The sequence below is a fragment of the Equus quagga genome, chromosome 9 (assembly GCF_021613505.1).
Source record: "Equus quagga isolate Etosha38 chromosome 9, UCLA_HA_Equagga_1.0, whole genome shotgun sequence".
NCBI lineage: Eukaryota > Metazoa > Chordata > Mammalia > Perissodactyla > Equidae > Equus > Equus quagga.
In genome coordinates this window covers 69,056,606-69,128,694 of record NC_060275.1, presented here as the reverse complement: position 1 = coordinate 69,128,694, position 72,089 = coordinate 69,056,606, and positions in this window count along the sequence as shown.

Genomic DNA, 72,089 nt, shown 5'->3' with positions numbered 1-72,089 from the left:
GCTATTCTGCATCTTTTGTCTTTCTATATAAACTTTAGAATTAGATTTTTAATATCCATGAAATAACTTGCTGGGATTTTGATTGGCATTGCTTTGAAACAATAGATCAAGTTGGGAAGAACTGACATCTTAACAATATTGAGTCTTCCTATCCATGGAATAGCTCTCCATTTATTACTTCTTCTTTTATTTCTTCCATCAGAGTTTTGTAGTTTTCCTCATATAGATCTTGTACATATTTTGTTAGGTTTATACCTAAGTATTTCATTTTGGGGACAACGATGTAAATGGTATTGTGCTTTTAATTTCAAATTCACTTATTCATTCCTGGTGTCTAGAAAAGCGATTGACTTATTAGTTCCAGGAGGTTTGTCAATTCTTTCAAGTTTTTTACGTAGACAATCACATCATCTGCGAACAAAGACAATTTTTATATTTCCCTTTCTAATCCATATACCTTTTATTTCCTTTTCTTGTCTTATTTTATTAGCTAGGGCTTCCAGTATGATGCTGAAAAGCATTGGTGAGGGGGACATCCTTGCCTTGTTCCTGATCTTAGTGGGACAAATTATGATAGATACTTTACATGTGTGTCCCAGAAAACTCTTAGAAACACTCTGTCAAATAAGAACTATTGTAATTCTTTTTTTTTTTTTTTTTTGGCTGAGGAAGTTTTGCCCTGAGCTAACATCTGTGCCAACCTTCCACTATTCCGTATGTGGGTCACTGCCACAGCATGGCAACTGATGAGAGGAGTAGGTTCATGCCCAGTAACTGAACCTGGGCCACCGAAGTGGAGTGTGCCAAACTTAACCACTAGGCCATGGGGCCGGCCCTGATTCTTATTTTTTTATATGAGGAGACTGAATCTCAGAGAGGTCATGCCCAAGGTTACATGGCTTGTAAGTGGTTAGAGATGATATATGAACTCTCATATTCTGCCTACAGTGTCTGGTTTCTTAACCATTATTTTAGGCACTGAGACACCCCGTGAGAAACTGTTAGGATCCAGAGATGTTCAGATGTTTTAGCAAGTACATAGATCCATGGAGGTAGAAGGATGAGCACATATTGCAAAAGTTACTCAATTGACTTTAACATTTATAATCTATCTGAATTATACCTTAATGTATAAAGCTCAGCAGAATTGGTCTGGTGAATTTGCCATCATCTTCTGTTATAATTAATTTAATTTAGTCATTTACATGCTGCTGGCCTTGGCACTGTTAGCCACCATACAACCCAAATTCGTGTGATGTTACCCTGGATCTCTGAGGTGCCTGTTCTAAAAACTGATGGACATTTTGGAAGTACAAATATGGATCATGACATCATCTGAGATCATTTAACAATAACAGCAAACCTGATGAGGTTGTGTATATTCTCGTCACAGGCAACATCTTAGGCTTATGTGTCCAGAATGGCTTAGTTGTTGTAGTGAGTGAGAGAAGAAACAAATCACTTCTCATCCACTATGCCCGGAAATGACTTATGAGTTAGATTAGAGTTTGGGAAGGGCCTTTCTTTAAGCAGGAAGAGTAGCACTTCTTTCTGCATGAACTTCCCACTAAATGAAATTCAGCTGAGTTTAGCTTGGAGGCAAAGAGCTGGGGGAGAGATTATTGCTGAGTTTCTGAAAGAGCACAGTTGTTGGCACAGAATAGGCTCTTAAAAAGTAGTGGCTAGATGACTGAATGAGGAAAAGAACCACATTGAGTGGATTTTTTTTTTGAATGGGTTATATTCTCTTGTACTTACATCTATGTCTTGAACACGGTGATTTGTAAATGTAACAGGATCCAGAATGAGGGTCTACACAGCCATTCCTCTGGGCGCAAGTGGAGAGCAGCTGAGGAGCAATTTGTTTCCATAAGGACCTCAGGTGTGTCACGGGAGAATCAGTGATTGAATGCGGTGAGGCTCAGAGAGGCCTCAGCTGTTGGAATGAAGTCTGCCCTGGCAGCCCAGTCCTCTAATCAGATTCACCCTTAGGGAGAGATTAGAGGTACTTGTATTAGTTTCCTGTGGCTGCTGGAACATATTACCACAAACTTGGTGGTTTAAAACAATTCACATTTATTCTCTTACAGCTGTGGAGGCCAGAAGTCCAAAGTCAGTATCACTGGGCTGAAATCAAGGTGTTGGCACGGCTGCTTTCTCTCTGGAGGGAGGCTCTTGGGGAAAAGCCATTTCTTCTCTCTTCCAGCTTCTGGTAGCTGCAGCATTCCTTGGCTTGTGGCTACATCACTCCCATCTTCAAGGCCAGCATCCATAAATCTCTCTCTCCTGTGGCTTCCCACTGCCCTGTCCTCTGTGTCTAGAAAATCTCCCTTTGGCTTGCTCTTATACACGTGATTCTATTTAGAGCCCACCCTGATAATCAAGGATAATCTCCCCATCTCAAGAGCCTTAACTTAATCACATCTGCAAAGACTTTGCCACATACCTTAACAGCCACAGGTTCCAGGGACTAAGACCTAATATCTTTGGGAACAATTATGTAGCCTACTAGAGAGACATAAGCCTCACCAAGGAGCCTGCAGGGGAGTAGTCTTCTGGCCAGGTCCCCAGAAACTATTCTATCATTCTAGGGAGACGGAGTGCTGCTAACAGAGGCTCAAGAGTGGTATACGTAGAGTGGTGTATGTAAATCTGCTATTTAAATGGTTAATAAGGTTGTTAATCTATCTAAGGAAATATAGGCTTGCTCATCATTTGGCTGCTTTGCATCATGTAGTCAACCCCAAAACGATTTGGTTTTGCCTGGAGCATAATTTCAATTTAATTAATTCTGTAAAGTGAATGTGAGCATATTTATGTAGAATTAAGTTACCAAATGTTAAATTTAGTATACATTTTCTGAGGTGTGGCTCGTTCGTGACTTCCATTCCTATCATCTTGTGTTTGCACAGCTGGTAACTGTAAATTCAACACGAAAACGGTGTTTGAAAATCAGCAGATATTTCACCAAGCTTGGGGCTGAATTCGTGACTGTTGACTTCTATGATGATCTATATTCTTAGTCTGTTGACTTTAGGGGAAGGTAATTATGGCTATGGTGTCACTCACATAGAGGTCGAATGTTGGTCCAGCTTGTCATAGCACAAGATACTTGAACCATGTCCAGAAATTTTTTTCTGGTCTAACCACAGAGAGGAACGCTGAGCCGTCCCACTTACTTAGGGAAGAAGTATAATCTCGGCATTGGAAGGGGCCATCTGTTCAGCTACACCTCCCACTAACCTCAAGCTCAGAGGTCTGGGGGACGGGGAGGCAAAGGATGTTACAGAGGGCATAAAACCAAACCCTCATTGTAACAACCATCCTCTTGTCAACAGAGGCTCCATTGCCCTTCCCTCTCACCTTTTATTAGCACCCGGCACCTGGCACATTCTTTTCTAATGGCCTAGAAAGGGGGTCCCAAGTTGTAAGTGTGGCTGTGTGTTACTAAAGCCTTATGACGGAAAAGCCTGCCTGAATTCCTTCTCTTCCGTTTCTGAAAGGCTCAGAATAGCCTGTGAAGGAAAATGGATGTTCAGCAGCTGACCTCAAGGTTGCCAACACAGCAGCACCCCCTGCTTGTCAGCCCCTGCCAACCCCACAGAAAGTACATATTCTCCTTTACAAGGACCCACGAGGCCACCAGTCAATGGCCACCTGAAATGGAAAATCGATTTTCGATTTATCTCCACTGGGAACTAAGTATATTCCTTAGAAATAATGAGTTATGAGGTCGTTGAGGACTTGTTCTTTTTCCTGCTTGCAGAGACATTTTAATTTTAGAAGAAAAAGTGACTAATGAACAGGACATTCTAATTCCAGTGATGTGCTTTTTCCCATTTTAATATCAGCTGAACCACAAAAATGTTCATTTTTCTCTCTTCTTTACTCCTCAGGGTTCAGAAAGAACAGTGTTGCCAAAGGGGAAAAAACTGGGTAACTCCTGCTCCCTCCACCCAGCTTCCAAAAAACAAAGTAGGACGCAGCTCTGGCCTCCACCTTTCTGTGCTTTTCACTGTCCTTGGAGGAGCCATTACACTCACCAGCAGGGTACTCACAAAGCAACATTTTCCACGCTTCTTACATAGTAGTGGGACACAAGGAAGACAATATTATTCAGCACCCGGGACGTTCAACAATGTGGAGAGAGGCTTGATAAGCAAGAACAAGAAATTCCAGGGGCAGCCCAGTGGCATGGTAGTTAAGTTCACACGCTCTGCTTCAGGGGCCCAGGGTCCATGGATTTGGATCCCAGGCACGAACCTGCACACTATTCATCGAGCCATGCTGTGGTGACATCCCACATACAAAATAGAGGAAGATTGGCACAGATGTTAGCTCAGTGACAATCTTCCTCAAGAAAAACAAACAAAAAACCAAAAAAAAAACCCCAAGAAATTCTCTTAGCAAGCCTTTCAACAGGCAAACTCGCAACCCCTCCTCCTCAAGTCCATAGGTATCAACTGTTGAGTGCCAGCAATGATTCTGATACCATGAAAACCCTGTGGACAGGCATTGTCTCAGTTAATCCTTGTAACAGCCCCTTAACATTACACAATTAGCAAACTGCAGAATTGAGATCACAACTCAGGAACCGTCTGCATTCTTAAATCCTGTGCTTTCATCCCATGGTTCCCAAACTTAAGCAAACATCAGAATCACCTGGAGGGCTTGTCAAAATGGAATGCTGAGCCTCACCCCAGAATTTCTGATTCAACAGGTCAAGGCTTTAAGAACCACTACTCTAATGCTTGACTCTTGTCATCAACAATCATATTCTAAAAACACAATTCAAGGAAGAACTTCAAATACAGATGCCATTCTATGACTTTTGTTCCCTTCTCTACTTCCTAAAGGAGAATCTGAGAACAATGGCTGGTGTGCCCAAGGCCAGATAGAGAAATAGGAAAAAATATTTGGAGAAACATATTTCTTTAGTAACAATTTCTTCATTCAAATAAAGCTTTTTATGGTGGCCCAGGTCATTCATGACACACATCCTTAAGAGTGTAACTATCCCCTCTGAAGGGAATGCCTCTTTCATATGGGCAGGAGTTAATCCTATGAGAATGACTCTCTTTTCTCCACCATTCCAGGTCTTGGGTTAGTCCTCATAATTTAGAATACTGTGCATTTTCCATGTCTTTTGTACTACCCTGGCCCTACCATTTTGACCTGATGGTGAACTTAGCCATTGATGCAACAAAACAGCCGGACCCTCACTACCACATTCTTTGTGAGTTTGAGTTTTTCTTTCTCTGTGAGGGTGTGTCCCTCACTGTCCCAAATTCTCCCTCTCTCAGTTTTACATTATTGCTCACGATTTTCTCATGGATTAGCCAATCATTGGTTGATTCAATAGTGAATTTTTCTTTTCATTTTTCTCCCCAAAGCCAGTACATAGTTGTATATTCTTTGTTGTGGGTCCTTCTAGTTGTGGCATGTGGGACGCTGCCTCAGCATGGTTTAGATGAGCAGTGCCATGTCCGCGCCCAGGATTCGAACCAATGAAACACTGGGCCACCTGCAGCAGAGCACGCGAATTTAACCACTCGGCCACAGGGCCAGCCCCATCAACAGTGAATTCTTTAAAAAAATTTTCTGGAGGTCACATTGGTGTATGACATTTAAAAGTTTCAGGCGTACATCATTATATTTCAACTTTGGTATAGACTATATCCTGTTTACCACCAAAAGTCTCGTTTTCATCCATCACCATACACATGTGCCCCCTTACCCCTTTTTCCCTCCCCCCACCCCCTTTCTCCTCTGGTAACCCCCGATCTGTTCACCTTATCCATGTGTTTATCTTCCACATGAGTGAAATCATATTGTGTTTGTCTTTCTCTGACTTATTTTGCTTAGAATAATACCCTCAAAGTCCATCCATGTTGTTATGACATCCACGTTGTTGTAAATGGCAAGATTTCATCTTTTTTATACTGAGTAGTATTCCATTGTATATATATACCACATCTTCTTTATCTGTTCATCCATTGATGGGCATTTAGGTTGCTTCCACATCTTGGCTATTGTAAATAATGTTGCAAAGAGCACAGGGTTGCATGTATCTTTTTGAATTAGTGTTTTCATGTTCTTTGGATAAACACCCAGAAATAGAATAGTTGGATCATATGGTAGTTCTGTTTTTAATTCTTTGAGGAATCTCCATACTGAAATAACATTTGTGATTTCTTGTCTTTTTAATAATAGCAGTTCTGGTGGGAGTGAGGTGATACCTCATTGTTGTTTTGATTTGCATTTCCCTAATAATTAGTGATGTTGAACATCTTTTCACATGCCTGTTGGCCATCTTCTTTGGAAATATGTCTATTCAGATCCTGTGCCCATTTTTTAAATCAGGTTGCTTGTTTTTTGGTTGTAGAGTTGTATGAGTTCTTTATATATTTTGGCTGTTAACCCCTTATCAGATGTATGATTTGCATATATTTTCTTCCAATTGGTAAGTTGTCTTTCCATTTTGTTGATGATTTCCTTTGCTGTGCAGAACCTTTTTAGTTTGATGTAGTCCCATTTGTTTTTTCTTTTGTTTCCCTTGCCTGAGGAGATGTATCCAAAAAGATATTGCTAAGACTCATGTCAAAGAGCGTGCTGCCTATATTTTCTTCTAGGAGTTTTATGGTTTCAAGTCTTACATTCAAATCTTTAATCCACTTTGAATTAGTTTTTGTGCATGGTATAAGATAGTTATCTGCTTTCATTCTTTTGCATGTGTCTGTCCAGTTTTCCAAACTCCATTTATCAAAGAGACTTTCCTTTCTTCACTGTGTATTCTTTGCACCTTTGTCGAAAATTGGCTGTGCATAAATGTCAGGGTTTATTGCTGGGGTTTCAATTCTGTTCCATTGACGTGTGTCTGTTTTCCTGTCAGTACCATGTTGTTTTGATTACTATAGCTTTGTAGTATATTTTGAATTCAGGGAGTGTGATACCTCCAGCTTTGTTCTTTTTTCTCAGAATTGCTCTGGCTATTCAGGGTCTTTTGTTGTTCCATATCAATTTTAGGATTCTTTGTTCTATTTCCTTGAAAAATGTCATTGGGACTTTGATAGGAATTGCAGAATCAGTAGTGAATTTGATGCAGTACAATAAATGGAAATACCTGAAATAGAGACAGCTAAGTACTTTGATTACACTGAGTAAGGATCTAACATGACTTCTCTCCTCCACTTTTCTTCCCCCAACAACATCCATGTCCTGGACCTTAGACAGCTAACCTTCTTTTCTCTCCCATTCACTTGGAACAGTGAGGACTGTGAGAATGCAGTACAATTATACAATTCCCCCAGTGATGGACCAGACCTCCGTAACTCACCTGAACCTCTGTAAAACAAGGGCTGTCATACGCCCATAGCTGTCATGGAGCCTCGTGAGGAGGTATGCTTCTCAAAGAGGAAGCTTGGCATGACTAAAGCCTACTTTACTTACAGACTAAGGGTTTTTATGTTTTATTCCCAAAAAAATCAGAAGACAACAATAAAGGGAGATAAGGCCTCAAGTTCCACCTGTCTATATTGAAAGTTTTATAGGAAGTTATTTCCTTACTAAGAATTTATAGAATGGACAGGGTTTGCCTGAAATGGCAAAGGGAACCTAACACTTGTGGACACCTACAATACACCAGATTCTGAGTTAGAGGTTCCAGCTATGCTATTCAATTCAGTCATCATAATAGCTCCGAGAGCTTAGCTTTATTATTCCTAATTGATAGTCAAGAAAGCTGAGGCTGGGAGGTTATATAATCTCCTCGGGTCAAATTGAACCAAGGCTGGAACCCAGACTTGTCTGTCTTCTATAGGAGATGGCTTTCCTGGAAAAGGATATAGTAAATCAAGATGGCAAAGTAGAGGACAAAGACAAGGAATGAGTGTACAGTGAAAAAACATCAAAGGCATTTACACGGATTATAGAACCAGGATATTTCCAATTCCGACACCAATTCCAATGTGTGTTTTTTTTTCAACATACCACCAAGAAATTAACTCAAATATCTGTGGACACTGACTGGATATCCCACAAATTTAACTCAATACTCACCCTATCTACCTGGAGATAGTATCAGATTCCACAGGTATAAGGGCTCAGTCTCGCAAGACTGTATCTGTCCCCTCCCACTTCAGAGGTCAATTGCAAGTCAAAGTTGTTTCCTGTGCTTCTGGCTAAGCAACTACAAATCAGAGGTTCCCACAACACCCTCCTTGGGTTCAATTAATTTCCTAGAAGGTCTCATAGAACTCAGAAAACCAGCTTACTTACTAGGTTTCCTGTTTATTACAAAGGATATCAAATGTTACGAACCAACAGCCAGATGACGATACACAGGGCAAGGTCCCAAAGGCGGGAGCCCCACATTTTGATGTGTTTCATCGGGTTCACCAACCTGGAAGCTCTCTAAAAGCCTGTCCTTTGGGATTTTTACAGTGGCTTATTACACAGGCATGATTGATTAACTTATTGGCCATTGGTGATTAAACTCAATCTTCAGCCGTTCTCCCCACTCCAGAAGTCAGAGGTTGGGACTGAAAGTTCAAACCTTCTAATTGAGGTTGGTTCCCCTGGTAACCAGCCTCCAGCCTGAGGTCACCTAGGGGGTCCCCAAAAGTCACTTTATTAATGTAATAAAAGACAGCTTCACTCAGGAAATTTCAAGGGTTTTAGGAGATCTGTGCCAGGAATGGGGAGGAAGGCCAAACATACATTTCTTATTATAAATCACAATATCACCACATTTAAAATCATTAACAACAAGCAAAAAATTTAAAAATAAAGACAGATTTGAGAAGCAATGAGAGGCACGAATAGAAAGTCTTAGGGTAGATGACAGTACAACCTAAGACACAGATTGGAAAGGAGAATGGCCAACAAATGCTTGTCCATGAATATATGAATACACCACAACAAAGATGGGGAACTGTGACCCAGATTAGGGAGAATAGGAATGTGGACAAGTCTAGCTAAAATAAATATTTCTTCAGTCTTGTTAAAAAGGAAATGGAAAAGGAAGTATAAATAAGCATGAGATTATATAAATGATAAACCCCAGAAATGTATGAAAGTATTAGAAAAATAAATTGCCAAAAGCAAAGAGAGAGAGAGAGAGAGAGAGAGAGAGAAACGGAAGAAGAAGACAAAGAAGATATAGGAAAAGAGAAGGAAGGAGGAGGAGGAGAGGAGAGAAGGGAGAAGCAAGACACAGGAAGGAGAGAACAAGAATTTTTAAAATGTTTCTGAGGGACAGGTATGCAATTATTCTGATGTTTGTCGAAACGTTAATTTTCTGTTAATTTAGGAAAATACAAACACAAAGTACCTTTAATAACTTCAAAATAAAACTACAGAGACAGGTAAAAGTGATAATACCAGAAAGGGATTCTTTAGAGAAAGGGGCTGTATGAATTGAAAAGCTAGGCTCAACTTTTTTCTTCAGGTATCTGAAAGAACCCTGGTGAATTCAGCTGCCTTCCGTTCCTGCTTTTCTCTGGCTCATTACTGAGGTGTAAGCCAGCAAGATGCTGTCACAATGCCCAGGCAATAAAAGGTTGGTTGGGAAGACACTCCTGCTACTCTTTCTTTTATAGTTGGGAGCACACAATGCTAGTTAGCATTTATACCATGTCTGAAAATACCCCAGATGCAGTCACTGTCCATAGGGTGACTGGTGTGGACAGCCCAGACTCAGATATAGATCCCTAACGGACCCTCTCAGATGCAGCTGTTGTTATGGACTATAGGATAGCAACTGAGGTTAATTGCCTCTGAAAGACACACACCATATGATCTTTTTACTTCTGTTTAGTGAGATGGTTCCAGCATAGAGATCTTTTCCCAGGGGCACCACAGTGAATTGCTCTCCCTGTTTATGTGCTTCTTACATTTATGGGTTATGCACAAGCTAATGGGGCTAATTGTTATCACTCCAGTGGAAGCCCCTTTAACAGTTTCACCTACCTCCTGCCTAAATGTCAAACCCATTGTCTTTTTGTGCCTTGGTTTTTCCATATTTTGTAGTCTTCATCTTTTAACTGCAGTTTGAAAGGAAAAAAAATTACCATGACTGAAGGTTGGCAGCCTTGACTGTTGCTCTCTGCTCAAGAGAGGTTTTGTTTTTTGAGTCATAGAATAAAATGATTTAAGAAAAAGAATCCTCAGGGCTTGGGCTTTGCCTTCTAGCTTCAAAGCCTTTTACAAGCTGCAATTCATTAAGTGCAATAATCATTTGAGGCCAGTGGACCGACCTCTGCAGGGAGAGGGGCCAAGCCCTCCTACCCCACCCTCTTTCTCTTTGTGCTCCCAACCACACGAGCAGGAGGGGGCGGAATAAGGGTGCTCCCACCGGATGGCTGCCATGGCCCTCAGCCCAGGCCTGCTTTTCTTCTCCTTCTTGCCAGGGCTCCACGCTCCACTTAGCCATTAGGTACAGGCTCTTCTCTCCTTGGGGCTGTGTTTGCCTGCTTGTCACAAAATAGACAGTCTGCCCACATTTAGATAAGTGAAGAATTTCCTAGCCATGGGGCCCAACCAAGCCTGACATTTGCTCTGATGGGACAGACTTCTCCCTGCTTGGCCACTCAAGGGCAGAGAGCCAAGAGGTATCACACCCTTTTGTCACCAAGAGACAGAGCCAGTGTCTCCCACAGCGTGCATGGTCCATTGTCCCAACATGTGCTCTTGCCATCTCAGCCAGATCTGGTTACCATTTGTCAATTCCCCATCCACCACTGCCAAATGGCTGCCTCTCCAGAGAGGGTGTGGGGATGGCTGACTGTGAATCTTTGGTATCTGGGTCACTGAAATGAGAAGTCTGTGGTCTACTGAGCTCTCGTGGGTCATTCCACTGTTTGGAAGCCCCATTTCTTTTGCCTTCAGTTCATCCACGTGGACCCTACCCAGACCTTTTTCTTAGAGAGAGAAAAACAATAAAGTGCCCACGAAGCCCAACCATGGCATATTAAATTTCAAAAGGCAATTCCAAATTAATTCTTGTAGCTCTTCCTTCTTTCCAGTTGCCTGTGCTCTCCTCAAGCCCGCCCATTAGTTTAAGGAGAAACAACCAGAATATCTCCTTAAAACACTACTTGAATAATTCTAGTGTAAGAAAGTAGATTTGATCTACTTTTAACAGTTGATCATTTCCTAATGGTACTGAAAACATTCATGAGTTTCACCCACAGAACAACCTTAAAAGGAAAAACTTGTGCCACGATCTTCATGGGCCAGATATTTTGTGGGTGAAAGACGAGGAACCACACTCCAAGGGGCCTGACTCCTCCTTCCCCCTTTTCACTGGCTCTACCTCTCACCCCACCTCTGTGCCTTTCCTCAAGCTTTGCCCCCAAGAGAGGTGTTTTCTCCAGTGCTCTCTCCTCTTACCCAAAGATTTATATCCTGCCCTACACTCAAGGCCCAACACCATTTCCAGCAACTCCACGAAGGCTTTTCTATCTGCTCCGTTCCAAATAGATCTCTCTTTTCTTTGGATTTCTAAAATGTTCATACTCATTGATGTTCAAAACTATAATTTTAGACTTGGAAGGAAACTTAGACTCCAACCTTCTCCATTTACAGAAAGAAAATTGAGTCATTGGCTGCTTAAGTGATTTTCCCTGTGTCACACAGCTGGTTCATAGGACAAGACCAGAATCCGAGTCTCCTAAAAATGATCTGCCTTCCCCACCCCCACCACCGCAGATGATTGGTGGAGATAGGTGCCTCTTGATCACCAACGTGTTGCACCTTCAGTCTCCCCAAAAAGCAATTGAGGCAGAAGAGCCACTGTTTCAGCAGAATTGATTTCATTCCACTGTGAACCTGACTGCTGCCTCCTGCTACTTTCTTATGGCACTCAGTATGACCTTGCTTGAGTGTCTCCAGGAAGCTCTGTCACAATTCCTCGCTATGCACTTTTCCCATTTCTCCCCAATTCTGCACGTCCCTGCTCAGTTCATTAGCTGGGCCCCCTCTTGACACAGATAACTCAGATGTGCTTACTAACACATTCAAAGTTAAAAGCTATCGCTTTATGGTGAAGTTAATTGGCACCAACATGACCATAAAGACAAACCATATGGTAGGACTTGGTTATAAGGACGAGGTCCAGATGACTCAGAATATACTTATCTTAAATTAATCTTTTTCTTCTTAAATAATTTCGAACTTATAAAAAAGCTTCAAGAGTACAAAGAACTTTTTTTCTTGAACCTTTTGAGAGTAAGTTGCTGATATGATGTGCCACGACCCCCAAATACTTCAGTGTGTAATTCCTACTAGAAAGGATATTTTCCTACATAACCACAATATAAATACCAAAATCCAGACATTCACGTTGATACATGACTAGTATCTAATTCATGGACCCCATTCAAGTTTTGCCAATTGTCCTGGTAAGGGTCCCCATTGGCAAAAGCCTCCAGTACTGAATTGTGTGTTAGTTAGTTGTCATGTCTTTAAACCCCCATCAATCTGGAGCAATTCACCAGTCTTCCCTTGACTTTTGTGACCTTAACACTTTTGAAAAGATTACAAGCCAATTGTTTTGTAGAATGTTCCTCACTTTGGGTTTGTCCGGCATTTCCTCATGATTAGATCAAATTATGTATTTTTGGCAGAAATATCACAGAATTGAGGCTCTCATTGTACCTTTTCAGGTATTACATCAATTTTTCCTATTAATATTGACTTCTTATTGACAGAAAAACAGCATCAAAATACACAACACGAAATCCTAGAATTTATGAAAGAATATACAAGAGCACAATAATAGGGAAAGACTTTAACAAAATCCTCTTTGTTTTTGATAGATCAAGGGGCAGAAAAGCAAATAAGGAGAAAGAATTTGAGAAAAATAATTGATATGACTGGCTCATTTTGTATATATTGACTTCCGGGCCCCATAAACAGATAAACACTTTTCCCCGTAATTGACGTGATTTGGGTCACAGAGAAAACAACAATAAATTTCTCAAACAAAACATTTTATATTTTATTTTAATAAGAAAAGATTAAAAAATTTAAATCACTACTTGATTACTGAAAGATACTTTTGAAAATAACTCGGGACAAAGAAAAATCAAAACTGTGGTTAAAGAATACTTAAAAAACATTAATAATGAGAACGTTATGTTTTAAACTTCGTAATATGGGTCAATGTAATCAGAAGCATATTTATAACATTAAATGGATTAAAAAAAGAGTAAAAAGTTGCACTAAAACTTCGCTAAAGATATTATAAAGAAAGCCAAAATACCAAAATGAAGAGGAAAAGCACTCATTAAAGAAAATGTAAAAACTAATTAACTGAAATAGGAAGAAAAGAAAAAAATTGATAATAAATAAAAGGGCAGGAAAATCTATGCTCACTAAGGGAGTGTGATGTTGCTTCAGAATTGTAGACATAGATCAAGGACACTACAGAAAGCGCCCAGAAACAGAGTTCATGTGTAAGTCTGTCGTCTATCACCAAGGTGGCATTTTATATCCATGAAGATGACTCTACCACTCAATAAATGGTGCTGAAAAAACAGGTGAACGTTCAGGGGTGCAGGGAGGAAGTTAGATTTCCTATCTTACACCACATACCCCCATATTACAAATGGATTAAAGAGTTACTTATGACGTTAAAAATTACTTCTAAATATTAGGAAAAAAAGATGAGTATTATATCCTGCAGGGGAAACGATCTTCCTAAATAGTATCCAGTATAGATACTCTAAGGAAAAAAAGATTAAGACATTTGATTATGCGACATTTAAATAACTAGAAACTAAAATTAAAAGGAATGACAAATTGGAAAAGTATTTGCATTATATAGAACAAAGAGAAGACATCCTAATGTACAAATAGGTCTTACAGAGCAATTAAAGATAGGAAGACCCCATTTACTGGTGATATATACATATATATTTCATCAATAAATAAGAGAAAAAATATCAAATCAGACTAATAAGCAAAAAGATTCAAATCAATGTAATGAGATAGAACTTTTGTTTCTCAATTTGACAAAGATTAACAAAGGTACAGTCTACATAATGTGAGACTGCAAGGAGAAAGACACATTGCATATGCTGCTGGTACAAATATAACTTAGAATAATCTTACTAGAGGCAAATGTTGCAGCACGTATAAAAATTTAATGTACCTATTCCACTTCTAAAAAATTATTCTAAAGATATAATTATGAAGATGAGCAAAGACTTGTGTAAAAATGAAACAACCTGAATGTCTGACAATAGGGGTTTGAATGAATAAATTGTGGTACATGAAAAAGATGGAATAATATTCAGCTACTAAAATCACTTTGCAGAAAAATGTATAATGCTGAGTGAAAAAGGCAGGGTATAATACAATAGGATTCTCCCTTTAGTTAAAAATACATATACACGTATAATATATAAAGAAAAAAAGACCAGATGAATTTATACCAAAATGTTAACACATTAACAACAGTCATCCCTATTTGGATAATTTTTTGTTTTTCTATTGGCGGTTTTTGTGTTTTCTGGAGTGAAATGTATGTTTTTACAATCAGGAAAAGAAAACCCACTATTTAAAAAAGTTATTTGAGCCCTTTCATGACATTTACTAAACATTTTTTTTCCCCCAAAATTGCTGGTAATGAGCTTGGCTCACAAGCCAAAGCCAGGTCTGCTTAGGCTTCCTTCGCCCTCCTGTCTTTGCCCATCCACTCCTCCTCCCATGCCCTACTTCCCCGGAGTGCTCCACTGTACACTGTGTACACAAATAGCTCCTCATTGGAGCCCTATCTTGGGTTCCTGGAGTAAGAAAAGGCTGGGAAGGCCCATTGAGCCTTGAGGTTCAACGACAGCTCCAATCTTCCTCCCTAACCCCTGGGGGCGGTATACACTCCAGCAGACTCTCATCCCTCCGTGACTCTCTGGAGCCCCAGCCAGCCTCAACGCGTGAGAACGTCACAGCTTCCACACAAAGGAAGCCCAGCGGAGAGCTCAGTATGATCAGAACAAAGTGTCCAAGCCACAGAGCAGAGGGCAGCCTCTGGCGACTGTCGTCACTATCCGAGTGTCCAGGCTGACAACAGAGCCTCATGGAATGGCTGTGACTGACCAGAACATCTGAAGCCAGCCTGGGATGATATTTTCACAACCAGACAAGAGTCTCACTGCAATAATTGAGGTTAATTGTGCAGAACCAGGCTAGGAAGACATCACCGCTGTTCCTCCATCCACACGGCCTAGATGGGCCTGGATTCTCTGGACTTCTGTAAGGAAAGAGAGGATGTGGACAGTAGGTAGAGTGGGTTCCAGGCCACAAAGCAGTGCGATTTTGAAAGCTTCTGTTAGCCTCTAAGTTCCTCTACAACTAGCTTCTATTAACTAAAATAATTTCTAGAAGACTTAACACAATCAGTCCATAGCAGTTCCCATGAGTGGATTTGCTGCCTTCTCCCTCAGGGCCCATTAGAAACAGAATGGTGGGCAGGTGCATTCTGGGCAACAGGTGGTGATGGTGAAGGTGTTTCCTAAGTGAGCAGATCTAGGAGGAGACCGTGAGTGATGAAGGGGCCACTGCAGGGCTCTGGGGCCATCAGGGAAGAGGGAGAAACAGAAAGAGAGAGTGTCTAAAGCAGGGTGAAGAGGTTCGGAGACGCAGTTTCCCCCACATTTTGTCCTTGGCTGGTTCTGGGATTGGGGTTTCTGCCTGGCTTCGGTGCTTGCCTTGGTGGTGTGGTGGATAGGGAGAGAGGGGCTTCTTGTTTGATTTGCATGTGAGCTGGGCTCAGGATAGACGTGCTCAGCTGAGACCCATAGAATTCTTGTTTTGCACTGAGGGTGATAGTTGGTACAAGCTTGATTATTTGGAAGGAAATTTACTATAAAATCCATATGAGTTTAACATTCTGAAGGGTCAATTTATTTTCACGTGTTTAGATCTGAAGCTTTTGCTCGAGTGGCGAGTGCTCAACTGTGCCTCGTATAAAGCCATTCTGTCTCCCTTACCTTCATCAAAACTCACATGTCCAATGTCCTAGCTCTACTGTGAACCTCCTTCTTTAGGGAGGGGAGAGTGGAGAGTGGTTGGCATGATACGGAAACCAGCGTTATTGAACATCACGAGGTGCCAGCAATGTATTGGCCCACATTTATTGTAATGTGTCCCTGCTTCTAGAGGTCATATTATTTCACTTAACCTAGTCGGTTAAGGAAGGGGCTTGGGCAATAGTGTCGGATGATAATGCAACTTACTTCATCTACAGATAAGTAAGACCCCTAAGTTAATTATAGCTCATGCCTATCCTCTAAGAAGTCTCAGGGATCCCAGGCTGCTTCAGGCAAGGTATGTGAAGAGCCATGGCCACAACTTCTCAATATAATTCCAGGAAAAGCCCTTTTACTCTGTACAGTCAGCTTCTGTTGCTTCAATGAACTTCTCCTGTTGGTCTATGAGAAGCTTAGGAAACAGTGTTCCCTTTGAGGAAGGAGTTTCAATATTCATGTTTTGCAATGCAGAATTCAGCAAAGGAGACTTCGCAGGAAACATCTCATATCAATGAACTTCAATAATGTCTTCCTTGTCCTTGCGTGTTGCTCTAAATTATACCCATAATAATCATAAACCAGGCTTGCTATATGGTTGTCACTTTAAGCAGTGTTTAACTCTTGGAGATATATTCATTTAAAAAAGGATCATAGAGGCTGGTTCAGTCTGTGTCCAGAACAATAACAGACCCCTGCTATATCATAAACTGGAGAAATAAGGGAAAGAATGAGAAGAAAGAAAAGCTAGAAGCCAAAGTCTCCTAGCAGTACTCTCCTTTATCAAGGTGACTTTTGTTTTGGCTTTCTTTTTTTTAAGGAAAACAGAGAGCGTTTTTTTCGTAAATCATAGTCTGTTAGAGACATCTCCATTAAAAATTAAACAGAGGTTCTTACTAAATTGCTCCAAGTTTACATTCTTTGATGAGTTTGGGCAGGCAGGAGAGATAAATATTTTTCCTAACTGGCCACCTGGCTCAGCTCTCCCATCCCCTGTCCCCCTCTCCTGAGAGCTCCTTTACTTCATTCAAGTCTTGTATTTGCTTTGGGCTCTCATTCAATTCAGTGGGTCTTCTCTGCATGAGAATCATTTCCATCTCATGTACAGCTCTGGTTCTGGGCTTTCCTTTCATGTCAATCATTTGTTAGGTCACCTCGTTTCTCTCATTTCTGTTTGTGGGGAAGAGTTGTTCGAATAAAAAAAAAAAATCCAGTTCAATGTCTTGTGTCCAATTACACTGATTCTTTTTAGACAATCAGAATTTCAGAATAATCCAAGTCAGTAGTAACCAATAGTGTAAGATTAGGTATAAAGATGCGACTGAATTGAAAAAAATAAATCCTTATATTTGTGGTCAATTGACTTTTGACAATGGTGTCAAGAAAATTCAATGGGGAAAGAACAGTCTTTGACAAACGATGCTGGGAAAATTGTATAACCAATGCAAAAAGCTGAACTCAGACCTCATACTATACACAAAAATTAACTTAAGATGGATCAGAGACCTAAATGTAAAAGCTAAAATATAAAGTATTTGGAAGAAAGCAGGAGAAAATCTTCAGAAACTTGGGTTAGGCAAAGACTTCCTAGATACAACACCAAATTTGGCATGATCCATAAAAAGAAAAAAAATTGATAAATTGAACTTCATCAAAATTCAAAATTTTTGTGCTTCAAAAGACACCACTAAGAAAATGCAAAGATAAGCCACAGACTGGGAAAAAATTACTTTTGCAAATTACATATCTAATAAAGGACTGGTATCTAGAATATGCCAAAAACTCTTACAATTCAAAAATAATAAGATAAACCATTCAATTTAAAAATAGACCAAAGGTATGAATAAATATTCTGCCAAAGAAGATATATGAATGGCTTATAAGCACAGAAAAAGATAGTTGACATCATTAGTCATTAGGGGAATGCAAATCAAAACCACAATGAGATATCATATCACACCCATTAGAATGGCTATAATCAAAAAGACATATAATAGCAAATGTTGTCCAGGATGTGGAGAAATAGGAAACTTCCCACAGTACTAGTAGGAATGTAAAATGGTGCAGATGCTTTGGAAAAAAGTTTGACAGTTTCTTAAAAATTAAACATAAATTTACCATATGACCCAACAATTCCAGACCTACGGATCCAACCAAAAGAAATAACAACATATGTCGGCACTAAGATTTGCACACAAATGCTCATAGCAACATTATTCATAATGGCCTGAAAGTGGACACAACCCAAATGTCCATAAACTAATGAATAGATAAACAAAATGTGGTATATACATACAATGAAATATTCTCAGCAATAAAAAGGAATGAAATATTGATACATGCTACAACATTAATGAATCTCAGAAAACATTATTCTAAGTGAAAGAAGCCAGACACAAAAGATTACATATTGAATGATTCTATTTACACGAAATGTCCAGAAAAGCCAGATCTACAGAAACAGAAAGTAGATTAGTGGTTGCCTGAGGCTGGGAGTAGGAACAGAGGTTAAGTGTAGATGGGTATGAGATATCTTATTGGAGTGATGAAAATGTTTTAAAATTATTATTGTGATGTTATGCAACTCAGTAAATCTACAAAAAAATCATTGAATTATACACTTAAAATGGGTGAATTTCATGATTTCATATCTCAACAAATTTGCTAAAAGTCAGTAGCAACCAAAGAAAATGCAGTGATAGAGATTGTACAGCCAAACTCTCAATCTCAGCTTCAAATGTTTTCTATTCTTTATTAATCCTAAAAAATAAAAAAGAGGAGAATAGTTCTCTAACTACATATATATATATATATATATATATGTATATGTATATGTATATATATATGTATATGTATATATACATAGGAGAATTTCTGTTCTGGAAGCATAAGATGATCTGTTACTAGAAAACAAATAAGTTCAAACTAACCTAGCCAGAATCGAAGGGAAAGCTAGTTTTCTTCTATACGTTTTCTTTGTAGAAGATATCCCATTTCCTTCAAAATGTATCCCATCTTGATAAGAATTAGCCCTGAATCCCATATTCTGCAGTCAGATATTGGGGCAATCGTCCATGATATTTTCCCCAAAGATCTTTCACAAAAAGAAAGAAATGAAGGAAGGAAGTAGAGGAAAAGGAAGGGAGAGAGGGAGGGAGGGAGAAAGAAAAACAAACAAGCTGGAAGAAGAGACAAAGCACTTGAGATCTGAAGACCCTCAAGTCAATCTCTAAGGTTGGAAAATTTTCACACAGTTGCTGAACCAAATTCCTATAGCTCCCAACTCTTAGGGCCACTTTTCAGGAAGAAGAGCCCACTGCTACTCCATTCCCTTAGCACACATGCTCACTTGTACTCGATTCCTGAATAAATATAAACACACAAGTGATTCCACAGGACTCCAACCAAAAGCCCAGATGCCCTCTGAGGTTGATTAACTCTAAGAGACACCAAAGTGACCAAGTTCCTTACCCTCTGATAGCCAGGGAAACGTGCAAACCACTACCTGTTTATGGAAGTCCCCAATCCTGAGGACAATGCACCCTGTCCTTTGCCTTTGGTGCCCGGACCCCAAATCAGATTATTCTTCACAGGGTCCTGTGATCTCTTTGACAATCCTGTTCCTTTTTTCCCATTCAACTGAGATGTTGTTGATCATTAGACAGTGAAGATTCTTCTAAAGAAGAAATATAAATTGTGAGGTTTCAGAACATGTGTCTGCAAAACCAAACCCTATGGCTGCTTCTGTCCAGAGTTAGCCCTGAAGTGATAACTAAGGTATGTTTGTGTTTAGTTTACTGTCGACCTCTGTGACTAGACCCTAATCAACGCTACTTTCTATTGCATTCAGCTGGAAGAAGACTTCAAGTCAGGCAGGCTTGGCAGATGCATGATGCTGGGGAGATGACAGGGGTTTAACTCTCTTTAAGGACTGGGATCTTTGGTAGGCTGGAGAGAAGGGTGTGAGAAATGAACCTCCTGCTGACACAAAGAAGGGCTTCTGGTAACTGTTTATTCTACCCACAAAAGCTCTGAATGTCTATCAGACAAAAGGTGGCTTGTTCCTGTGCAGACTCAGTGATACTGTGGAATTGGCTGAGGTGGTTCCGAAAGGTGTTTGGCCAGTGCAAATGTGTGCGCTTGGAGAAGGGCTTGCCAAATCCTGTTAAGGTTTATAGAAGTCAAGAAGCCATGGCATTCCAGCTCTGGTCATATTTCTCAAGTTCAGCTTAAGTTTTGTGCTTGCAGTTGACTAGCTTTTTTGTATTTTGATTTTCATTAACACAGAAGGCTTGCTGTTGGCAATAATGTCTTGGAACGTCCTTACTGGAGCTTAACATTTCAGCACATTTTGCATTGCCTAATGAAGGAGTTGCGGTTTGCCGGGAAGGGACTGTTAACGCTTTCCTCCTAGAACTGGGTGGAACTATCCCCCTGCAAACCTCAGCTAGTTCAAACAAAGCTTCTGTAATGGCAAATGGAGAGAAAAGCAGCTATAAATACTTTTATAGGCTGCATAGGTGATTTACAACCTGCTTTATTAATCCTATAAAAAGGCACATCTGAACGCCTTTAAGTTACATGCATACAGATGACTAATTAAATACATGGTTAAAAGTCTTGACCTAGCTCAATTCTGACCATTAAAGAAATGAGTCTTGATTCCCCTCTGGGCAAAAGTTTTTGGATGAATTTGTGGGTGGAAGAGGGTGGGAGGGAGGTGGAGGGGGAAGGTTGACATTGGTGACGGTGGCAGGTGAGAGAGCAGAGGGGGACACGGAGTTTCCGCGGGTTCATGTTTACTCACTCCTCACTGCACTTACTAAGAACAACACAGCAGCCATATGACCGCCCAGCACTGCCAAACGCCACTTCCTCTGACTTTTGACAATCACTGGGCCACAGTTGGGTTGAGTGGGGATGAATTAAAGTGGCTTTGGGTACAGAAGGAATAATAGAATCCTACCATTCCAGTTCAGAGGCATCTGAGCCGCCTTCCTTACCCCTTTGGTTTCTACTCTCAGCAACTGAGACTCTGGGATGAGAGGTGATTGTTTTCAGTCACAGGGCTGGTTAACGGCAAAACCAGAACAAGGACCCAGACTCGACCTCTGGAACGTTAACCTTTCCGAGACACCATTCATTCCTCAGGCTGTGTTGCCAGGAGACACAACATATTTTGATAGGGGGAAGAGGGGATTAGTAGAAAGCAAGTCAAGTAGGATACAATTCCAAAACTCAAAATGTTTGCCAAACCATTTATCAGAAACATAAAAGGCCCTTTCAGTTTTAAAGTTCTTGGAAGGGATTGGAAGAGAAGGGAGTGGCCCTTCCCATCAGCGGACAAGCCCCAGCAATTCTTCTAACAGGTAAGTGGGGTTTTCTTTGTTGGTTGATCCCCTAACAAAGTCTAATTCTGCACAACACATTTTTAGAAGCTCCCAAATCAAACTGTGAAAGTGTTATGTGAGAACCCTGGGGCGATGGGTCAGGAAGATTGGATAGCATGGTTGAGGGGCAGCCTGAGGCAGCCAATATTTTTCCTCCTGCATTTAGCTCTTGAGGTGACCTAGCAAGGTCAAGGGCATCTCCACACCTACAGGCTGCCCAAGTAGGGACTGCAGCTGAGAGCTTTTTTTCCACTGGCTCATCTCTACCTGCTTTGCTTGGTTTCCTCATGACTCTGGGGCCATTTCCTCAGCTCCAAAATGGAAGACAAGTTTTCTTCCCTCTTTATATGTGAAGCACAGAGTCTGGCTGTTGCCTCTACCTAGAAACATTGCTTTCATTGTCCTCACTATTTTTCATTGATCTTCCAGCCCTTTCACCGGCTAATTCCTATCCATTATTCAAGTTTCAGCTCAGATGTCACTTCCAAGTCAGGGAAGTCTTTCTGCATCCCAAGAGTAGGTTCAGGGCTCTCTCATCTGCTCCTGCAGGAGGCTGTGCACATCTTTGTTGCAGAAAGCACTCATCATGCTCTGTTGTAATTGTCTAGGTTCAGGTTGGTCCAGGTAGACCATAAGCTCCATGAGGGCCGGAACCATGTTGTCTTATTCACCAACATGTCTCTGGCATACATCGTGGTGCCTGGCATATAGAGGGATGTTTGTAAAACACAAATACTTGCTAAATAGCCAAATATTCCTCTTCCTTCCTCACCATCTCTCCATATCTGAAAATAGTTTCATAGAATATAATTTTTTTTCGTTTAGAATAAAACAAACTATTTTACTCTAGATGCAGGGATGTGAAAGAAAATGACTGAATATGGGATTTGGATCAGTTTCTAGGGCTGCTGTAACAAAGTACCAAAGAGTAGGTGGCTTAGACAACAGAAATTTCTTCTCCACAGTTTTGGAGGCTAGAAGGCCAAAATTAAGGTGGCAGCAGGATTGGTTCCTTCTGAGGATGGTGAGGGAAGGATCCATTCCAGGTCTCTCTCCTTGGCTGGTAGATGACTGTCTTCATGATCATATGGCATTCTCTCTGTGTGCCTGTTTGTTTCCAAATTTCCCCCTTTCTATTAGGACACCAATCATATTGGATTAGAGCCCTCCTTAATGGCCTCATTTTAACTTAATTACCTCTTTAAAGACCCTATGTCCAAATAAGGTCACATTCTGAAGTCCTGGGAGTTAGGACCTCAACATGTGAATTTGGGGAGGGGACAACTGAACTCATAACAGGGACAGTGGAAGTCATTGCAACTACAGCTGGCCACTTGAAAGGCTAAAATCACAGCAAAATAAAAATATCTCAACTTTCTCTCCAGGCTGGGTTTGGTCACTTCTGGTAGGACTTGGAAAGCCAGGCTGGGTGCCATATTCTGCAGACACAATCCTTTCCAAAGTGGGAGGGTTAGGATCCCCAAGACCCTCAACCAGAGCGTTTGATCAGGACGCATGGTGTGGTAGAAACACTTTGCTTAAGGAAGCTCCTGAACTGGGTCACCTGTTATAGTCAAAGAACTGTAGCCCTTTCCCCTCACAATCATTCCTGTGACCATGACAAACAGCAAAGGGAAATTGAGTTTCCCAAGGGAGTTACGGAGTTTCCATTCCTTGCTCTAAACTCACATGATTATTCCCAGAATACCCATGAAATTGAAATTTGAGCCATAAACCTGGTGAATAATCAGCTAAGGTCACTTAGAGCTCAATTATGCTTCTGCTTGCTGATTCAGTGTCTCTTCTCTCGGTCCGTTTCCCCTTCCCAGCAAAGCCAGAATCTGGCAGATCTCTATAGCAGCCTTTTTTCTGCTTCCTTCTGTTTCAATTTGCATTTATTTAATTGTGAGTGATGTTGAGCATCTTTCTATATGTATATAAGGCAGCTGTATTTCCTCTTTTGTAAGTGTTCTTTATATATAAAGGAAGGTAGTTCTTATGTGGTTCTTTTTTTTGCCACCCCCCCGCCCAGTTTCCATGTTTCAGTTTTATTTATGAAATTTTACCTGCCACAATTTTAAATGCTTATGTAGTCAAGTAATAAGTTTTTTCCTTTTTGTCTTTTACTTTTCATATGTGTTTTCGTCTCAGGAGCCTCGCTGATTCCCTAGTGGCATCGTCTGCCTGCTGCCTCCTGCACCAGGAGCTGTTCATGTCTGACTGCTTTAGGAGTCTTGAGGAACTGCACAGGCTCTTTCATGATAAGTTTGATTTTCTCAGAGATGGCTTTGCAATATCCTGGATAAGATACTTTCAGTAGCATCAAACAGCACTTCTATGTACAGCGTTTATCATATTTTATGTAATTTTCTAGGCAGATGTCTGCGTCTTCCACCAGAGTGACCTCCACTGAAGGCAGGGACTGTGCCTTGTTTACTGTTGTAGCCTCAGAACCTAACACAGAGACCAGCAAATGATAGGTGTTCAATAACTGTTCTCTTGAATACCATCACCAGTGCCTCTCCCCTCCCTTGGGTGCCCCTTATCCTTTAAGTGCCCATATCTCATGTTAAATTCTCTCAGATTATTCAGAGCTCAGCATCTGACAATACCATCAGCCCATTGGTCACATAGTATTGAGATGGTCAAGTGACCCCACTCCAAAATAGTTTTATTAGCAAAAAAGAGCTAAGAATTTAATCCTTTGGAGTCACTCGAATTCTGTCTCTAGTCCTATTTTACCTATGTATGAGGTTGAACCAGACTGACTGACTTTCTCGCCCAATACCTTGGCTATTTCTTAAGTTAATCTCTGTCATTTGTTCCTTCTTAGAGTCACACAATCAACAAAAGCCTCATCTTCAGTGGCTTCTATTTTGCTGTTACTGTCCATAAAGGGGTGGAGCTCAACCTCTGTTGAGAAATTGATGCTGTAAAAAGAATTTTGGACACCTTTCCATGTAGCCAGTAAATAGAATAATAGAATAATGGGATTCTTTTTCTCAGGGTACATATGTGGCAACCACCCACTCATTTTTTCATCCCTCACTTACCACTGCTGAGAAAAGAGAAGACGCATGTTTGCTGAACTCCTCTAAACCTAGGAAACCAAATTTAATGATTTTGTTCACAGGAAATAGCCCCACTTTGTGCTTCAGTTTCACCTTAGCAAAATTAGGCTGCTGCTCAGGAGCTGAGCAAGCATGTGAATGGAGAGAATGAAAAGAATGAAGTGGGATGCGTCTGTCAAATCCAGCACAAGTTTGCATTTGGATTTGCTGTGAAAGTGACTCATTTCGTAAACAATACAGCTGCCATAGGAGGCAGCCCTGTCAGATTTGATGGATGGCTGTGTATCTCTGGATCTTCTGCAGTTGTCAGGGCAGACAGGCTTTGGGGCCAAGCAACCATATCAAATACATCTTGAGTCAATAAGAAATATGAGAACTCTTCCTACCAATGGTAAAAATAAGGCAAAGTTCTCTGAATACTGAGACTCTGGACTCATGCCACATGCTGTGCTCAGCCTGCCATTTGACCACAGTTTCATGTCTGACCTCTCTGAGTGCCCCTGCTTTGCAAGGAGAGTTCTGGAGAGTCAGTCTCCCTTTCAGAGATTGAGCAAGGTCAATCTCTGTTGCTCTCCAAATAGGAGAGCCTGGATGGAGGAAAGGATAAGTGAGAGCTACGATGAGGAAAGAATGGATTTCTGGCAATTGTGAACTTGACAAGATAAATCAGTGCGTTGATGATGACCCTTCCCCTTTCTTAGTGTGGATCTAGCCCCATTCCTCATTTCTAGCAGGTATACCACCAACAGGACAGCTCCTGGGGGTTCCCAAGCAAAGAGAACCTAGAACAATCACTCATGGGCTGTTTGCTGATAAGAGGGCACAGCCAGTGGTGGAGCTTATCTCCATCTCTCTCCCCTGCTTTGGCTTAACAGACAGGTGGGTTTTGCTCTGATCTGACCTCTCAGCTCGTGGAGAGCCTGAGCCCTGGCCAGGAGAACCACCAATTTTGACAGAGGGAGTGTGATTGGAGGAACTCTAGGAAAGTCTTCTTAGTCAAATATATCTCTAGACCCACCTCTCATGGTCTCTGAAAGCTCCACCTTAAGACCTTTCTTTGTGTTAAGACATTGAAGTTATCTGTGCAAATGTAATCATAAAAGGGTGAAACATTAAGTCATTTCTTACAGGAAATTTATAAAGGAACTTGATCCTGATTGACTTTTCTGAGAAGAGCTTCCACTTCCAACGGCTCACTAGGCACTTCACCATGTCTCCCTTCTGCCCTCAGCTCTGTTCTCCCATCCTCTTTTCTCTTCTCATTTTCTCTTCTTTCCCAGGCCTTACTCTTAAAAGTGTGGCTGGCTAGACCCTCATGACTCAACGTTTGGCCCAGCAGCACTAGTATTGCTTGGCAGCTTTAAGAAATGTAGATTCTGGGCACGCTTGGAGATCTGTTGAATCAGAATATGCATTTTAACAGGTGATTTGTATACACATTCAAGTTTTAGAAGTCCAGCTTTGGGCCCCTCTTTCCAGAGACCCCACTCAAACACATTTGTCCTCTGTCCCCTCAACCTTTAAGCCACTGCCCCTAGGAGGTCTGGGCTCATCCAACCAACCTGGCAGTGTTGTCAGCCTTCAGGTCACCAGGCAGTTTCCCTCAGGGATTTATGGAGTCACTCACCCCCAGCACGTGGAAGGCAGCCTTTATCTTGCCCTTGGAGGTACTTGTATAAAGACATTTCAAAGTGCCATCAAAACCGCGCATGTATCTTGTCTCATTGACCTCTATTCCAGTCATAATTAGGGGAGGAGGTGTTTATTTATTATCCCTGGGCACTGACAGGGAAGAGGAGTGCTAACATCCCCCTGACTTACCAGTGTGGGAGGGGCTGGTAACTCCCCTCAGCCTGGGCTCCCCCAGACCAAGGATGTGTACCAGCTGTTCTCTTAAAGAGAGTTCACTTTTGAAAACCAATATGGGATATTCTTGACAAAATCCCTTTAACAATGTTAATGTGCCAGGAAGAAGGAGCATCTTAAGGGCCTGCTCTACATTTTTAAAAACAACTTATTTTAAGAAAATTGTAGATTCACAAGCAATTGCAAGAAATGGTACAGAGAGATCCTTTATACCTTTTACCCAGTTTCTCCCAATAGTAACATCTGGCAAAACTATAGTTCAATATCACAACCAGTACACTGACATTGATACATCAACCTTATTCACATCTCACCAGTTTTACATGCACTTGCTTATGTGTCTGTGTATTTCATTCTATACAATTTTATCACATGTGTAGATCCTGTGAGCACCGCCACAGTCAAGATACAGAACAGTTTCATCACAAGGATCCTTCATGTCACACTTTTATAGCCACAGCCACTTCCCCACCCCCACAACCCCGGCAACCACTATGTTCTCTCTCTAATCTATTATTTCAAGAATGTTACATATATGGAATCATACAGTATGTAACCTTTTGATATTGGCTTTTTTCGCTCAGCATGATTCTCTGGAGATTCATCCAGGCTGTCGTGTGCATCCGCAGTTTATCCCTATATATTGCTAAGTAGCATTCCAAGGTGTGGACATGCCACAGTCTGTTTAACCATTCTCCGGTTGGAGGACTTTCGAGATGTTTCTAGATTTTAGCTATCATAAATAAAGCTGCTACGAACATTGTGTACAGGTTTTGTGTGGACGTGTTTCCACCTCTCTGGGATAAATGCCAGCAGTGCAATCGCTGAGTCTGTAGTAGTTGTATGTTTAGTTCTGTAAGAAACTGCCATGTTCTTTTCCAGAGTGGCTGAACCATTTTACATTCCCACCAGCAATGTATGAGTGACTCCTTGCTCTACATTTTAAATATTTTTATTTAACTAAATATCAAAATCAAAATTCTTTCAGCAGTTTTCTTTAAGCACCCAAAGAAACAATAACAGAAGGGGATGCCCTTGCCCTCTTTGAGTGGCGTGGTTTATGCCCCCGCCTGCTATGCGGCTCTCTCTGCCCACGCTCACTTCGATTCTGGACTGCCTTCGTGTTTTTCCCTCCTCTGAGTACCTTCCAAATTGCTTATCAACATCAGCTGCAATTCCTTTGTGTCTTGTTCTGATCGTAATCTCCTAATCCTCCCTGGGTGCCATGCCAAGCCCAGCGATGCAGCCAAGCCTACAATCACAGCTCATGACTCAGTACCTCGGATAGAAGAGCTGTTCCCCCGGCCCTAGGGACCTAGGCCAGTGCTAGCTACTCACTCTTTCCAGGCCCATGGGACAACTCTGTCTGCATTCCTATTTTTCCAGGAGTCAAACAACTGTAAAAAGGATAGAGGGTGCAGGCAAGAATTGAACAAGAAGGCGCAAGAGCCTGCTGACAGGGAAGTCCGTGAAGGCAGTGGACACAGCCTTAGCACTAGGAGCCTTACCATTTGGGCCAGGGGTTTCCTTGATTCTCAGCATCATGATCATAAGTATAACAATGCTAGCTTTCATTTATGAAGTATTTGATGTGGCCAGGAACTTTTAAAACATCCTTCCCATCTATTAGCTCCCTAAATCCTCAGAGCCACTCTGCAAGGACAGTTCTCTTCTCCAATCTACAGTGAGGAATCTATGGCCTGAGATGACACAGGAATTTAAACCCGAGTGGCCAGCTTTGGAGCCCACGCGTTTACCCGCATTACTCTATTCTCTCTCAAATGAGTAGAACTCTGCCGCTCCAGGTTCTACAAACCGTAAGAGAGGGTCCTGTGTCCACTTCCTACTAATCCAGACCCAGCTCATTTGCACGCCTGGAAGAGGGGCCCACGTGTGGCAAGGAGCCTGTCACAGGCACAGCTGTGCTGCCCGTTAATCAACCTTTGGTTCTTGTCGTAAGAGTAAAGCGGCAGTGCCTGGTCCGCATAAACCAAGGTCTTCTGGCAGGTTATGAATTCCATGATAAAAGAAGACAACCAAAAAGTTGCTGCCCAAACATAAATGTTTGAGGGAATATGGCATGCAGCAAGCTTCAGGTGAGGGACGCAGGCAAACACGGCTCTCATCCGCCTGCTCGTGGCCCTGCAGCACACCACAAACTAGCAAGGACGCGGGGCAGCTTCCTGGCTTGCCGCAGCACCAAATGCGTACTTGTCACATGCCATTCACTCTGGCAACATGCATTCCACGTGCTCCAGAATTCTACAACTCATGCTGTTCTGCCTTCTGATGCGACAGCTTGATGATAGTAAATACTTCTTGACAGAGGACTTCCATGCCCAAGCTGAATGCTATTTGACCAATGTGTTAGATTTCTTTTCCCCACTCGTGTTAAGCCACTCCTCCATATTCTTCCACACCCCAGCCTGCGTTGCTGCTAAGTATTCCATCCTGTCCCGAAAAGGACTGCCTTCTAGAGGATTCCTTGTTTCCTAACCCAGGCTTGTCGTGGGGCCTCCTGACACTTTGGGCTGCCGAGAACAACTTGGAATTTTTGCAGTCAACACTCTCCATGCTCCTCCCTGTCTTCCCTGGCACTCGGCAAGCCCCACTTTTCCTGGGCACATTCCATCCCCACTCATTCTACCCACCTGGCCTCCTTTAGCCCATCACTGGGTGGTGCCACTCAAGCTTGCAAGCTGCTCTTTTCCCTTAGGGAGGAATTGGGGTTTGACGGTTTTCTCTTCTCTATGTGGTCCAGGGCAGGACGTCATGATTCAGCAATCAGAAGGTTGTGGCTTCCAGTCCTAATTCTTGCACTAAGAAGATTCCCAGTCGCCAGTAGTGTTCAGAATCACTGGGTTATCAATCATCCATGTTGACGATAAAATCCCTGTCCTTACCTTCATTGCTAGGAACACCTTCAACCCTCAATGTCAGCTTTAGCCCCCTAATGCCTTATTTCACTGCTCCAAAACAACAGATGTCTTCTTTCTATGTAATGACCCCTCCCTTGCTTTATTTTCTTCTTTCATCTTTGCTTTTTATATATGATGTTTTGCATGTTTCATGTATCTTCTTAAACTGGCTTCAATCCTTTCTGGTTTACAAATGGTGGAAGGAACAAAGGAAGAAAGTAAATAAGAAAGGGAAAAGAAAGAAAGGAAGGGAAAAAAGATGCAAACAAAATTAAGAAATTTCAGGGCCGGCCCAGTGGTGTAGTGGTTAGGTCCTGTGCTCCTCTTTGGTGGCCCAGGGTTTGTGGGTCCGGATCCCAGGTGTGGACCTATACTCTGCTTGTCAGGCAATGCTGTGGAGGTATCCCACATACAAAATAGAGGAAAATTGACATAGATGTTAGCTCAGCAACAATCTTCCTCAAGCAAAAAGAGGAAGATTGACAACAGATGTTAGCTCAGGGCCAATCCTCCTCAAACACACACAAAATTAAGAAATTTCAGACAGAACTCTGTCCATAGCAAATAAGATCTGAATGCATTTGTGAATTTATCTTTTCCATCTAAGCAAAGAAAGGGGCAACCAAGGGGCAGAAAGCATCTGCTATTTCATTGGTAGGAGCTGAATAGCTCAAATTTCTTGTATTCTATGCACATCTTTATGGGTAAGTTAAACTTTCTGATTGTCATTCTCCATTTGTAAAATGAGATGGGAATTATGGAACTAGACCACAATAACTAAGGTAAGACAATCTCATAAAATATTGGCAGTACAAATACAAAGTGGCATTATTAGGGTAAATTAAAAATTCCAAGCAGTATGCTAATTGTTGGAACAAAAGAATCATTTGTCACTATTATCTAGGCAGAACCACAAATGCTAATTCCAGTTTAGAACATGTCCTCTTTATTTCTGATAAAAAAAATACTTGATAATTATGGCAATGAGTACAAATAGCCAAAACACCCCAGCAGCTTTCCTCACCTTCGCCCTGCTCAGTTTCCCTTGGAGAGAGCTGATCCCGGGGCAATCTCTCTCACATTTCAGAGCTTGCTCTGCTTGGCCTCTTAGCCTCTCTTCTGTCTTTGACCCTACTGAGTCCTCCTGAAACTTTCTCCTGTTGGCTTCTATGACCCCCACTCTTTCCCTGTTCTCCCCTACCCCTCCTGCTTTCTGTTGCTGGGTCGTCTTTCTCTGTCCTAACCGACCTCTTCTTGGTTCAATTTACATCATCTCCCTTCCAGTGTTTCAGTGTTCCCAGTGGGGAGGCTATTGGCATTTTGGCTGGGACAATTCATTGTGTGCAACTGTCTTTTATACATGGATGGTTAGCATCCTTGGTCTGTACTCCCTCAAGCCAGCAGTACGATCTCCAGTCATTCTACCAACCAACAGCGTCCTTGCATATTTCAAAATGCGCTTTGGAGAGACACTACCACTCAAATAATTTGAGAATTTCTGTGCCATTTTACCATATCCAGTCCAAATATCTCCCCTATGCTTGAGTCTATCATCAACTAGATATCTTCACTTGGATAATGGTTGCATTAAACCTTCTGTCTAAAGCAGAACCTACCGTTTCCCACTTCCCCGAATCTGATTTTCCTCCTGAATTCCTGTCTCTGTTGCCCATATATAATCATCAAAGCCAGAAAACTAGATAACTTTCATTTCTCTCTTTTCTTCAAATCCCACATCAATTAATCACCAGTCTTTTCAATTCCACCTCTGAATACTTTTGTATCTATCTTAGCCCCTCTATCTTCACATAATAACCATTGCTTTTGCAACCCAGTGGTTTTCAGCATAGGCTCTTCAGCCTACTGGTGGTCCATGAAAGGCTGCCCAATAAGCTGCGTAATGATCAAATAATTTTAGAGGGAATTGTTGGATAATAAACATCATATATATCTAAACTTGTATTCTTCTCTTATTGTTCTGTTCTATTCTAAAAATATAGTTCTATTCAGAATCTTTGTTTCTTTAAATTCTTTTATGACTGGAGAGTAAAATTCCTATAATAAGTGTGTTGCAGCATCTTTCATCCCACCCAAGTGAGCTAAAGTCCAAAAACCTTGTGCACCACTATCCTGGACAGCAAGTTCTTAAATGCATTAACTCTAAACTCCCCCTTTGCCCCTCTTTCTTCACCCTTTTAAGTCTGTTCTCTGTGGTCTTGCAATTATCTTTCAAAATATTTACTTGACGTCATCACACCTCTGCTTAAATTTTTTCAATGAATTTTTACCACTTAAAACATACATCTTGGTTGACCATGCACAAAATTTCAGGTTATGGACCCTCTCTACCTCTTCAACTTCTCTCTCTTTCTTGGTTCCCAAATGCCACATGAAGCTCTAGCAATGCCAAACTCTTGTAGTTTCCCAGCTGCTCCTTGCAGCTCTGTACCTTCCTGCACGTGCACATGTGGCTCTCTCGGCCCGGAATTGCCTCCCACTGATTTGATATTTATATTTTAAAAATATCAATCCTGATATCGTATAGAGAATAGATTTTAGGGTGGCAAGAGCAGAAGCAGAGAAATCAGAGCTGATGGTGGCTTGGCCCAGAGTGAGAGCAGTGAAGGCGGAGGATAGTGCTCAGATTGTCATATGTTTTTAGGGGATCCGTTTTATATATTTCATGTAAAAGCCTATCAAGAATTTTTAACTAGTTGACAGGTGGAAAAACAGCCATGAGGAAATCAAGAATCTTGTCACTATTACATCTAAAAGAAAGTCCCATAATCGATTCTCTCACATAAAGTGTTATTCTCTGTCAAAAAAATTGATACTCTTTGTAAATTGAGCAGGTGTGTCATATTTCTCTCTCCTAAAAAGAATTTTAAAAGATAAGTGCTTATCTTAATTATCTTGAAAATAATTCTCCATTTCCCCATTTGAGTTTTCTATCTTTGTTTTTTTAAACAATACTCGTCATAAGAAAAACCATGAAATGTGCAAAGTTTCTCTCTGGCTCTTGTCCTTTCACCCTTTTCAGCACTCTCCTCTTAATCTTACAATAGTCTCATACCCTCACAAGGTCCTTTATCCCAATAATTGTATGGGTAATAGTAATAGCAGTATTATAGTCATAGTGGTAGCAGAAGTAATAGAAATAATAATAATAATACAATGCATTAACTGCCATTCATAGACTTGCCATGCTAAAGGTTTATGCAGATTATCTCACTTAATTCTTGTAGGACCCCTAAGAGGTAGGTAGTATTTTGATGTCCATTTTGCAGGCAAGGCAATAGAGATTCCAAGAAATTATAAAACTTGTTCAAGATCATTCACCCAACAAATTGTGGAATGGAATTCAAACCCAGATTTCACGGCCTGTCCACTTACCCCCTACACCATATTGGCTCCCTTATAGCTATTTTTATTCAGATTCCAATTATCATGCAAGTGCAGATTAATCTAATGAAACACTTTTTTTTATTGAGGTTATGATAGTTTACAATCTTGTGAAATTTCAGTTGTACATTATTGTTTGTCAGTCGTATTACAGGTATACCACTTCACCCCTTGTGCCCACCCCCTACTCCTCTTCCCCCTGGTAACCACTAGTCTGTTCTCTTTGTCCACGTGTTTGTTTATCTTCCACACGTGAGTGGAGTCATACAGAGTTCGTCTTTCTCTGTCTGGCTTATTTCGCTTAACATAATACCCTCAAGGTCCATCCATGTTGTTGTGAATGGGACGATTTTATCCATTTTTATGGCTGAGTAGTGTTCCATTGTATATACATACCATATCTTCTTTATCCATTCCTCAGTTGGTGGGCACTTAGGTTGTTTCCACATCTTGGCTATTCTGAATAATGCTGCAATGAACATAGGGGTGCATATGTCTCTTTGAATTGCTGATTTGAAGTTCTTTGGATAGATACCCAATAGTGGGATAGATGGGCCATATGGTATTTATATTTTTAACTTTTTGAGAAATCTCCATAGTGTTTTGCATAGTGGCTGCACCAGTTTTCATTCCCACCAGCAGTGTATGAGGGTTCCTTTTTCTCCACAACCTCTCCAACATTTTTTCTTTTTTGTTTTGGTTATTTTCGCAATTCTAACAGGTGTAAGGTAATATCTTAGTGTAGTTTTGATTTAGATTTCCCTGATGATCAGTGATGATGAGGATCTTTTCATGTGCCTATTGGCTATCCATATATCTTCTTTGGAGAAATGACTGTTCATATCCCCCTCCCATTTTTTGATTGGGTTGTTTGATTTTTTGTTGTTGAGTTGTGTGAGTTCTTTACATATTATGGAGATTAACACTTTGTCTGACATATGATTTGCAAATATTTTTTCACAGTTGGTGGCTTGTGTTTTTGTTTCAATCCTGTTTTCCCTTGCCTTGTAGAAACTCTTTAGTCTGATGAAGTCCCATTTGTCTATTCTTTCTATTATTTCCCTTGTCTGGGAAGACATAACATCTGAAAAGACCCTTTTAAGACTGATATGAAAGAGTGTACCGCCTATATTTTCTTTTAAAAGTCTTACAGTTTCAGGTCATACCTTTAAGTCATTGATCCATTCTGAGTTTATTTTTGTGACTGGCATAAAATAATGGTCTATTTTCACTCTTTTACATGTGACTGTCCAGTTTTCCCAGCACCATTTGTTGAAGAGACTTCCTTTTCTCCATTGTATGTTCTCAGCTCCTTTGTTGAAGACTAGCTCTCCGTAGATGTGTGGTTTTCTTTCTGGACTTTCAATTCTGTTCCATTGATCTGTGTGCCTGTTTTTGGATCAGTACCACGCTTTTTTGATTAAGATAGCTCTGTAGTATATTTTGAAGTCAGGGATTGTGATGCCTCCAGCTTTGTTCTTTTTTCTCAGGATTGCTTTAGCAATTTGGGGTCTTTATTTGCCCAACATGAATTTTAGGATTCTTTGTTCTATTTCTGTGAAGAATGTCATTGGGATTCTGATTGAGATTGTACTGAATTTGTAGATTGCTTTAGGTAGTATGGACATTTTAACTATGTTTATTCTTCCAATCCATGTGCATGGAATGTTGTCATCAATTTCTTTTAGGAAAGTCTTGTAGTTTTCCTTGTATAGGTCTTTCACTTCCTTGGTTAAATTTATTCCAAGATATTTCATTCTTTTTGTTGCAATTGTGAATGGGATTGTGTTCTTGAGTCCTCTTTCTGATAGTTTGTTATTAGAGTATAGAAATGCTACTGATTTATGTAAGTTTATTTTGTACCCTGCAACTTTGCTGTAATTGTTGATTACTTCTAGTAGCTTTTTGATGAGTTTTTTAGGACTTTCTAGATATAAGCTCATGTCATCTGCAAACAACAAGAGTTTCAATTTTTCACTGCCTATTTGTATTCCTTTTAATTCTTTTTCCTGCATAATTGCTCTGGCAAAAACCTCCAGCACTATTTTGAATAAGAGTGGTGAGAGTAGGAACCCTTGTCTTGTTCCTGTTCTCTGAGGGATGGCTTTCAGTTTTTCTCCATTGAGTATGACGTTGGCTGTGGGTTTGTCATATATAGCCTTTATTATATTGAGGTAATTTCCTTCTATACTCATTTTATTGAGAATTTTTATCGTAAATGGATGTTGGATCTTGTCAAATGCTTTCACTGCATCTATTGAGATGATCATGTGGTTTTTGTTCCTCATTTTGTTAATGTGGTGTATCACATTGATTGACTTGTGGATGTTGAGCCATCCCTGTGTCCCTGGTATAAATCCCACTTGATCATGGTGTATGATCTTTTTAATGTATTGCTGTATTCAGTTTGCCAATATATTGTTGAGGATTTTTGCCTCTATGTTCATCAGTGATATTGGCCTGTAGTTTTCCTTCTTTGTGTTGTCCTTGTCTGGTTTTGGTATCAGGGTCATGCTGGCCTCATAGAATGTGTTAGGAAGTGCTCTGTCTTCATCCATTTTCTGGAATAGTTTGAGAAGGATAGGTATTAAATCTTCTTTGAATGTTTGGTAGAATTCTCCAGAGAAGCCATCTGGTCCTGGACTTTTATTTTGGGGGAGGTTTTTGATAACTGTTTCAATCTCTTTGCTTGTGATTGGTGTATTCAGATTCTCTGTTTCTTCTTGGTTCAGTTTTGGGAGGTTGTAAGAGTCTAAGAATTTATCCATTTCTTCTTGGTTGTCCAATTTGTTGGCATACAGTTTTTCATAGTATTCTCTTATAATCTTTTGTATTTCTCTGGTGTCCATTGTGATTTATCCTCTTTCATTTCAGATTCTATTTATTTGAATCTTCTTTCTTTTTTTATTAGTGAGCTTGGCTGTTTGTTAATTTTGTTTATTTTCTCAAAGAATCAGCTCTTTGTTTCATTGATCCTTTCTACTGTCTTTTTTGTTTCGATTTCATTTATTTCTGCTTTAATTTTTATTATTGCCCTTCTTCTACTGACTTTGGGCTTTGTTTGTTCTTCTTTTTCTATTTCTGTTAGGTGTAGTTTGAGATTGCTTATTTGAGATTTTTCTTGTTTATTGAGGTGAGCCTGTATTGCAATGAATTTCCCTCTTAGGACTGCCTTTGCTGCATCTCAAATGAATTGGTACAGTGTGTTTTCATTTTCATTTGTCTCCAGATAATATTCAATTCTCCTTTGATTTCTTCAGTGATCCATTGTCCTTCAGTAGCATGTTGTTTAATCTCCACATCTTTGCCCCATTCCCAGCTTTATTCTTGTAATTGATTTCTAGTTTCATAGCATTATTGTTGGGAAAGATCTTCATATTATTTCAATCCTCTTAAATTTGTTGAGGCTTGCTTTGTTTCCCAACATATGATCTATCCTTGACAATGTTCCATGCACACTTGAGAAGAATGTGTAACCTGCTGTTTTTGGTTGGCGTGTCCTATATGTATCTATTAAGTCCATCTGGTCTGGATTTCATTTAATTCTACAATTTCTTTGTTGACTTTCTGACTTGATGATCTATCCATTGGTGTGAGTGGGGTGTTGAGATCCCTTACTATTATTGCATTGTTGTTGATATCTCCTTTTAGTTTTGTTAATAGTTGCTTTATGTACTTTGGTGTTTCTGTGTTGGGTGCATAGATATTTATAAGTGTTATGTCTTCTTGGTGGAGTGTCCCTTTTATCATTATAAACTGCCCCTTTTTGTCTCTCTTTACCTGTTTTGCCTTCAAGTCTACTTTGTCTGATATAAATGTGGTGACATCTGCTTTCTTATGTTCACTATTAGCTTGGAGTATCGTCTTCCATCCCTTCACTCTGAGTCTGTATTTGTCTTTGGAGCTGAGATGTGTTTCCTGGAGGCAGCGTATTGTTGGGTCTTGTTTTTTAATCCATCCTGCCAGTCTGTGTCTTTTGATTGGAGAAATCAATCTATTTACATTTACAGTGATTATTGAAATGTGGGGGCCTAACGCTCCCATTTTATCACTCGTTTTCCAGTTCTCCTGTGTTTCCTTTGTTTCTTGTCCCATGAATTTTGGGCTACCAATTCAGTTAGATAGTTTTCTATTTTGGTTTTCTTAGTTTTCTCCTTATTTGTAATTTGTGTCTCTGTTCTGATTATTTTTTTAGTGGTTACCCTGTGGTTTGTATAAAACATGTCATAGATGAGAGAGTCCATTTTCTGATAGCCGCTAATTTCTTTAGACTAAGCTGGTTTCATCCCTTTCCTCTTTCTCTTCTAAGTTGTCATTGTCACATCTTTTTTCTTCTTGTGTTGTGAGTTTGTGTTAAAATGACAAGATTATATTTATTCTTGGTGTTTCCCTTCCCTTTATCTTTAATGTTATACTTAAGCATTTGCTAACCTGTTCTGATGGAGAGCTGCAATTTTCTGATTTTGTCTTTCTATTTATCTCCTTTGCTCAGAGTTTTGTATCCCCTTTCCTTTTTTTCTTTTTCAGGTATGAGGGCCTTCCTGAGCCTTTCTTGTACTGGGGTCTTGTGATGATGAACTTTCGCTTATCTGGGAAAGTTTTTATTTCTCCCTCATGTTTGAAGGATATTTTTGCTGGATAGTGTCTTCTTGGCTGAAAGTTTCTGTCTTTCAGAATTTTGAATATGTCATTCCTCTCTCTCCTAGCCTGTAAGGTATCTGCTGAGAAATCTTCTGATAGCTTATAGGGGTTTCTTTTTAGGTTATTTTCTCCTCCTTGGTCAGCTATTCCTGACTGAGCCTGGGCCACTCCTTGGGATCGCAGTGGCCCTGTGGAGTTTTCTGTAAACTGTTGGAACAATCACATGGGGGCTTTGGGTTGCTGTTGCCTGTTCCCGCAGACCTTCCTAGACACACCTCCTCCTTGGGGACTGCAGTGGTGTTATGGATTTTCACAGCAGCTGGGAGCTGGTTTGCCCAGACTTGCAGCTCTGCTGCCGTCTGGTCCTGCTGGATCTCATTTGCCCACTCTGGGCTGCAGCAGAGCTGTGGGTATTTAATGCAGCTGGCTGATAGCTCATCCAGCCAAGCCACTCCTACCCCAAGGTCACCCAGCCTTTGTGCTTGGTGGCCAGGGCCTCTCCACTAGGGCCAAACAGAGACTCTCCCTGTGGCTGCTGTGGGACCACGGATTTTCCCACTGGCCCAAAGGGCAATCACAGGGAGCTTTGGGCTGTAGTCACCTGTTTCCACAGATGTGCCAATGCACATGCCTACCCTTGGGGCTGCAGCGGTGCTATGAGAATTTCAGCCAGGAGATAGTCACTTGCAGGTACTTGGCTGTCTGGGGAGCTGGAGAGCTTTCACCTGTCTCCACCTCCTCCCTGGTGGTAGTCCATCCACCTTCTGATGTATAACAGCATGGGTCTCTCAGGCATCCTGAAGTGCTGTGTGAGTATCCTCTGTTGATCAATGAATATCCATTTAGTTGTAGTTCGAAGGGGGAGAGACAAAGAAAACTGCTCACTCTGCCATGTTGCTGACATCCCCTCTAATCAAGAACTTTTAAATAATGTTTCAAATTTTTTTTAAATAAGTTTGTGTTTATTGTAGAAAATTTGGAAAAGCCGGGAAAGCACAAAGCAGAAAATATTTCCATAATCACATCACCCACGGATAGCTATTGTTAATATTTTTATATTCTCTACATCGTGCTCATAATAGATTAATATGGTTGTAATTAAACTGAATAAGCATTTTGTAATCTGATTTTTTTCCACTTACTAAAATTGTTAAAATGTTTTCTCAGATTACTAAGTTCTATTTACACAAAATCATTTTTTGTAGTTAAATGGCATGTCAGTGGATGTATGTGGATGAACCAACAAATTTATTTCACTAATTCTATACTATTGGATAATTAGGTTAGAGTTTTCCTTATTATAGGATAAAAATTTTCCTTATTACAATTAATTCTGTAATAAACACTTTTATGTATGTCTGATTATTTCCTCTGCATAAGTTCCTAAAAGAAGAATTGCTAGTTCAAAAATAGAAAATGTTTAGGCTTTTTTTTCATTTTGCCAAGATGCTTTCCTGAAAGATAGTTCAAATTTAAACACCAACCAGTAGTTTTTTAATGTGACCTGCTTCCATACTCTTTAGCTAGTACTCAGTATTAACTGTCACCATTTTTATTACCTGGAGTTGTTTTCTTTTCCTTTTAATAGTTCTTTCCATTTACATTTTTAAAATCAAAAGGGGAAGGACTTTTTCTCCTACCCATGAAGGAGTAGTAACTATATGGTATTTGCACCCTTTCTCATAGCTAATAAACTACAGAATTGGACAAAATATGTAAAATGTCTGTTTTCAGGTATTAGATAACAGTCCTTACAGATCTGTGATCCCTGAGACCATGACTTGCAGCCTAGAGCCAATTTCCTCCCCTCAAGGCAGGGATGAGAAGTGCATGCAGAGCTTGGCAACTTCTCTGAGTTGAGGAGAAAGGGACAGGAGCTTGGAAAAGCTGGAGCAGCTGGAGGTTGCAGGGAAGCATTTCAGAGAGGGAGAAGCTACATAAAGCAAGTGCTTCAGAAATCTACATAGGAGTCTCACTGAGTCTTAGGTTGAATCCCAAACTGCACATGTATAAAACAATGCCACAATAACAGGCAAAGAACAAAGGCCGGGTCTCTCTAACTGAACAACTCTCTGAGCTCACAGAGGGCTAAGAGACATTCAAATTGTTATCATTCAGAGTAGAAAGACCTCACTGAATACCTAGGAATTCAGTAAAGACTACAGAAAAGCCAAGCCTTAGTACAATCATGTGCTACATAAAGAAATTTAGGACAATGACGGATGTGTATATGATGGTTGCCCCATAAAATTATAATGATAATGGAGGTGAAAAATTCCTGTCATCTAGTAATATCATGGCCATTGTAATGTCACAGTACAACGCGTTACTCACATGTTTATAGTGATGCTGGTGTAAAGAAATATTCAGATCTTTCAGGAGGTATTCCAGATGAAGGCATGGTTATTATAGGAGACGACATTTCCATGCGCATTATTGCCCCTTAAAGACCTTCCAATGGGACAAGATGTGCAGGTGTAGGACAGTGGCATTGATGATCCTGACCCTGTGTCGGTCTAGGTTAATATGTGTGTTTGTGTCTTACTTTTTAACAGAAAAGTTTAAGGCATAAAAAAATTTTAAAATTTAAAAATAGGAAAACCTTATAGAATAGGGATATAAGGAAAATATTTTTGTACAGCTGTACCACGTGTTTGTGTTTAAAGTAAGTGTTATTGCAAAAGAATCGAAAAAATTAAAAAGTTTATAAAGTAAAGAAGTTACAGTAAGCTAAGGTTAATTTATTTTTGGAGAAAGAAAAATATTTTTTGTAGCCTAAGTGTACAGTGTTTACAAAGTCTACTGTAGTGTACAGTAATGTCCTAGGCCTTCACAGTCACTCACCACTCACTCACTGACTCTCCCAGAGCAACTTCCAGTCCTGCAAGCTCCATTCATGGCAAGTGCCCTATACAAGTGCACCATTTTTTATCTTTTATATTTGCATTTTTATTGTACCTTTTCTATATTTAGATATGTTAAGATACAAAAATACTTACCGTTGTGTTACAATTGCTTACAGTATTTGGTACAGTAGCATGCCTACAGGTTTGTAGCCTAGAAGCAATAGGCTATACCATAGAGCCTAGGTGTGTGGTAAGCCATACCATCTAGTTTTGTGTAAGTACACTCTATGATGTTTGCACAGTGACAACATTTCTTAACACATTTCTTAGAAAATTTCTCCATCGTTAAGTGACACACAACTATAGTAGGAATAAACTAGCCCAAATAATAAGGCTACTCTAGGCCTGCACTAACAAAGCTTAACAGCAAGCTTCAAAAAGATCAAACAGATCACACGTAACATAAATGCCTGCCCCAAAAACGTCAACACTCTCTAAAGGAAGACAACAAAATAACTCAATAATGTAACATTCCTAGTATCCAACATTCAATAAAAGCTTACTAGATGTGTCAAGAAGTAGCAAAATGTAACTCCTAATCAGGAGCAATATCAATCAATGGAAACAGACCCAGAAGTGGCAGGCATGTAATTAGGAGACAAGGACTTTAAAAGAGCTATTATAAAAGCTCAACTACTTAAGAGAAAACAAAGACATAAAGAAGAAAAAAGTTGAAAATATAAAAAGGAGCCACACAAATATTCTAGAGGCCTGAGACATAATATCTGAAATTTTAAAACATCATTTAATGGACTTAAAAGCCAATTAGAGATTGTAAAAGAAGAGATAGGTATATTTGAAGACATGCTAATAGAAATTGTCCAAAATCAAGCACAGAAAGCAGAGGCTGAAAAAAAGAAATGAATGAGACCCAGTAATATGTGGGACAGTATCAAGCAGTATAATATATGTGTAATTGGATCCTCAAATAAAGACATGAGAAAGAGAAAGAAAAAAATATTTAAAGAAATAATGGTTGAACATATTCCAAAATTGATTTAAAAAATTATAAATCTACATGTTCAAAAAAGCATAAAAAGTCCCAAGCAGGATAAATAGAAAAAATACCACATCTACAAAAATAAGACCACATTCTGGGCAATAAAACACATCTTAAAAATTCAAAAGAATAGAAATCATGCAGTGTTTGTTCTCAGACCACAGTGGAATTAAACTAGAAATCAGTAACAGACAGATTACTGGAAAATCCCAAAATACATGGAGATTAAACAACACACTTCTAAATAACACATGGGTCAAAGAAGTAATTTCAAAACAAATTTTAAAATATCTTGAAATGAACATGAAAACACAACTTATCAAAATTTGTGGGATGCAGCAAAAGCAATGCTTAGAGGAAAGTTTATAACACAATACGTATATTAGAAAGAATATCTAAAATCAATAATCTAAATTTACACCTTAAGAAACTAGAAAAAGAAGAACAAATTAAATCCAAGGTAAGCAAAAGAAAATGAATAATAAGAATTAGAGCAGAAAACAGTGAAATTGAAAACAGAAAATTAATAGAGAAAATCAAGAAAACCAAAAGTTCATTCTTTGAAAAGATCAATAAAATTGATAAGCCTCTAGCCAAGCGAACTAAGGAAAAAAGGGAGAGAGACATAATTACTAATTTCAGAAATGAAAAAAGGGCCTTCACTACAAATCCCACGGAAATTGAAAGAATATAAAGGAATCCCATGAATAACTTTATGCCCACAAATCTGATAACCTAGATGAAAGGCACCTACTCCTTGAAAGATGTCATCTGCCAAAACTCATACAAGAGGAAATAGACGCTGTGAATAGACCTACATCTAGTAAAGAACTTGAATTAATAATTAATAACCTTCCAAAACAGAAGACACCAGGCCCCAATGGGTTTACTGGTGAATTCTACCAAACATTTAAGGAAGAAATTACATCAATTCTCTACAAACTCTTTCAGAGAATAGAAACAGAAAGAATACTTTCTAACTCATTCTTTGAGGTTAGCATTACCCTAATACCAAAACCAGACAAAGACATTACAAGAAAAAAGATACAGACCAATATATTTTATGAACATAAATGTGAAAATCCTCAACAAAATATTAACAAATCAAATCCAACAATGTTTAAAAATAATTATACACAATGCCCAAGTGGAATATATCCAGGTATGAAAGGCTGATTCAACATTCAAAAATCAATTAATGCAATCCATCACACCAATAGGCTAAAAAAGAAAAAAAATCACATTATCATATCAATAGATGCAGGAATAGCATTTGGCAAAATCTGACACTCACTCCTGATAAAAACTCTCAGTAAACTAGTAACAGAGAGAATCATCCTCAACCTGCTAAAGAATATTTGCAAAACACGTACAGCTAACATCATACTTAATGGTGAGAAACTTGAAGTTTTCCCACTAAGATCAGGAGCAAGACAAGGATGTTTCTTCTCAACACTCCTTTTCAACATCATCCTGGAAGTCCTGGCTAATGCAATAAGACAAGAAAATAAAAGAAAAGGTATACGGATTGGAAAGGAATAAATAGAACCATCTTTGTTCACAGATGATATGGTCATCTATACAGAACACAAAAAATTGACAAGAAATTTGTGAAGCTAATAAGCAATTATAGTAAGGTTGCAGGATACAAGTTAGTATACAAAAGTCAATAACTTTCCTATATATCAGCAATGAACAAGTGGAATTTGACATTAGAGACACAATACCATTTACATTAACACCCCCAAAAATGAAATAGTTGGGTACAAATTTAACAAAATACGCACGTGATTTATTTGATGAAAACTACAAAACTCTGACGAAAAACATAAAAGAAGAGCTAAATAAACGCAGAGATATTTCATGTTCATGGGAAGAAAGACAATATTGTCAAGGTGTCAGTTCTTCTCAATTTGATCTATAGATTCAATGCAATCCCAATCAAAATCTCATTAACTTATTTTGTGGATATCAGCAAACTGATTCTGAAGTTTATATGGACAGGCAAAAGTCACAGAATAGCAAACATAATATTGAAGGAGAACAAAATTGGAAGACTGACACTGCCCAATTTTAAGATTTACTGTAAAGTTGCAGTAATCAAGAGAGTGTGGTATTGGTGAAGGAACAGACAAATAGATCAATGGAACAGAATAGGGAGTTCATAAATAGACTCATATAAATATAGTCAACTCATCTTTGACAAAGGAGCCAAGGCAATACAATGGAGCATGACAGTCTTTTTGACATTTGGTACTAGAACAACTGGACATCTATGTGCAAAAAAAAAAATTTTTAAAGGAGAGAATCTAGATACAGACTTTACATCCTTCACAAAAACCAACACAAAATGGAATGATTGACCTAAATGTAAAACACAAAACTATGAGACTCCTAGAAGATAACACAGGAGAAAAACTAGATGACCTTGGGTATGGCAATGTCTTTTTAGATACAACACCAAAGTCATGATCCGTGAATGCAATAGTTGATAAGCTGGACTTCAATAAGTTAAAAATTTCTACTCCAAGAAAAATACTGTCAAGAGAATGAGGAGAAAAACCACAGACTTGGAGAAATATCTGCAAAACACATATCAGAGAAAGAACTGTTAATCTAAAAATATGCAAAAAACTCTTAAAACTCAACAATAAGAAAACAAACTACCCAGTTAAAAAATAGACCAGAGACCTTAGCCAACACTTCACCAAAGAAAATACACTGATGGCAAATAAGCATATTAAAAGACATTCTACATCATATGTCATCAGGGAAATGCAAAATAAAAGAACCATGAGATACCACCACACACCTATTAGAAGGGCCAAAATCTGGAACGCTTACAACACCAAATGCTGGTGAGAATGTGGAGCAAATAGGAACTCTTATTCATTGTTGGTGAAAATGCAAAATAGTATGGCTATTTCGGAACAATTTTGTGGTTTCTTACAAAACTAAACACCCTTTTACCATATGATCCAGCAATTGAGCTCCTTGGTATTTACTCAAAAGAGTTAAAAACTTATGTCCACAGAAAAACTTGCCTATAGATATTTATAGAAGCTTTATTCCTAATGGCCAAAGCTTGAGAGCAACTAAGATGTCCTTCAGTAGGTAAATGGATAAATAAACTGCGGTGTGTCCAGACTATGGAATATTATTTAGTGCTAAAAAGAAATGAGGTATCAAACCATGAAAAGACATGGAAGAAACTTAAGTGTATATTGCTAAGTAAAAAAGTTAATCTGAGAAGGTTACACACTGTGTAATTCCAACTATTTGACATTCTGAAATAAATAGGTGGAGCACAGAGGATTTTTAGGGCAGTGAAAATACTCTGTATGATACTATAATGATGGATTCCTGTCGTTACACATTTGTCCAAACCCCAAGGATATACAATAACAAGAGTGAACCTTAGTATAAACTATGGACTTTGGATGATTATGATGTGTCAATTTAGGTTCATCATTGTAGCACATGTACCACTCTGATGTGGGATGTTAATAACGGGGGAGACTATGCATGTGTGGAGGGAGGGGGTATATAAGAATCTCTGTACATTACTCTTAATTTTCCTGTGAATCTAAAACTGCTCTAAAACATTAGTCATTAAAAAAAATGCCACACCAAGTGTGATAGCTAATGTCCAAGATGGCTCTCAATGATCTTCATCTGCTGATATTTCTGTCCTTGTGTATTTCCCTCCTATTCAAAATAGTGCTGAGCTGTGTGATCAAGTGGATATTGTAGAGATAATGGCATGTGATTTATGAGTCTAGGTCATAAGAGATACTACAGCTTCTGCCTAGCTCTCTTTTGAATCATTGGCTCTGGGAGAAGCCAGCTACGATGTCATGAGGATACTCAAGCAGTTCTATGGAGAGACCCATACGGAAAGGAACTGAAACGTCCTACCCAAGTCAGCACCAACTTGCCAGCCACGTGAATGAGCCATCTTGGAAGCAGATTCTTCAGCCCCAGTCAAACCTTCACGTTACTGCAGCCCCAAGAAACATAGTGACTGAAACCATCATAATAGATCCACAACAAAACCACCCAGGTAAACCATACCTAAACCTCAGACCCATAAAAATGATGAGTTATAGTAAGTGTTTATTGTTTATAGACACTTGATTTTGTAATTTTTACACAGCAATAACTATTGTGCTTCTACTTGCTAGAAAAAAAAGGAAAATAAAATCTAAAAAAACAGTTTATAATAGTATTGAAACAACATGAAAGACTTAGGGATAAATATAACAAAATAAGGGAAAATCCTTTAGTAAAAAATTACAGAACATTGCTAAAAGAAATTAAAGAAGACCTAAATAAATGAAGGTAACTACCATGTTCATGGATTGGAAGACACAAGATTGTTAAAATATTGGTCCTTCCTAAATTAACTTAGAGGGTCTGTTGTGACCTCAATCAAAAGTCCAGCAGTATTTTTTATAGAAATTGGCAAGTTAATTCTAAAATTTGTATGGAAATGTAAAGAATCCAGAACAGCTAAATAAATCTTGAAATAAGAACAAAACTGGAGGCCTTACATATCTCATTTGTGAATTAATATAAAGCTACAGAATTCCAGACAATGTGTTACTAGCATAAAAGTGGACATAGAGATTGATAGAACAAAATACAGTCAAGAAATAGGCCACACATATATGATCAATTGGTTTTAGCAAGAGTGCTAAAACATTTCAGTTGAAAAAAGGAAAATCTTTCAACATTTGATGTTGAAATTACTGGATATCCATTGTGAAAAAAATGAACATCAATTTTTATCTCACTCCATACCCAGAAGTTAGGCTGAAATGGTGATAGAACTAAATGTAAGAGACAAAACTATAAAATTCATTGGAGAAAATCTTTGTGATCTTTAGATAGGTAAAGATTTCTTAGCATCACACACAAAATCACTAACTGTAAAGGAAAAACTGATAAGTTAAACACCATCAAAATTTAGAACTACTGCTTTTCAAAAATCATGATTAACGAATCAAAGAGTAAAGTCACAAAATGGGGAAAATATTTGCAATACATATATGGCAAAGTACTTGTACCTGGAATATATAAAAACACGTAACTCAATAAGAAAAAGGCAAACAACCAAATTAAAAATGGGAAAAGGATTTAAACAAACATTTCACAAAAGAAGATATATGTACGGCCAGGAAGAAGGTGAAAAAGCGCTCAACATCATTAGCCTTCAGAGAAATGTGAATTAAAATTATGAGATACATTTATAAATATGAGAATGGATAAAATTAAAAAGACTGATGATCCCCCAATGTGATGATGCTGTCGAGCAACTGGAGTTCTCATGCAAAATGATACAATCTCTTTAGAAAACTGTTTGGCAATTTCTTAAAAGTTAAATATGTAGTATTTACCATATCACTCTTGCACTACTAAGTATTTGCACAAAAGAAATTAAAACATATAAAGTCTTGTATAAGAAGTTTTATAGCAGTTTTATTAATGACAGTCAAAAACTGGGATCAACCCAAATGACCGTCAATAGGTAAATGGATAAACATAATGCGCTATATCTATGTAACCAAACACCACTCAGCAATAAAAAGAAACAAACTACCGATGCATGTAACACAATAGATAAATCTCAAAATCCTTATGCTGCATGAAAGAAGTGAGACACAAAAGAGTGTATAAAGGATTCCACTTACACAAAATTCTATGAAATACAAACTAATCTATAGTGACAAAAACAGATTAATGATTCCACTTCTAATTACATGCCCAAGAGAAGTAAAAACATATGTACACACAAAAAAACTTGTACACAAGTATTCGTAATAAAAGTATTATTCATAATAGCCAAAAACGGGAAACAATTCAAATATCCATCAACTGCTGGATGGAGAAATAAAATTTGGTATATTCATACAATGGACTATTTTTCACCAATAAAAAGAAATGAAGGACTGCTACACACTACAACATGGAGGAACCTTGAAAACATTATGCCAAGTGAAAGAAGCCAGTCGCAAAAGATCACATATAGTATGATTTCATTTATATGAAATGTCCAGAATAAGCAAATCCATAGAGACACAAAGTATATTAGTGGTTTCCTAGGGCTGAGAGGTTGGGGGAAAAATGGAAAGTGGCTGCTAATGAGTATGGGTTTTCTTTTGGGGATGATGAAAATGTTCTAAAGTTGATTGTGGTAATGGTTGCACAACTTTGCTAATATACCAAAAACTATTGAATTATACACTTTAGATTAGTGAATGCATAGCATGTGAATTCTATTTATTTATTGACACATATCAATAAAGCTATTATTAAAGAAATAGAACAGTTATTGCCAAAAGTGGATTGCAAAGAAGCATGAAGAAACTTCTGGGGGCAATGAAAACATTCTGTATCTTCATTGTGTTAGTTATTTCACCGATATATACAACTGTGCAAAAGCACTTTAAACAAGTGTACAATTTAGTTTATCACATGCAAATCAGTCATTTTGATTTTCTGAAGAGTGTACACTGAAAGTCCTGCTTCTACCTCTGGTGCCCAGATGCAATTAACATTACCAACTTCTTGTCCACTCTTCCAGGTTTGTCTTATGCATATGTAAGTATATTCTTATATACATTATTTTCCCCTTCTTAAAACAAAAGTTAGCATGCTATGCACGCTCTTATACATCTTGCTTTTTCCACTTAATATATTTTGATCATTCTCTATCAGAATATAAAGAACTTCGTTATTCTTTTATACGTCTGGTTAGAATTGGGTGGTATAGATGCACCGTAATTTGTTTAATCGGTATCTTATTAATTCATGTTTATGTCATTTCAGTTTTTTGATATTGCCCATAGTCCTGAAGTGAGTAGACTTGCATATATGCAATTTTACACAAGTGTACATCTACCTAGAGGCTAAATCTTATCCAAAAGATTTCCAGAACAAGAGGTATAGACCTTTGTAATTTTGATAGACATAAGAAGTTCTCCTTCATGAGTATTGTATACATTTATACTACCACTAATAATTATTGCTTTTTAAAACCTTTGACAGTATAAGTAAAAAACAGTATCTAATTTACTTGAATTTATGTTTCTATAACTGTGAGGAAGATTGAATATCTGCTCATAGTTCTCAGAATCATTTGTATTTCTTTTTCTGTGAAGCGTTTGTAACCTTGCCTATTTGTCTATTATATTCTTAGCCATTTACATGTGCACTTGTAGAAGCTCTTTCTATACAAGCAAATTATCCTTTATCTGTGTTGTGAGTTGCAAATTTTTCCTTCAGTTTTTCATTTATATTTTGACTTTGATTATACTGAATTTTGCAAAATTTTTTTAATATAGTCGAATTTATCACTCTCTCATGACTTCTGGGTTTTGTGGTACATTTAGGTCTTTCCCATCCCACAATTATAAAAATGATTCTCTAGGCTTTTCTAAGGCATTTTGTGGTCTTATATTTTATTCTCAAACCTTTAATCAATTAGGAATATATTTTGGTAGAGCATGCAAAGTTCTCAAATTTCTTCCAGATGGCCACTGAATTGTTCCAATGCCATTTATTGAGTAATCCATCTTTTCTCCATTGATTTAAAATACCATCTCTGTCATGTACTACATAACCATATGGACTTGGATCTATTTCTACACTTTCTATTCTGTTCTACTGATCTGCCTTTCTATTTACGTAACAATACCAGATTGTTCTAATTATTGTAGCTGTATAACAAGAGCTAATAGCTAGTAGGCTAGTTTCTCCCTCCTTTTATCTTCTTTATCAGATTTTTTTCTGGCTATCCTTGCTCGTTTATTTTCCATTTGAACTTTAGAAACAACCTGTATAGTCCCACAAGAAAAATTCCTTTAGATTTTTTACTGGGATCATATAAAAATTATAGATTACAAAAATTTGACATTTTTCTGATTTTGATGCTTTCTATCCAAAATCAATTATAGTATGCTTTTTCATTTGTGCATCTTCTTTCACTAATTTCCAAGTCTTTTACTAGCAATTAACTTCTTTCTTTATATAAATCTTACATGTTTTCTTTTCAGTTATTTTAATCTAATTGCATTGGCTAGAATCTCTTAGAACTTATTAAACAAGGCTGATAATAGGGGACATCTTTGTCTTACTCTTAATTTTAATGGAAATCTTTCTAGTATTTTTCTATTAAGAATCATATTAGTTGAGCAGATATAGATCCATATATATATATATTCCACAGACCTATTTCTACCTATTGAGAGAATTTTAAACTCAGGAATAAAAATTAAACTTTATTAAATGTTTTTTAAACCTCTGTGGAGGTTATAATACATTTTATTTTACCTATTAATATTGTAAATTTTGGAATAAATTTTGGTGATATTGAATAATTCTTGCTTTCCTAAAATAAACTGCACCATGTTACAGTAATTTTTTTTTTTGGTGAGGAAGATTGACCCTGAGCTGACATCTGTGCCAATCTTCCTCTATTTTGTATGTAGGATGCCACCACAGCATGGCTTGATGAGCGGTGTGTAGGGCCAGAACAGGATCTGAACCCATGAACCCCAGGCCCCTGAAGCAGAGCGTATGAACTTAACCACTATGCCACTGGGCTGGCCCGAGTAATTTTTTAATATGCTACTGGATTCTGTTTGCAACTATTTTATTTGGGATTTTATATTAATATACATGAGTGAAATTGATCTTCTGAGCTTTTTGTTCAATCTTTTATAAGTTTTTAAATCAATGCTATACTTGCATTATAAAATGTTTTGGAAGCATACTTTCTTTCTCTGTGGCCAACAAGAGTTTAAATTGCATTGCAGTTCTCTATTCTTTAAACGTTTAGTAAATTCCTCTCTGCATCCATCAAACCCATTGCTTCTTAGGCGGGGAGGTATCTTCAATAGTTTTCTCTATTTTTCCTGTGATAATGGTAGGATGACGTTTTTATCTCCTCTGGGTCAGTTGTGGTCATTTATACTTTTCTAGGAAATTATACATTACATCTGAATTCTCAAATTTATTTTTATAAACACGAACACAGAAAGTCTTGAAGCTCCTTTATTTTCTTCTGTATATGTGTCCATTTTACTAGTGTCACTTTTTATCTTCTACTTGTGCTTTCTTCCTTTTTCTCTTGTTTAGGTAACTCACACATCCTTAAAAGATTTTCCTCCAATGAGCCAGCTGTTGGATTTATTATATCTATATTATCTACTTCTTAACTTACTCATTTCTGTTTTATTCTCATTTTCTTTCTTCCCTCTTTTCTTAGTTGTTTTGCTTTTGTATTGTTCCTCTTCTAAAATTGGATGTTTTATTGAGCTATTTTTACCCTTTATTAATTGTTTATTACTATAAAATTTCTTCTAAGTACTATATAAGAAGGCTGATATCTCAGTGGATCGCTTACATTTTGTTTTTATTATCATTGTCATTACTTTCTAGATAATTGGGAATTTGAGTTTTGATGCACTCTTTGGCTTAAAAAGTTGTGTAAGAGAGTCTTTCTTTCCCAAGTGGTGTTTTGTTTTGTTCCATTCTATGGTTTTAATTTCTAGTTCTATTGCACAATGATTAGAATATATTTTGCTAGAATTATTTCAACCATTTGAAATTTATTCAGGTGTACCTTATGGCTTGAAATTTGGTCAATTTATTTCAATGTTCCATGGATACAAAAGAGTGAGTTTATCTTCAATTTCCGTGATATAGAGATTATATACATGTCAATATAATCTAATTCAACAATTTTGTATTTCTTTCCATGCTTATTTTTGTCCACTTGATCTTTCACGGATTATTAGCTGCTTCTTCCCCACTAAATTATATGAATAACTTTTCCTAATGTTTGCCTTTATACCTTTATAATTCTATCTCTGTTATTTATTGGTTTATTAAATGATTCCTAGTTTTAGAAAACTCAAGCATAACTTCCCTATCTATAGCTTTCTATTCCCCATCCCCATCAATTTTTATTATGTACGTTATTTCTACATTTTCAGGGTTTATGAGACAGTCATGCACTGCATAACAGCATTTTGGTCAATGATAGACTGCATATATGATGGTGGTTCCCTAAGATTGATAGCACATAGCCTAGGTGTGTAGTAGGCTATGCCATCCAGGTTTGTGTAAGTACCGGAGGGGAGGAAGAAGTTTTGTTCTATCCTTTCGGGTTCTTCTCACTAATCTAAGAATTAAATTGACATGAGACAGACAAACAGGAGAAAAACAAACAAAAGTTTAATAACATGTATACATGAGAGAAACCCAGGAAAACTGAGTAACTCACCAAAATGACTGAAGCTCTCACCTTAAATATCACCCGCAGCTAAGGACAAAAGAAAATGCTGGGGGTAGGAAGAGTCAGGGACTTCAAGGGAAAGGAGAGCAATTCACAAGTAGGTGAAAAGGAGTAAATATTTGGAAAACAAGTGTTTGTTTTTGGCCACACAGAAACTGAAGACCACAGAGGGGGGCCCACAAACAGGTTCCTCCCTGTCTACCACCTAGTTCGTGTTGTGCTAAGGGGATATCTCACTTCTTGAGACAGTTTTTTTTAATCTAAATTTTTTTAGGCAGTTAAGGGGGAAGTAACAAGAGAAACTTCCTGAATTTTTATTTCTTGAAAATAATCAGCCTAGGGGTCTGTCCCCGTGGCTGAGTGGTTAAGTTCTTGCGCTCCGCTGCAGGCGGCCCAGTGTTTCGTTGGTTCAAATCCTGGGCACGGACATGGCACTGCTCATCAAACCACGCTGAGGCAGCGTCCCACATGCCACAACTAGAAGGACCCACAACGAAGAATATACAACTATGTACTGGGGGGCTTTGGGGAGAAAAAGGAAAAAAATAAAATCTTGACAAAAAAGAAAATAATCAGCCTAAAATAAACCTCATGTTAAAGAGACACATTTTGGGGTGGCAAGTTTTGTTCTCCTTCAGTACATACCTTAATACAGTAATGATGCATTTCTCAGAATGTATTGTTAAGTGATGCGTGACTATATTTACATTCCATTGAGCATCTCCAGTCCTTTTCATCTTCATTTCTTCATTCATCTACTCACTGGCTAAAACTCTGCTAATATCTTCAGAAAGGGTTCATGTAAAAAAAATTCCTCATTTTTTTCATGTTAAGAAATATTTTGGTTTTGCTGTTCTTGTTGCTTTTATATGTAAATGACAATTTGTCTGAGTATAATATTCTTGACTCATGCACTCTTTCTTTGTGCTTTAAAAATATTACTCCATCCCCTTTTTGACACTGAATGCTGCTGTAAAGAAGTCTGAGACCAGCATTATTTTTTTTCTCTCACAGGTAACTTAATCTTTTTGCTTAGGTGTCCACAATATTCTCTAGCTTCCAGTTTAGTAACTGGTCTTATTGTTGTATACCAATTTTTCCTTGGGATATGATATGCCCTTAAAATTTCTGGACTCTGATCTCCCAAGTTTTCTTGAATTATAGTTTTATTTGCTTCTCCACTTTAAAGGGACCAATTATGCATATTTTGGATCTCCTTTGTCTGTCTTCCAGGTCTGTAATTTCTCCTCTACTCTATAGCAATATCCTGAATCACAATTTTACCTGTGTTGTAATAGCATTTTAATGACAAATATTTTCCCCACCTGATAGTTTTTCTTGTTTTTTCTCAAGTTTTTTTTCTTGTACTATTTCTATATAGATTCTGTGGCTCACCTTTGAATAAGATGCATAACTCCTGGACCATCTTTCTGTAGTCAGTTTGTTCTAGGGAAAGGTCTACAACCTTATTCCAAGATAAAATAATTCTCCCCCACAGGGCTGTGTACATGACTAAGATATTTTAGTCTTTACTTCTCCCCCAGCTAACACAGATCACTCTGCATTGCTCACCTTGGAACCCAGGAGTGGTTTCTCTCCAGTCTCACCAATAGATGATTGCTAGTAAATATGGCTTGCCTATTTGATTTCTTCCAACCCTGACTTTGCAGCTTCTCAAAACTTCTTTCCACATGGAATCAGGGAAGCTCTGTCTGCCAGCCTGCCCACCCCATCTCCACTGATACAACTAAAAGAGTGTTTTATACCTCAGCATGTACTGCTTATTGTAAAGATGTGTGTTGGTGAGATTTTGTGATATGCAGCTCACAGCATCCTCTCTCTGTGTCTTCCTGTGCTGCTATTTGACCTTGACTGTTTTGGGCAATGCTTCCTCCTATTTTATGGTTTACAGTTTTAGATGCCTTCTTGTTTCAATGACAATGGAGCTTTTGTTTCTGTTTTTCATTATCTTTGTTGCTTTGGCTGATTCCAAGAAAACTAAAAGGAAATGCTATTTTGTTTCATAATTAAAAAATATATGTATAGCTGATAAGGTTAAATCACACCCTCCATTTGGGAAATATTTAATTTAAAATTCGGACTCTTGAAATGCCAACAAAGTTTTTGCTACAGCTACAGCCTTCTAAGCTGGCTATAAGATCACCAACAGGTAAGCACGGTATCAATGTATGTGTCAATTTTGGTGTCATTCTCACACATTCCCTACTTTACTTCATCCACGAAAGAGCAAGTCCTTGATGATAATAGTAAAAGTATCAGGGGAAACAGGCTCAATTTCCCTTGGAAATAGCTAAATTAAGTCCCCAGTAATTTCTTTCCATTCTCAACAATAATATTTTTCTGGGGCCAGCCAGGGGCCAAGTGCTTAAATTTCCATGTGCTCTCTTTAGGTGGCCGGGTTCGCCGGTTCAGATCCTGGGTGTGGATCTTCTCCAGTCATCAGCAATGCTGTGGAGGCATCCCACATACAAAATAGAAGAAGATTGGCACAGATGTTAGCCCAGGGCTAATCTTCCTCAAGCAAAAAAAAAAGAGGAAGATTGGCTATGGATGTTAGCTCAGGGTCAATCTTCCTCACAAAAAAATAATTAATCAATTAATTAATTAATTAATAGCATTATTCTATGCTCACCTCATTTTATGAGAGAGAATGTTTTTTTTCAGTTCAGCTGAATATTAAAACTGACTGAGCACACAAAAGCCATTTTGATGAAATTTCTTAAACACAGGAACTGTCAAAGTGAGCTATAGATGGAATTATAGATAAACTTCATAGAAAACAAGTATTTTACCAAATTGAACAATCCTCATAGGCCCCCACTTCATTAGAAAGCCTCTATAAAACAGATAAATGTGTCTCTGATTTTAGATGTTATTAATTTCCTGTTTTCTTGAATTGTGATTAGAAAGTATTGACTATAATGTTTCTAACTTTTGGAATTTACTGAGATTAATATCTGGTTATACAAGATTGGTATTTCTCCTTTTTCATGAATGTTCATGGGCATTTAAAAAGATGGTCTACTCCCAATCATCAATTCCTACATAGAAGTCTTATCTGCCATGTTATCCATGTTATTTTCATCTTATTTATCCATACTTAATTTTTTCCTCTTGTTTTAGTCTTTTTTCTTTGTACTTGCTATTATTTCTGTCTCATTAATGTTGCTGATATGTTAATTAGTGAGATATTTGTAGCTTATATCTTCCTTGTGAATTACTTCCTTTAGCATTAAATGGCCTTCTTCTTTGAAATTATTTGGGTCCCTAAATTCTACCTTATCTGAAATTAATATCAGGGCCAGTCTTTTCTTTTCTTTGTCTTTTACTTTGCTCTACTATGGTATCTTTTTGCTTACCCTTCCATTTTCAAACATCTTATAGCTTTATTTTAGGTGTTTCTCCTGCATCAAATTGAGTTTTGCTATGCAATTCAGTCTGAAAAGTTTTTTTACTTAATAGATGTATCAAGCTCACTTACACTTATTGATATGGCAGATATGTTTAGCTTTAGTACTGTCATTATTTTATTTTTTGTTTTTTTATGGTTTTTTAAAGTGTCTTTTATTATGTGGCCTATAATTAATATTATCTATATATTAATTTTGAACTCTATTACCTAACTGAAGTCTCTTATTCAGTAATTTTGATGAGTTTCTAGATACACAATTTCAAACAAAATTCTTCTAAAGTAATAGCTGCTGAAAACAGCCTAAATTTTATAAAACATGTATTTCAGCTCCAAAACCATTTCTTATTCGATGGGGAAACACTAGATGAACTTCCATTCACATCAGGAATAATACAAAGATGCCCATTATCACCTCTAGGGTAATGCAATAATCTGAGAGAAAAGAATAAATGTTATAAAAATTGTACATAGGAGGTAAAATTGTATACCTTGAAATCCCAAGAGAATCAACTGAATTAAAAAACTACTTTAAACAATTAGAGAATTTATTAAATTAAAATATATAAATTAATTGCTTTCCTATGTACAAAAATCAGAAGACACATTGGAATGAAAAGTCCCGTTTACAAAAGCAATTATCACCACAACAAAATGCTAGAAGAAAATGAGACAAGAATTTTCAAAAGTTCATGGGAAAATAAGGAGAAGAAACTTAACAGTCCTGAAAGACAAAAGAAGAGTTGAACTAATAAAAAGAAACACTGTTTTCTGAAATAGGAAAGTGAAAAGTATGTCCAGTTATTTTATAAATTAACTCTACATCATTAATTTATAACATACCAATAAATTTTTATTATAACATACAAACACTTTCTTATTCGAAACTAGATAGATTGATTTTAAATCTCTTGTGAAAAAATAATGGAAATATCCAGTAAAACTCTGAGAAAGAGGAGCAATGAAGGGGTAACGAGCCCAAGTGAGATCTAAGATCCATTATAAAGCTCAATAGTTCAAATCGTTTGATACTGGCCATGAAAAGACAGAGCAATGGAACAGAATAGAAAGTAGAAAAATAGACCAAATCAATATGGAAATTTAGTACATGATAAAAATGACATTTCAAATTAATGGTGTTAGGAGAACTGAGTAGTCATCCAGAAAAAACGTTATTATAGCAACTACAATTTACCAGAATACATTCCAAATTGATCAAAGACTTAAATGCAAAATTAAACATAAAAGTACTAGAAAAAATCTGTTGGATTTCTTTTGAATTCTAAATTGGGAATGGCCTTACAGATCAGGACGCAAATTCCTAAAGCCATTTAAAAAGGACAAATAAATGCAAATATATTTAAATGAACTTTTGCACAGCAAAATTATTATGAACAGAGTCAAAAGATAAATGACAAACTGGGAAAAAGTCGTTGGAACTTATATCACAGACAAAGGGCCAATTTCTCTAATGTTTAAAGAGCTCCTAGAAATTGATAAGAAAATGACCAACAATGAAATAGAAAAATGGACAAGTGATATGAAAAGAATTCACAGAATATGAAATACAAACAATGCTTAAACATGAAAAGATGTTCAATATCAGTAAGAGGAATGCACATTATAACTACACTGAAACAAAATTTTTTTAACATACTAGATTGACAAAAAGCCCAAATGGTTCAAAAGACTTTCTGTTGGCAACACCCATCAAAAAGTGCAAAAGCATATAAATGCTTATACACCTTGACCCAGCAATAGGCATTGGAGAATTTATTCTACAGATAAATCTGTACATGTGAAAATGTTGTGTTCAGCATTATTTTTGCAACATTGTAAAACTAACCAAATTACCAAAAATGAGTTAAAGCAATAGGTTTACATGAGTTAAGCATAGGCTAAGAATAATTTATTTACTTTTAAGTATTTTTTTAGATTTTCCAACTAAATGAATGTATTGCCAATCAAAATATTAAATTTGAATATCCTTTATCTTTTTTGTTGGCATGAACAGAATTTACAGGTTAATATAGGGGAAAATTGTTACCTTTACCCTAACGTGCCTTCCTATGCATGAACAAGGTATTCTTTTCCAATCTATTCAAGTTTTCTTTCATATCTATCTCTAGGTTTTCAAATTTTTCTTTGTATCAGTCTTAAATATTCTTGGTTCATTTATTACAAATATTTTACTATTTTGAGTTTGTTATAAATTGTACTTTTCTCCATTTTATCTTCTAGAGGATTATTGTTTTCACATAGAGGCTGTCTTAATCTGCTTGGGCCACTATAACAGAATACTGTAGACTGGGTGGCTTATAAACAACAGAAACTTATTTCTCACAGTTCTGGAGGCTGGAAAGTCCATGATCAAAGCACCAAAAGATGCAGTGTCTGGTGAGAGCTTGCTGTGTAGATAGCTATCTGTTTGCTGTCCTTGCATGGTGGGCGGAGAGAGGGAGCTCTCTGGGGTCTCTCTTATAAGGGCACTAATCCCATTCATGAGGACCCCACCCTCATGACCTAAGCACTTCCCCAAAGCTCCACCTTAAAATACTATGGCATTGCAGCTTAGGTTTCAATATATGAATTTTGGGGGGACATAAACATTCAGTCTATAGCAGAGATTGTTGATTTTGTTATGTTAATTTTATACTCAGACGTCTTTCTGAATTGTGTTACATTTCATAATAATTTTACAGTTGAGCTTTTTGATTCATCTATTTCAATGGTATCAGTTTGGGTCTCTGGAATAGCAAGCATTAAATTATAGCAGGGAGTGTAGACTTCCTCACTTTGTTCATGAATTTAATGAGGAATGTTTCTTATGTTTCACCTCCCCTAAAAAATGTCATTTTAATGAGATTTTAGAGTAAAGAAAGATAATACTTTGGAAATGTATAGTCAGGATATGATAGACCAAGTATTGACAAACTATACCCTTGGGCCAAATCCAGTTGCTGCCAGTTTTTATTAATAAAGTTTTATTGGAACACAGCCACATTCATTTATGTACTGGCCAAGGCTGCTTTCACTGAAAATATTTACTATCTGGGTCTTTACAGTAAAAATTTGCCATTCCCAGTGCTAGACTATGCTTCAGCAACAATTCCAAAATAATAGTTGCTTAACATAACAAAAGTTTATTTCTGGCTTAAGCTACCTATCCAAAGTGTGTTGGCAGGAGCATGTGTTCCAATATCCACTCAGGGACCTCAGTTGATGGGCTCTCATAATCTTGTAGCTATAGCATCTGGAACACGCTCTCTTCTGATGACGCATGTCACTTCCCTTCAGGTCCCATTGGCCAGAGTTTGTCACATAATGCCATACTTGGAGCTATAAGGATTAGAAAAATGGAAGAAGCTCTTATCTTCACTCTTGGGAATTTACTGTTCAATAAGGAGAAAATGAGGGGAAAGAAAAATAATCAGCTAAAACCCAAGCAGTTTCCATCCAGAGAAGCAAATTTCCATAAAGAGGCAAAGGCAGGAAGGAAGTGATCATATCTGTTTCAGAATATGAGCAAAAGCTTTGAGCAAGAGTGGCACTTAGGACCTCCTAAATGGAGATATAAGGTGGGAGGTGTTTAAAGGGAAGAGGGCACTCCAAATAAAAGACCAGAGGCCAAAGTACTACAGGTGCTCAGGAAACAGAGTCTTAGAATATATGGGATTTTTAGGAGAAGAGTGGGCACTGTGGCTGGAATGACAGGCTGGGACCATATTGGGAGAATCTTGAATGTGTTGGGTATGAAGTCTTTTGCTGAGAGATTACAGGGGTAGAAGTGTAGACTCATCAGTCTCAATGGTTCTGCTCACCACTGTATCCTCAGCACTTAGCACAGTGTTTGGCACATGCATGTGTTCAATGAATATTTGTTAAATAAATGAAAGAATGGATGAATACTTTCCTAATTTTCTCTTTTATTATTTTAGAATTTTCTGATAATGCACAATAAAGAAAACATATCAGTGAAGATTGATAATGCTGCTGACCCTTTGATCTTATAAAGAACATCTTTAATAAACAATCTAGGCATATTGGCAGTCTGCAAATACATAGGGCTGAAAGTAATCATTTTGTCCATCTTCCTGCTTTTAACCAAATTTTATCCATTAGTTTCACAACCCTCCCCCGAATTCCTTTACTTCCTAACTCCTTGCTCCACTTCTTCCAACCAGACAAGATCTCATCCCATCACTCCTAGTGATTTCCTATTAAGTACTCTTAAATTGTTATTTGCCTTAAAGTTACTTTTTCCAAAAAGAAATGATAAATTAAGAAAGGGTCACTTTAAACAAATGGGAAAAAACCCTCCTTCTTGTAGCATAGACTAAAATAAATTCCAGATGGATTAAAGAGTAAACTTCTTTAAAATTTCAAATCACAGAAAAGAATGGAATCAGATCGCTATCAAACATCTGAAGAGAGGATGACTTCATAAACTTAGAAGGAAGAGAAGATATTTTAAAAGGGAAAAATCAATGGGCTTACCACTGAATCCTAAATGCTCATAAATGAATAAGAAACAAATATACAAATATATTAAAAGGATTTCAGGCTAAAGAAACTATTTGTAACATATAATGTATAAAGGGTTAACACATTTAAGTTAAAAAGAGCTTAAACAAATTAAGAGAGATATCAAGATCACTCAATGGGTGAAGGAAAGACAATTCATGATAGGAAGAAACTAGAAAAAATTTAGAATGATAGTCAATCTCGCTAGTAATACAATCCAAATTAAAAAAAAAGTAAGACATTATTTTACTGGAAAGGTTATCAAAATAAAAATGATATAAAATGCGCTCCTGGAGAAACACAGTACTGTAATAGCTGCACTTTCATCTGTAGCTGCTATGATTGTAATTGGTTCATCTCTTTAGGAGAGCAATTTGGCAATATATATGAAGAAGCATAAAAATGTAGTTACTTTTTGATCCACTAATTTCACTTCTGAGAACCTGTCCTAAGGAGACAATTCAAAATAAGGAAAAAAAGGTTTATTTACCAAGATGTTCATCACAGCATTATTTGTATTTATGAAAAAATAAAAGTGATGCAAATGTCCAATAAGGGGACAGTTAAGTAAATTACCATGCATCATTTGAAGGACTTTATGTGGTCATTAAAAATATAGTTTAAAGAAACTAAACAGGAAAGTGCTTATTCTATAATTAGTATACATGATATTTTAATATTTCTTCTAAGACACCCAATTAACAAGACTTGTCATTTAAATAGTAAAACTGTTGTGTTTTTAAATGCTGCCCCCCACTGCCACAGTAAGAAAAATCTTTGCTCTTGACAGTTTCCCACCTTAAATGTGCAAATGATCAACTCTTTCTGTGTGAAGACCCAGCAGAGAGCTTCAGTTTACATGTCGTTGGGTCGCTCCTGGGTTGTTTTAAAGCACAACCCACCCTGTTCATTGAGACTGAAACCATCCCACTCCACAGCCATGCAAACCATTCTCTTACTTCTGGGCTTCGGATCCATGTGAGGAAAGCTCAGAGCTAGTCTGTCCCATCAAACTCAGATGCTCACCTAGTCTCAGCCAGGTGTTGCAGAGGCAGTTAGCTGAGGATGCGAAAGGAACTGGAGCTTTCTCCCACTATGGTGAGCTTCTCAGGACACCTCTGCTGCAGAGGAATGGAGGCTAATGTCTGCTCCCCAGATTATCCTAAGTATTAGGAATGTATCTGTGACATGTCACCAAAATTGTCAATTATGCACTGTGCAAAGACTAAGGAAAGGTATAATGTCCTTGGGCTCCCCTAAGTAAGAGTTCACTCTAGGTAGAGTGTCTATGGTACACTTCTATTGCTATACAATCATCTTTCAAATGAGCTAGGATAAATAATTTAACTAAGCTTAATAAAGTGCTTACCTTGGGCCTGTCCCTGAGTGCTTGACATGTATGAACGCACTGAAGATTCACAACAGCCCTTTCAGGCTTGTGATGCCATCGTCCTCGTTTTGCAGATGGGAAAACTGAGGTACAAAGAGGTTAGATGGTTTACCCAAGATCAACCAGCTAGTAAGTGATGAGGTCAGGAATAGAACACAGGCAGTCTGGCCCCACAGCCCGTATTCTTAACTACTGATTTAAAACACCTCTGATAATCTAGTTCCTACTACTTATTCATTTTGATGCTCGTTGATTAGGCTGAGTCCTAGTCATTGGCCAGTGAAGAAAATCTCAATCCCACCTGTATCCTCTTGCTTCTCCTCGTTGTAAAAGGTATCTGTCATAGGCTGAATTGTGTCTTCCAAAAATTCATATATTCAAGTCCTAACCCTCAATATCTCAGAATGTGACCTTATTTGGAGGTTGGATCTTTCAGAGTTAATAAAGTTAAAATGAGGTCATTAGGTGCCCTAATCCAATATGACTGTTGTCCTTATAAGAAGGGGAAATTTGGAGACACAGACACACAGAGAATGCTGTGCGGAGATGAAGGTAGAGGTGGGTGGTACTTCTACAAGCCAAAGGCACCAAAGACTGCCAGCAAACTACCAGAAGCTAAGGGAGGGACGTGGAAAGGATTCTCTCTCCTATTTCTCAGAATAAACTGACAGTGCTGACAGCTTGATCTTGAACTTCTAGTTTGTGGCACTTTGTAATGGGAGCCCTAGCACTCTAATATAGTCCCTTTCCCCCCTCTTGTTATGGTTGTCTATCTACATAATGAAAATTATTTTGTTCCAACAAAAAAGCTGAGACTGAAATGGATGTAGGAGTCAGGTGAAGAGTAGAGATTTGGGATGCGATGGTTTAGACCAGTAATTACCACATTTCATGAAGCCTTAAGATTCTACATAGTTACCTGAGGAGCTTCCGTGAGGTCAAAGAAGGTGCAGACAGCTGGGTTCTGGAACTCCGGCACCTTCACATACACCCCAGCTTTATTTATTTATTTATTTATTTATTTATTTTTATTCTTTCTTTCTTTTAAGAAGATTAGCCCTGAGCTAACATCTGCTACCAATCCTCCTCTTTTTGCTGAGGAAGACTGGCCCTGAGCTAACATCCGTGCCCATCTTCCTCTACTTTATATATGGGACGCCTACCACAGCATGGCTTGACAAGCGGTGCCATGTCCGCATCCTGGATCCGAACCGGCGAACCCCGGGCCACCAAAGTGGAACGTGCACACTTAACTGCTGCGCCACTGGGCCAGTCCCACATTCCAACTTTAATGAGAGCCAGTCCACTTTTCTCTGTTGTACAACTTGTGTTCAAACTAAGATAGTGTTTGAAGAAAAACTTACATTGCATTTTAAAAGGTCAAGAATACTAAAAGCAAAACTTGTTTTGTTTCTTCACTTGATGCAATTTTACTGAGCCACTGTTATGTGCCAGGCAAGGTTTCATACCCCACGGACCAACTATATTGCCCCCAGGAGCCCTACATTTAAAAATACTGTTAACCAAAAAAATTGAAATTTTTAAGTAATATTTGACTAATTAGTTTATTTTTATTAATCAAAGTATATAAAAACCAATAAAAATTTATTTAGATTTTCAGCAAAAAGCAAATCCCTAGGGTTTCTATTTCCCAGGTTTGGAATAATTGAGTGAGGGGTCTCAGTGAAATTAAAAATGTAAAAGTTTTCTATTAAAGAGTAAAAAGAGAAACATTAAAGGCTTGTCTCCATTCATTTCAAAAAGCAACCAGCAAGATATATGAGCTTATAAAATCTTTAGGAGGATGGAGTTTGGTAGTTTGGGGTTGAATATGGCCTTGAAGGATGAGTCTTCAAAGGTGTTAAATACATAATATTCTGGAATATAATTGTCGCTGAAATGGTTTTCAAGTCTGCTTAAGATTAATTTGAAGTTTGGACACTTACTTAGCCTTAGAAACAGACAGATCATTCTGTCATCAAATATTTACCTAATGAATATGTGTGCGAGACTCTACACTAGGCAGGGGAGGTCCAGCCCAAAAACAGAGGCAGAAAGCTGGCCCGGGAAGAACTGGTAGGGGTTGTAACCAAAACCAGGATGCAGGCCCGGCTAGCCAGCTCTGGTCCTTCCTGCTACTGACCTGCATCACCCCCATTCTGTCAGGGATTGGCACCTTTCTCTTCACTCTCTGAACGAAGAGATGTTTCCTCTGAGGCTTTTCGTTTGTTTGTTTTAATTGTAACTTGAAATTGAAGAGAAGGATGACTGTTCATGCTGCCACAATGGGCATTCAAACTCAATCCTTAAAAATTTGACTGTGTCTTATCAGACAAGAGACATTAACTTTGTCTCCAGTCTCTTCAAAATAATGTGCTAGGTTTTGTGCAGAAACATGAAGTAAGAAGAGACTCAAGGAGTGAGACTAAAATTACTTTGGGCAAGTTACGTAACATCTTTGTGCCGAAGTTTTCTCACAGTAAGATGGTGACATAATGGTATATACGTCACTGGGTTTTTGTGAAGGTTAAATGAGAAAACCTACAAAGAATACTTAGCACCTAGCAAGTGTTCAGGAAATGTTATTAGCATTATTTGTAGTATAATTGTAATTGTCACAATTCCTGGATGATGTGTGATTTTTCTGGAGGGTTGAAAGGCTTTGGAAAACTAGTCTTAAATTAAATGGGTGATACAACTGGGTAACACAGTTTCATGTCGGCAGCAAGAGGAGACCACAAAGCAAGATATAGATTTGATCTTTGTAGTTTATGAACTGGAAATTTTCTTGAGTCACAAAAATGTGTTAAATAATGGCAGTATACTTAAAATAAGCACTACATTCCTATGTGACTACTTTGAAAGAAACAAATAGGCTTCTTGCAATGGACACTTCATGGAAATGTGTGGCTTCGTTAGTTACTGTTTCTAGAGTCACACCTGGGTCAGTGTAATGGAAGTTGACAAACACAAAGATGGCACGTGCAAATTGAAATGAATCAAACAAGCCCTGTGCACTTCTGCTTTGTAATTCTCTCTAATTTTACCTTCTCCATGAGTTGTTTGTCTCTCTCTGGACCTTTGAGGAGAAGGGAAAGGGGATTTTCTTAGAAGATCCTTGTGTCTGTGTTATTCATGCCTATGTCATTTTTTAAATGGAGAGTCTAAATTATTAGTGTGGCATAGAACATAGACAGAGTTTCTTTTTCCCGCTTTTCAACTTGCTACCAGTGGCACAAGTTTCAACCTTTCAGTTCTAATTTAATTCTACAGGCTTTTATGAAGTGTCTGTTCAGTATGGGGCCCTGTCCTTGTAAATATGGTTCACATCACTGAGGAGATATCTAATGGGACAGACAAGACTTTAAACCCACATGAAACAGATAAATCATGATTCCAGGTGGCTTATGGGTAAGTATCAAAATGTCAGAAACAGATAAATGTTCTAGGATATCAGTAGAAGATTGATCTAATAAATGGTCTGGGAAAATATCATGGAAAAAGTGAAATTTGAGGTCTTTTTTTTTTCTCCCCAAAGTACATAGTTGTAGGTCATTCTAGTTCTTCTATGTGGGATGCCGCTACAGCTTGGCTTGATGAGCAGTGTGCAGGTCCATGCCCAGGATCTGAATGGGTGAAGCCTGGGCTGCTGAAGCGGAGCGTGCAAACTTAACCACTCGGCCATGGGGCCGGCCTCCTGAGGAAGTTTAAATTTACCTTTCTGTTTGCAATGGGGGAGGAGTTATCCATTGATTTAACACCTGTTATTAAGTACTCATTGTTTGCCAGGAAGGTCTTGATGCAAAAATGCAAAAGCACCTCCCCTAACCTGAAGGAAACTTAGAATCTAGCTATACACAAAAGTGTACACAAAAATAATGACACAAAAGAATCAAATGTGAAATTTGCTGAGAGGTGTGAGAGTGTTAGAATGTAAAAGAAAAGTAATTCTATGCTTACGCGTCATAGATAAAGGTCCAGAAAGATAGATATCAAGCTGTTAACTCGAGAATATTCACTTCTTTTCACTCTGTGTTGTGAATTGTTTGACTATTTTTCCAGTGGACACGTTCGTGCCTTATGTGGGTTATTTTCACAAGGTACTGTAGGAAATACTTTGAGGAAAAATCAAAAATTCTGACTTTGGGGATTCAGAGAGCTTCCATGGGGAGATGCTTTTAAGTTGTGTCCTGAAGGATGGCTGGGATTATAACAACAACATTGGCCCGCACTCATTGAATGTATTTTATGTGCCAGACTCTATGCTAAATTATTTATACACATCTTATATAAGTGTCAACAACATCATTAAGCTATTTTATCCCTCTTTCTAGAGATCAAGAATCTGAGACTTACGGAGTTCACAAATTAAGTGACAGAGCTAAGTCTAAAGCCAGCTTGTCTAGCTGCAGAATCTATACTCATAACTCTACATTAAACAGCTTAAAATAGAAATGGAGGGCATAGTTCTCCAGCTGCTGAGAACAGAATTAAGACAAGGAAGTGAAATAATAAGATATGTGTGGGGAATACTGAACATCTTTGTGTATGAACCATTTTCCATATTAGGAAATCTTTCTTATATGGAGTAGACTTACTCCATAAAAGGTGATGAACATTTTTAAGACTGATAAATCACAATTGTTTCTAACTACCTCCCTGCCTCTAACATTTCACCCTTATAAGACATCTTACACACTAATGCCAAAGAAATATTCCTACAGCAGTTACTCACCCAGTTAAATATATCAATGAATTGTTTCCCAAATTCTTTATTGCGTGGATCGAATTGCTGCACCATTTGGGTCCAACTGAACTATACAGTTCCTAATGCCTCTTACCTCACAAATAAAAATTTCCAGATCTATTTTTTAAGTCCTTATTGAAGAAGAATGAAAGACCAATATCAGAACTGTATCTTTTATAGATGCATAACCAAACACGGTAACCAATTGATTTTTTCTATGATGAGTGTAAAATTATGTTTTCAAACAAAAATTGACAAACTTTATGGAAAAAGGCAGAGAAGAGATCACAGTTGCACTCCTCATAACAAAAAAAGGTTCGAAGTCACAATATTTCCAAGACACTTATACAACCAGCTACAAAGTTGACAGTAATTTGTGTGTGTGTGTGTGAGGAAGATTGACCCCGATCCAATATCTATTGCCAGTCTTCCTCTTTGTGTTTGAGGAAGGTTGTCACTGAGCTAACATCTGTGCCAATCTTCCTCTATTTTATGTGGGATGCCACCATAGCATGGCCTGACGAGTGGTGCCAGGTCGGCGCCTAGGATCCAAACCTGTGAACCTTGGGTCACTGAAATAGAGTGCGGGAACTTAACCACTACTCCACTGGACTGGCCCCAAAAGTAATTTTTATTATCAGTGAGAAAGAAGAATAAACTTTCTCAAATTTCTGTATCAAATGATATTGCTGGACAGTGCATAATATCAAAATGTGGACATGCAATTCTTTCATACATACGTAAGATACCTTGTGAAACAAAACTACAGATGAACCTAAAACAAATCAATTCTTGGCATATATGCAATACATTTATGAGCTAGAAACACTGGATCAGTTTGTAGATTTTTTATTTGAAAACATATGCTGCGGTAGAAGACATATTTGTTTGCTTGGTTTTTTTAATTATCAATTATTTGCGGAGTTAAATGGTGTAGACAAAAGTACACTTGAGGGAACAGAGCTTAAATCCCAACTGATTGGGCAACAAGGAGTAGCTTTTCTCCATGAATAAAAGACACCACACTTGAATATAACTCCACGCTTTAGCTTATTTACAGAGAGCAGGTGATGGTCAGCAATATGCCTCTGGCTCTCGATTCAATGTTGAGGGAACCTGAGAAAATTGTTAATACAATCAAATCATGACATAAGGCATGAAATGGGCAGGAAATTCAAGATTCTGTCCTTCCACCTGAAGTTTCTCTCCATGAAAGATAAGAGTGCTCCCAGCAGTTTTTGAGATGAAAGCTTAAACGAAAACATTTCCTCATGACACCGATCTTGAGCGGTGTGTATCAGTGGTATATGCCGCACCTCAAATAGGTTGAACCCATTACTTAGGATAAAACTTTCACAGTTTTAATACTCTGTATAAAATATCAGAATTTCTTAAGACCAAATTGTGACCCAAATGGCTCATCTCTAAGCTTGACTTTTTTCAGCATTTGATGATTTTCTTCATCCAGCAGAGGATGAAATCTGTAAGTATATCATTTAGTATATTTTTCAAAAATCCAAATTCTAACATAGAACATGGAAAAGTACAGAGGCCAATGCTACCAATGAGTGGTTTGGAATCCTTTCACCCCCATTCAGCTTCCAAGGTGAGTCATTCAACATTCAGATGTCCTACTTTTGAGCGCAATAGACTCATTGACTCCACATATAATGGAAAACTCAAAGGAGTCTTCAGTGAGAAATTGTTCCATAATTTCTCAGTCTAAATACCAAAAACTCGCTGCCGTTTCTGATGATCTATAATTCTGCATTAAGATTTTTTAATTAAGTAGAAAGAAAAAGTAAAACATAAGCCACCTGGATGTGGAATCTGGCCTAAAGCTCCAACAACTTGATATCGAGATAACACTATTCTTATTCTTATTCATTTTAAGATATGTTTTATTTTGAAAACATCATGATGAATTGTTTTTCATTTTTTTAACATCAGTAATCTGTTCCTTAAGTGGTTTCCAGATGTCAAACTTTAAAAACACTGTGCCTCATAGAACGCTGTCTTACTAAGGCTTATTTCTCTGCTTCAAATTACACCATATCTATACTTTCTGTTCATAACTTCAAAATTGCTTTGTAAGTGGCTTGCTCAGCATTCCCCAGGCCTGAGTGGGAGCTCTGTCTTTCCCTGAGTAAACGCTGCCAAGCAATGGTAATATCGCTAGAACATTAAAATCAATAATCCTGAAACATCGGGGATTTTTTTTCTTTTTTGCTTAAAAACCATGTTTTTTCCGGTTATCATATCTTTTCCTTTGGAATCTAGTGTCTATCAGAAGTTCCTTATCTATAGAGACACAAAAAATAGCTGTTGGGGATGCAGTTAGAAAGAACACAGCATGCCTAACTCCCTCGATAATGAAGGTCCATTGTGAGAGAGCCCGAACCTTGTGGGCAGGGGCTGGCCTTTACTTTCCCCATATGATAGCAATTGCTCCACATGGGGACACTCAGACTCTCAGGCTCCACACCCTGGTTTCCTAAGGGCCAATGTTTGTCTTTGGTGGCAGAAAGTTTAGGAGAATCTATCAGTACCTCTAACCGTGAAATTTTGGTACATCCCAAGAAAGGAAAAGTGTATGTCCTCACTTGCTGGGTGTATTGCTGGGCGTGCCCGTAAGGAATATTCTGAGGCAGATGTGAAATTACCAGTGGGCACTGATTACATTTTCCTTCTGAGTCTAGCAACTTATTTCCCAAGTGAATTAAATCACAAGCTAGGAGAATCTTAGAGCTGTGAGGGACTCGAGGGATCTTCTTTATTACACAGATGAAGAGACTAAAGCCGAAACAGGTTACGTCACTAACTCTGAGTCAAACTAAAGTTTGTTTCTGGGTCCAAGTAAGGACATCATTCTCCTAACTCGCGGATCACAACATTATTTTCAGCTCTTGCTTTTTATTTCTTAGTTTCCTTAGGAGACATAGACATTTACCTACTTACCCACCTCTACTCCCCAAATCTCATAATCACCTTCATTGGAGAATTGTGTTACACTGGAGAGACACAGAACACATTAGCATGGAGATTGTGGATCTCTCCCTAGAGAGTTTACAGAAAGAGAAGGAGCGCTCTATTAAGGGAATCTTTTCAGTGTGGCCTTTGCTGGAGGCAAAGGCACAGAACAGCAGTCTTCTGAAATTCCTTTCAGACCCCATAATTCTTCTGTTCTAAGCCCTCTGGTGAGAAAAATAAAGCACCGAGAAGCCTCCTAGCAAGTCGACATCGAAATGAGAATATCATCCTAGATAAGATGCAGAATTAATCTCTGATTGAATCCTACTAAACCATGTGTGCCATTTCTTCAAGTTAATTTGAGTCTACCGTAGACAGAGATGAAACAAATCAGAGCACATGTTGATAACGGGAGTAGGGTTTTCAGACTTAATTGAAGATTGCGTCTACCTTGCCAGCTCAAGGCTTGCAGCAAGTAAGTAAACTTAGATTAACCTTAGATTAATCCAAAGACAGAAGAACCTTCAGCCAGGAGACTAAATTAGGGCTGAGGGGGAGGGGAAGGAAAATATGTCATGTCCTAATCGCTGGGAAAGAACAGCCTGTCCAAGCCAATTCTGTTCTGATCTATAATGAGATCAATTGCATCTGGAGCTCTTTGGGCACTGGCAGCAGGCAAAGGGACAGCAGCGCAGCACAGAGGAGGGATTACCTCATTGAAGAGAGCAGCCAAGGCTACCAACCTCCCTTTCTGACCCTCTCTGAGCCTCCTGTCTCTCTCCTCAGCCATCACTGGATTGCCAGTTGCCCAGTGAAGCATAGCTAGTCTGCAAAGTAAATATGTTGATATATTGAATCTATAGTCTCTTTTCCAATCAGCCAGCTAAGTTCAAATCCATCTCAAACTTTAAATGAATAGAAGTTCATTCTTTTGCCTGGAAAAGCAAAATGGATCACGTCTTTATGAGCCACTTCAATTAGTGATCTTCCCAGAGTAGAACTGGAGTGGAATGGGAGTCAGAGAAGGCACACAGATAAGACTTGAGTTAGATAGGGACTGGAAAACAGAACTTCCCTATTAGCAAAGAAAAATGTTGGGGGAGAAAGGCTTACGCTGGCTTATTAAAAAAAATGGCATAGAAGGCCTCTTGGACTTCAAATAACTCTTACAAAATATTTTGATGGATTGAGTGCAAAAGTGAATCAAACATATGGATTAAATTTTCATTATAATGCAGATGGGGTTCTTTTTTATTATAAAATTAAGTAAAATTTTTGGCCACGTAGATTTGGTTTTGGCCAAACCCAGGACATTTGAAATATAGTTTCAAGATATTCAGTGAACTGAAGACAAAGCCAGGTTTACCCATCCCTAGAGTTGGAAAAATGAAATTTGGCTTATCAAAGTTTGATTCAGTGTCAAATATATTCGTGGAGAAAATAAGTTTCTGAAACACCAAAATTGCCTACGTGCCTTCGGAGTGCAGTGGAAATGCCCAATAGTTATTGAATAACTCAGCCTGCCCAGCACCATAAAAGGCAGCAATCCATTGACCTGAAAAAAAGGTGATCTGCTCCCCTCCTCCCCTGCCAAGATATTAAGATCTGAATCAAAGCCAGTGTATTATGTGTTTGCAACTCTGCTGCCTAGCCTAGAAAATTAGCACACAGCAGCAAATGAATAGGAATGCTCATTTGAGAGAAAGATCATCACTGCAGCTGAATGGCTGACAGGGGGCTTTTATTGTCCATGTCAACCAGAAGAATTTTGAAAAGCAAAGGACAATAAGAGTATCGATGAAAGGTGAGGTCATATTGTTTGGAAATTTTTTCCAACCATAAAGAACTTCATTTTGCTTATTTGAAAAAAGAAATCCCAAAGGAATGCATGGAAATTTTTGGTACTCTCATGCCAGTTCATTTGAATATCTTTTCATCAACCCATGCATTACTGGAAATTTTTTTTAATCCATCTACCAGCAACCCATCTGAACATGACTATACAAGAAACTTCAAGTTTAGCAATCTTTCAATCCTTCACATAGCCATTGTGAAACTCTATTCTGCCCATGGTAAAACGTTAGCTTTCTCAGTGTTCTGGAGGAATGAAGGTCATCTGAAGAGTGAAGTTTTCTGGGCAACTAAGTGTTCTAAGTATCAAGGCCCAGCATCAGACCATTGGAGGTTTGTATTTAAATTACTTTGAGCAGAAATATTTGTCAATCTATGATCGACCCCTCTGTATTCTTAAATAAAGGACCATGTTGTATTGCAAGAATGCCACAAAGGTGGTAGAGGTGAACAGGACTATTTTCTTCTAAACTACATGATCTTAGCTTGCAATACCTTTTTAGTACTTGCATTTGCTCTGTATGGTGTTTGAGTGAGGAAAACATAATCAATCTAGGCATTTAAAGAGTATTAGGGATTTAATATAGGGATTTAGCAGCATAAGCAATCATTGGAAAGGCTGGGTGGTATGAAGATCAGGGATACCACTGCCAGCACTTAATTCAGGAAGGGAAGGTTTTATAGGAGACTGCTACGCATGACCTTAGCCAGCTGAGGTACAAGAGTAGGTGATTCTCAGGGGGTTATCTTGAAGTCCTTGGAGAAACCTCGGTATTCTGTGTGCTGATGTCCACACACCTACCCAAACTGTGGCCAGAAAATGGTCTCTCCTTTTCCATGTTCTACGTCTTGTACAACAGCTTCTCATTGGTAAAACCAAAACCTGAACTCCCCTAGTAAAAAGAAATGTAGTTTCCAGATTTCCAGTGTTTGCATATGGGAGAGAGTTTGGAAGGGAGAAATGATGCTTAGTATCAACAGATATTATTGGCACATATGGTTTTCCTGCTCTTTCGCCTGTCATTGAGCACTCCACCCCTTACTCAGTGGGTTCATCTTAATCATTCCACTCCACTCCTTTCCATCTTTTATTTCATGGCACTTAATATGGTAATTGCTAGAAAATACCTAATTTATTAAGAATAAACAGTCCTGAGTGAGGACATTGAGACCTTTCTTATGAAACACAGCATAGTGAGTGGTGAGTGCTGGACTGGATGTTTTAAGCCAAGCTCTACCATATACTAGCTAACTTATATTAATATTTCTGACCACGCGTCTTCTTGTCTGAAAAATTGGAATAATGACTACCATACCTACCTTTCCCAAAGATGTTCAAGTATTAAATGATTTATGCACATGAAAGTACTTCACAAATTGTAGAGTACTATAAAATTTAATTAATTCTCTCATTCATTCAACACATTTCTTTAGTGCTTCTTTAGCCCAAGGCATAGAATTAGACATTTCAGGAGTATAACATAAAGACAAACAGCAGTCTCTGTGCCCTAGGAATTTGTCATTCAATAGCAGAATAAAATACATTAATGAAAAAGACAAAATACAAAGTAGAGTAGCATAAGAATCCTAAAGAAGCACAAAAGATGACAATTTAGTTTACAAAGGATCTACTGTTTCCATCTGGAGAAATT